The following is a 72,089-nucleotide window of genomic DNA, read 5'->3' on the forward strand; positions in this document are numbered from 1 at the left end:
AGACATGAACTGCTCAATTACTGACTTCCATTGAGGGTCATGTCAAGTCTGGGTCACAAACTAAACTTTATCTAAGGTTTGAGTCTACCCTGGGAACTGAATTTCCAAAGGTTCGCTCATCTCTATTTATCAACACAAACTAGTCAGTATTTGATTAGTGTAAAGGAAATGCTCCATCGTGTTCTAAATATCTTTAAAATATATATCTAAAAATTGTGATGTACATTTGTATTCAGCCTCCCTGAATAATACTTTCTTGAATAACCTTTAACTGCAATTACTGCTGAAGGTATTTTGGGGTATGTATCTACCAGCTTTACACATCTAGAGTTTGAACTAGCTCTCGATCAATTACATTGGATGGATAGCATCTGTGAACAGCAAGTTTGAAATCTTGCCATTAATTCTCAATGGGATTTAGATCTGAACTGTGACTGGCCCATTCAAACACATGCCTTGACCTATTCCATTACATTGTAGCCGTATGTTTAGGGTCGTTCTCCTACTGTAATGTGAACCTATGCCCCAGTCTCAACTATTTTGCAGCCTCTAACAGATTTTTCTCCAAAATTGCCCCATAGTTATCTCAATCTACAGTATCGTCCTATCAACTCTTACCTGTTTCCCTGTCCTTGCTGAAGAATAGCCTCCCCACAGAGTGATGTTGCCACTACCATGTTTAATAGTGGGGATGCTGTTTTCAGGGTGATTTGCAGAGTTTGCTTTCTACCATACATAGTGTTTTGCATTTAGCCCACAAAGTGCAACATTGCTCTCATCTGACCAGAGCACCCTCTTCCACATGCTTGCAGTGTCCAATACTTTGTTTTTTAAAAACTGCAAACCGAACATGTTATGTCTTGCTTACTTAAATGGCTTTTTCCATTAAGGCCAGATTTGTGGAGTATATAAGGATGATTTTTTTTATTATTGATCAACAACTATGTTCTCAATCCACCCAAAAGACTCATAAATATCAAAGCTTAATATTTTTGGAAGTTGGAGTGTGGTTTTTTAGATTTGGCCATATTAGGAGGATATCTGTTTGTGCACGTAACTATTACTGTGCAGAATTATTAGGCAACTTAAAAAAACACAAATATATTCCCATCTCACTTGTTTATTTTCACCAGGTAAGCGAATATAACTGCACAAAATTTAGAAATAAACATTTCTGACATGCAAAAACAAACCAAAAAAAATTAGTGGCCAATATAGCCACCTTTCTTTATGATGATACTCAACAGCCTAACATCCATAGATTCTGTCAGTTGCTTGATCTGTTTACGATCAACATTGCGTGCAGCAGCCATCACAGCCTCCCAGACACTGTTCCGAGAGGTGTACTGTTTTCCCTCCCTGTAGATCTCACATTTTATGAGGGTCCACAGGTTCTCTAAGGGGTTCAGATCAGGTGAACAAGGGGGCCATGTTATTATTTTTTTTCATCTTTCAGACCTTTACTGGCCAGCCACGCTGTGGAGTAGTTGGATGCATGTGATGGAGCATTGTCCTGCATGTAAATCATGTTTTTCTTGAACGATACCGACTTCTTCGTGTACCACTGCTTGAAGAAGTTGTCTTCCAGAAACTGGCAGTAGGTCTGGGAGTTGAGCTTCACTCCATCCTCAACCCGAAAAGGTCCTACAAGTTCATCTTTGATGATACCAGCCCTTACCAGTACCCCACCTCTACCTTGCTGACATCTGAGTCGGAGTGGAGCTCTCTGCCCTTTACTGATCCAGCCTCTGGCCCAGCCATCTGGCCCATCAAGAGTCACTCATTTCATCAGTTCATAAAACCTTTGAAAAATCAGTCTTAAGATATTTCTTGGCCCAGTCTTGATGTTTTATCTTATGTTTCTTGTTGAAAGGTGGTCGTTTTTCAGCCTTCCTTACCTTGGTCATGTCCCTGAGTATAGCACACCTTGTGCTTTTTGATACTCCAGTAACGTTGCAGCTCTGAAAAATGGCTAAACTGGTGGCAATTGGCATCTTGGCAGCTTCATACTTGATTTTCCTCAATTCATGGGCAGTTATTTAGCGCCTTTTTTGCCCAACATGCTTCTTGCGACCCTGTTGGTTATTTGCCATGAAACGCTTGATTGTTCGGTGATCACACTTCAAAAGTTTGGCAATTTCAAGACTGCTACATCCCTCTGCAAGATATCTCACAATTTTGGACTTTTCATAGCCCGTCAAATCTCCCTTCTGACCCATTTTGTCAAAGGAAAGGAAGTTGCCTAATAATTAAGCACACCCTATATAGGGTGTTGATGTGATTACACCACACCCCTCCTCATTACAGAGATGCACATCACCTGATTTACTTAATTGGTAGTTGGCTCTCAAGCCTATAGAGCTTGGAGTAGGACAACATGTATAAAAATTATCATTTGACCAAATACTCATTCGCCTAATAATTCTGCACACAGTGAACAACTAATGGTGGCTCTGTGGACAGATTCACCGCCTGAGCTGCTGTGGATCTCTGCAGCTCCTCTTGAGTGACCATGGGCCTCTTGGCTGCTTTTCTAAGTAGTGCTCTCCTTTTTCTTTTTATATATATATATATATATATATATATATATATATATATATATATATAGATAGATAATCAGTTTATGTGGATGACCATGTCTTGGTAGGTTTGCAGTTGTGCCCTGCTCCTTCCATTCTTTAACGGTAGATTAAACAGTGCTGCTCCATTAGATGTTCAAAGCATGGGCTTTTTTTTTTTTTTTAAATTTAACCCTTTTTATTTTTCTCCACCCACAACTTTAACCCTGATCTGTCTGGTGTGTTCCTTGTTTTTCATGATGTTGTTTGATCCCTAATGTCCTTAAACCTCTGTAACCTTCACAAAACAGCTGTAGTTATACTGGGAATACATTACTACATACTGGTAGACTCAATTTACTAATTATGTGGATGACCATGTCTTGGTAGGTTTGCAGTTGTGCCCTGCTCCTTCCATTCTTTAACGGTAGATTAAACAGTGCTGCTCCATTAGATGTTCAAAGCATGGGCTTTTTTTTTTTTTAAATTTAACCCTTTTTATTTTTCTCCACCCACAACTTTAACCCTGATCTGTCTGGTGTGTTCCTTGTTTTTCATGATGTTGTTTGATCCCTAATGTCCTTAAACCTCTGTAACCTTCACAAAACAGCTGTAGTTATACTGGGAATACATTACTACATACTGTTAGACTCAATTTACTAATTAGGTGACTTCTGGAAGCAATTGGTCAGGATTTTTTTCCCATCGCAACAACCGCACCACCAGATAGATAGGTCCGCCCCTCACTAGGACAGGAAAGCCATTAAAATTAAAGGGCAGCACCTCTCCACCGTATCAGTTCAGTTTCCTGTCCCAAGATGAGAGACCCAGAAGTGCTGTGGCGCTTCCACAGTGAAGGACGGCTTAGGGTTGGGTTCCTTGGGTTTTTTAAGACCAGGGGCCTCAGCCCCCCTTTTTTCCATTTATTTTTTTTTTTTGGAGCCTCCGGGTCTTTGTCCCACTCTAAGGTCTTCAGGACGTTCCAGTGCAATTGATACACCAGTCTCTCCTGCTGGGTCTGTGTCCTGCTGGGGCGTAAGCTCCTGCAGTTGATACGCCGGCCTAGCATGGTACCGGGTCTGTGTACTGCAGGAGTGAGATCCCTGGCAGTTAAATACGCCGGGTCTGTGTCCTGCTCGGGACCTTATGTGTCTTTCTGCAGTTGTAAACGTCGGTTTACAGCCAAGAGCAGAGGTCCCAGATCTGTATCCTACGGTTCACTCCCGGTAGTAGATATGCCAGTTTTCTGAGCGGGGTCTGTGCCCCGTAGAGAGCCGGTGTGGCTGCAGTTGACACGCCGGTCTCTTACTGGAGGACCGTGTCTGTGATGCCTGGAGTGGAAGACGCTGGGTGTCCTCGGCAGCGCTGCTGAGTTCCGGGTTCCTGACAGGATGTGATATCAGACTGGAAGCCGTCTCTGCGTATGCGCATGGACTGGTAAGATGGCGCTGCCGACCACTACTGCTCTCATGGTGACAGCATTTTGTTACTTCTCGCTGACTCTGGGATTACCTTGGAGGATACCCAGGAGCTTTCTCAGCAGCAGCGGGCGCCACCCAAATGGAGAGAGAGTGGAGGAGCCACCCTTGTAGTCCTCGACGATCCGCAGATTCATGCAGGAGTCCTCCGCCATGCCTCTCTCATAATCTGGTACAGTCTGTCAGGTGGTAAGTGGCACTTTATGGTTGATTTTACTTACTGGGTTCCTCTCTGTGTGTTCCGAGACTTGCTGGGCCTCTGACCTGACTAAGGCTGCACGCTCTTATGCTGACCTAGGCTTTTATTCATGATTGGTTGCCTTCAGATCCAGGAGCCAGACCTTGTAATGTTATGGAGTGAAATTCTGCCGCATGGCGGAGGTTGCTGCCCTAGATTAGGTTTGGGTCTGACAGAGTCTCAAACTAAAGGCCCTGTCACACACACAGAGATAATTCTTTGGCAGATCTGTGGTTGCAGTGAAATCATGGACATATTGTTCTATTTGTACACAGCCACAAACCTGGCACTGATTGTCCACAATTTCACTGCAACCACAATCTGCCACAGATTTATCTCTGTGCGCGACAGGGCCTTAAGTCTATCCATCTGACTGCTTCTCCTGTGGAAGAGCATATGTTGTAGATTTCTCACATTATTTTGGGAATGAAAGCAGCCCTCCGGCTGAGCCTCACGGTGAATTAATTGATTCAGGTGGTACTATCAGACACTGGACATCAGGTTTATTCTGAGTCCACACTTGCATTGCTCTCAAGGGTAATCTGAGGCTCCTTCGCTCCTCCAGCCTCACGGGGCCACTCGCCTCACAGCTCTGTCCACTCAGCTCTGCCAACACACACCACTTAGCTCTGTTTTTTCCGGAAAAAAATAATTAAATAAGTCCTCATTTAGGGGTTTAAACGTTTTGGGACTGTTGGGGCATTACTATTTTGCGACTACGTCTCACTGCTTCTCAACTTTAACCTTCACTGATCTCGCCTGGCTCTCGATGCCTCCGGGCTGGTGCCTTCGGACTGGTACCTCCGAGCTTGTGTGTGCCTCGGTGCTTTTAGCTAGTGCCTCTGTGTTTGTGCCTAGGGTCTCTGTGCTTGTGCGTAGTGCTTCTGTGCTTGTGCCTAGTGCTTCTGTGCTTGTCCCTAGTGCCTAGTGCCTCTGTGCTTGTGCCTAGGGCTTCTGTGCTGGTACCTAGTGCCTCTAGGCTGGTGCCTAGGACCTCGGTGCTTGTGCCTAGGGCCTCTGTGCTTGTGCCTAGTGCCTCTGTGCTTATGCCTAGTGCCTCTGTGCTTGTTCCTAGGGCTTCTGTGCTTGTGCCTAGTGCCTCTGTGCTTGTGCCTAGGGCTTCTGTGCTGGTGCCTAGTGCCTCTGTGCTTGTGCCTAGTGCCTCTGTGCTTGTGCCTAGTGCCTCTGTGCTTGTGCCTAGTGCTTCTGTGCGTGTGCCTAGTGCCTCTGTACTTCTGCCTAGTTCCTCTGTGCTTGTGCCTAGTGCCTCTAGGCTGGTGCCTAGTGCCTCTGGACTTGTGCCTAGGGCCTCTGTGTTTGTGCCTAGGGCCTCTGTGCTTGTGCCTAGGGCCTCTGTGCTTGTGCCTAGGGCCTCTGTGCTTGCGCCTAGGGCCTCTGTGCTTGCGGCTAGGGCCTCTGTGCTTGCGCCTAGGGCCTCTGTGCTTGCGCCTAGGGCCTCTGTGCCGGTGCCTAGGGCCTCTGTGCCGGTGCCTAGGGCCTCTGTGCTGGTGCCGAGGGCTTCTGTGGTTGTGCTTGTGCCTCTGTGCTTGTGCCTAGTAGCTTTGTGCTTGTGCCTCTGTGCTTGTGCCTAAAACCTCTATGCTTGTGCCTCTGTGCTTGTGCTTAGGGCCTCTGTGCTTGTGCTTAGGGCCTCTGTGCTTGCGCCCAGGGCCTCTGTGCTTGCGCCTAGGGCCTCTGTGCTTGCGCCTAGGGCCTCTGTGCCGGTGCCTAGGGCCTCTGTGCCGGTGCCTAGGGCCTCTGTGCTGGTGCCTAGGGCTTTTGTGGTTGTGCTTGTGCCTCTGTGCTTGTGCCTAGTAGCTTTGTGCTTGTGCCTCTGTGCTTGTGCCTAAAACCTCTGTGCTTGTGCCTCTGTGTATGTGCCTAGGGCCTCTGTGCATGTGCCTAGAGCCTCTGTGCATGTGCCTAGGGCCTCTGTGCATGTGCCTAGGGCCTCTGTGCATGTGCCTATGGCCTCTGTGCTTGTGCCTAGTGCCTTTGTGCTGGTGCCTTGTGTCTCTGTGCTGGTGCCTTGTGTCTCTGTGCTGGTGCCTAGTGCCTCTGTGCTTGTGCCTAGGGTCTCTGTGCTTGTGCCTAGTGCCTCTAGGCTGGTGCCTAGTGCCTCTGGGCTTGTGCATAGGGCTTCTGTGCTTGTGCCTCTGTACTTGTGCCTAGTGCCTCTAGGCTGGTGCCTAGTGCCTCTGGACTTGTGCCCAGTGCCTCTGTGCTTTTGCCTAGTGCCTCTAGGCTGGTGCACAGTGCCTCTGGGCTGGTGCCTAGTGCCTCTGGGCTGGTGCCTAGTGCCTCTGTGCTTGTGCCTAGGGCCTCTGTGCTTGTGCTTAGGGCCTCTGTGCTTGCGCCTAGGGCCTCTGTGCTTGTGCCTAGGGCCTCTGTGCTTGTGCCTAGGGCCTCTGTGCTTGTGCCTAGAGCCTCTGTGCCTGTGCCGGTGCCTAGGGCCTCTGTGCTGGTGCCTAGGGCTTCTGTGGTTTTGCGTAGTGCCTATGTGCTTGTGCCTAGTGCCTCTGTGCTTGTGCCTAGTAGCTTTGTGCTTGTGCCTCTGTGCATGTGCCTAGTACCTCTGTGCTTGTGCCTCTGTGCTGGTGCCTTATGCCTCGGTGCATGTGCCTAGAGCCTCTGTGCATGTGACTAGAGCCTCTGTGCATGTGACTAGGGCCTCTGTGCATGTGACTAGGGCCTCTGTGCTTGTGCCTAGGGCCTCTGTGCATGTGCCTAGGGCCTCTGTGCATGTGCGTAGGGCCTCTGTGCATGTGCCTAGGGCCTCTGTGCATGTGCCTAGGGCCTCTGTGCATGTGCCTAGGGCCTCTGTGCATGTGCCTAGGGCCTCTGTGCTTGTGCCTAGTGCATTTGTTCTTGTGCCTTGGGCCTCTTTGCTGGTGCCTAGTTCCTCTGCTTGTGCCTAGGGCCTCTATGCTTGTACCTCTGTACTTGTGGCTAGTGCCTCTAGGCTGGTGCCTAGTGCTTTTGTGCTTGTGCCTAGTGCCTCTAGGCTGGTGCCTAGTGCCTCTGTGCATGTGTTTACTGCCTCTCTACTTGTGCCTAATGCCTCTGTGCTTGTGCCTCTGTGCTGGCGCCTAGTGCTTCTGCCTCTGTGCTGGTGCCTAGTGCCTCTGTGCTTGTGTCTAGGGCCTTTTTGCTTGTGCATAGTGCCTTTTTGCTTGTGCATAGTGCCTCTGTGCTTGTGCCTAGGGCCTCTGTACTTGTGCCTAGGACTTTTGTGCTTGTGCCTAGGACTTTTGTGCTTGTGTCTAGGGCCTTTGTGCTTGTGCCTAGTGCCTCTGTACTTGTGCCTAGGGCCTCTGTGCTTGTGCCTAGGGCCTCTTTGCTTGTGCCTAGGGCCTCTGTGCTTGTGCCTAGGGCCTCTGTGCTTGTGCCTAGGGCCTCTGTACTTGTGCCTAGGACTTTTGTGCTTGTGCCTAGGACTTTTGTGCTTGTGTCTAGGGCCTTTGTGCTTGTGCCTAGTGCCTCTGTACTTGTGCCTAGGGCCTCTGTGCTTGTGCCTAGGGCCTCTTTGCTTGTGCCTAGGGCCTCTGTGCTTGTGCCTAGGGCCTCTGTGCTTGTGCCTAGGGCCTCTGTGCTTGTGCCTAGGGCCTCTGTGCTTGTGCTTAGTGCCTCTATTCTTGTGCCTAGTGCATACACACATACAGCAGATCACACACACACAGCAGATTGCAGACACACACAGCAGATCGCAGGCACACACAGCAGAACGCAGACTCACACAGCGGATCACAGAAAACACAGCCGATCGCAGACACACAGCCGATCACAGATACACACAGCCGAACACAGACACACAGAGCCGATCGCAGAAAACACAGCCGATCGCAGACACACACAGCAGATCACACACACACACAGCCGATTGCGCGCGCACATATCACATCACATCCAGCGCTTACGGCAGCAGGGACTGAGAGCAAGTCACATGTCCCACCGCAGGTCCTGTTCGTTGCGCTCCACTGCACTGCCTCTCAGGATTCTGCAGGCGAGAAGAGATCGGTGTCGCTGGATGAGGTGAGTGTGTATGCGATCCGATGGTGTATGCGATCCGATGTGTGTGCGATCCGATGTGTGTGCGATCCGATGTGTGTGCGAATTGGTGTTTGTGTGTGTGATTTGATGTGTGCGTGTGATCCGATGTTTGTGTGTGCGATCCGATGTTTGTGTGTTTGTGTGTGAGATCTGGTGAGTGTGTGTGTGTGTGTGTGAGATCTGATTGTGTGTTTGTGTGTGTAAGAGCTGATGTGTGCGATAGCTACAGGTCCTGCCGCTCAGTGTCGGGTGAGTGTAATTGCGGGGTGCCGCTGTCTATAATGAAGTGTCCTGCAGTATCTGTTACCTTTTTAGCTGCACGGACACTTCATTATTGATCCGAGACTAGGGCTTATTTTCGGGGGAGGGCTTATATTTAAGCCTTGCTCTGAAAATGCTGAAAATCCCTGCTAGGACTTATTTTTGGGGGAGGTCTTATTTTTGGAAAAACACGGTATTGTTCTAATTCTTGGTTCATTCTCTCCATCTGACCATTAGTCTCAGGATGCTAACCTGAAAAGAGTGAAAGCTTAATTCCTAAAATGGAGCAAAAGCTAGCCATAAACTGCACCCATCTATCGTAAATATTTTTAGGGGCACACTGTAGCTTAAAGGACATGAAAAATAAACAATGTAGCTAAACTCTTAGGGGTACTTTGCACGCTGCAACATCGCTAGCCGATGGTAGCGATGCCGAGCACGATAGTACCCGCCCCCGTCGCACATGCGATATCTTGTGATAGCTGCTGTAGCGAACATTATCGCTACGTCAGCTTCACATGCACTTACCTGTCCTGCGACGTCGCTCTGGCCGGCGACCCACCTCCTTCCTAAGAGAGACGTCACACGGCAGGCGGCCAATGGAAGCGGAGGGGCAGAGATGAGCGGGACGTAAACATCCCGCCCACCAACTTCCTTCCGCATAGCCGGTGGAGGCAGGTAAGGAGAAGTTCCTCGCTCCTGCGACTTCATACACAGCGATGTGTGCTGCCGCAGGAACGAGGAACAACATCGTACCTGTCGCTGCAGCGAAATTATGAAAATGACCGACACTACACAGATCACCAATTTACGATCGTTTATCGGTGCATCTAGGCTTTACACGTCGCGACGTTGTTACTGGCGCCGGATGTGCGTCACTTTCGATTTGACCCCGACGACATCGCAGTAGCGATGTCGCAACGTGCAAAGTACCCCTTAGCCATAGGCAATTTTGGTAGAGAAACCAAATGAACCATCTTGCTGAAATGGTCCACCACCACCCAAACTACAGTATTATCACCAAAACTAGGCTAATTTATGAGGAATTCTATGGACATATGAGTCCAAGGTTGAGCGGGATTACACCTGATGTAAACTCTGCACTTACGGACTTACTCGTTGACATCCTTTCGAGCACTCTGACACTATAATGACCTGGAAACAGTTCTCCAGGTGATAGAGGAACCAGGATGTCATCCAACACAGAGTCATACACTTCATTAGGAAGGTCAGAACAAAACAAGGATAGCACAAATAGTTTGCCAGATGGCAATCCCTCTGGTGCACCAACCACAATATGCTGTCTGAGATCAATCGCTAAAGCACCCAAAACCATCCCTTTACTAAGATTTTTGACTGAATTTTCTTCCCTCAACTCTGAAACAAAACTACCTGACAAAGCAGTCAGTGACAGACAGTCATGTGGTTTCTAGCAATAGAAGGTCACAGCATTTGGCTGCGCAAAATTGCTCCCTGACTTCCTATTGTTCCTGCTGTTAGTATTCACTGTATTAGGTAGCTTTCCTGCCGGGTTTACATCTCCTCTCCTTTAAGACCCAGGAATTGTGCTGGTGATATTACTCAATTCACTCCCACTCTGGTTGCCAGCAGGCGGGCTTGTACTCAACTGTAGTTTTGTTGCTGTTAGGCTAGTTTCACACTTGCGTTGAACGGCATCCGTTGCATTGCGTTGTGTGACGGATGCAACGGATGCGTTGCATATAATGGGACAACGGATGCAACGGATCGTACAAAACAACGGAAAGCTTTTTTTTTTTTTTTTATTTATTATTTTTTTCTTCTTTACAGTTTTACCTGCAGCAGACTATTGTGAACGATCAGCTGATCACCCGGCGGCCGGGCGCTCAGCTGAGCGCTCTCACATGCCGGCGGCAAGGCGCTCAGCTGAGCGCTCTCACATGCCGGCGGCCGGGCGCTCAGCTGAGAGCTTTCACATGCTGGCGGCCAGGCGCTCAGTTGATCACTCTCAATAGCCGGCTGCCGGGCGCTCAGCTGAACGTTCGGCCACCGAGAAACAAAATAAAGTTTCTGTGATTTAAAAAAAAAAAAAAGAGCATGCGCAGTGAAAAATAAAGGTTTTCGCCGCTCAAAAAAAGTTACATGCTGCGTTCCTGACGCAGCGTCAGAATAATGATGCTGCGTCGTCCAGCGGATGCAACGCTAACACTTGCTTTACAGTGCGTCATCCATACAAGTCTATGGAGAATAGCGCAGTACGTTAACGGGCTGCGTTATTCTCCATAGTGACGGACTGCGCTGAACATAAGTGTGAAAGTACCCTTACTTTGCTGAACTACCTGAGTCATGGATAAGTAGTTCATGCATTTTCCCCTGTATGTCCTCCTTGTTGTCTTCTTTAGTGTTTAGTGGGGTTGACGAAAAGCTCATCCTATCTGTTCCCTATTTAGGGCCCAGCACTAGGAATACTTAGGGTCAGGTATCCGGCTCGGCGCATAAGTGTGGAACCTATGTAGGGTGAAGAAAGACCCTAGGGACCAGCGGTAGGTTTTGTCCAGGGTCACCATCTCCCCCTTCCCTAGACACAGGGTTTCCCTTCCATTTCGTTGTTTGCTTGGTACTTCCCCATACCTAGCGTGACAGCCGTAACATTTTTAGTACCAGAAAGACACTACAGTTCAAAAGTTTGGGGTCACCCAGACAATTTTGTCTTTTCCATGAAAAAGCATACTTTTATTTATCAAGTGAGTTGCATAATGAATAAAAAATACAGTGTGTCCACCCATATCCTGTCCACTGCCATTGACTTGAGAACAGCGGCAGCTATAGGAATAGAAGTGGTGTCTAGGTATGGTAAAGTAGCCATGCGCTACGCAATGAAACCACCTATAGCACCACCTGGTGGAAAACAACGGAGTTAGCATTTTTATCTCGAAAACGGAACGAGATAGAGAAAAAAAGTGAATTAAAAAATTGTAGGGCATCATCAATTCAATACAAATCGACACCTTGCATACAGAAATGCTATGATTAGAACGTGTAAAACTCACAAGGCTGCGGACGTGAAACAATACCTCATGGAGGCCTTCCTACAAGTCATTGGGTATGGTGGCTGCGTGAAGTGGCCTCCACACTCACCTGACCTGACCCCATTGGACTTCTTTTTGTGAGGTCACATCAAACAGCAGTTGTATGCGACCCCTCCACCAACATTGAAGGACCTACGACGATGTATCACAGATGCTTGTGCAAACGTGTCACCTACCATATTGCACAACGTGCAGCAAGATACAGTATGCTGTCCAGAATCCAGATGTGCATTGCAGCTGACGGTGGCCACTTTGAGCATCAAAGTTAAATGAGCGCCATATGCGTGACCAGCATTCAATGTTTTAGGGGGGTCATGGGTTTCATATCATAGCATTTCTGTATGCAAGGTGTCAATTCGTATTGAATTGATGATGCCCTACAATTTTTTAATTCACTTTTTTTCTCTATCTCGGTCCATTTTCAAGACAAAAATGCTAACTCCGTTGTTTTCCACCAGGTGGCACTATAGGTGGTTTCATTGCGTAGAGCATGGCTACTTTACTTAACCTAGACACCACTTCTATGCCTATAGCTGCCGCCGTTCTCAAGTTAATCAAAGTTATAGGGTATTGGTGTGCCTTCAGCTGAATTAAGGTTTCATTAGAGGTGCTAGTGTGGGGTCAATAGTCCCAGAACGTATTATATAATAAACACTGCACTCTCTTGTTGTTAAAATAAAGACAAAAAAAAATTTTCTTTGCAAAAAAAGTGATTTTTTTTTAATTTGATGGCAACAAAAGATGGTGGATGTTTCGGCCCAACGGCCTTTATCATGTTCAGTTGCTCCGCAAGAGGGCTGTTTCAGAAGATTTGAAGAGAGTAATGAAGCAGGATTGAAGGAGTACTCCCAAGAATAATTTACAATACAAAAATTCCCAGAGGGTGAAGTGTTTATCATTAATTTTATGAATAATATTGCGATCAGTGCCACATGGATTGTTGGGGCAGTGGCGATTTCTAAGGGTGAATATCGCAAACAGTAGGGTGCAGTGATTGAATATATCTTTTTTACATCCACCTGGGAGTAGGTTAAATTTCCTTTGGCTGGAAGGAATTAGTGTGCATGTATTCCAATGGAAGAGATTTCGAGCTTTTATCTTTATATATTCATGTGGATCACATAGAAGTTTGGGTGGTTGTAAGAGGACATATAGATGAGCACCATCTGATAGAAGCTCCTATAGACTTCTCTCATATGGAGCAAGAGTTTTTAGGCATTGGTGGGGTGGATATTTTCCTTCTCTGTGCCACCTTCCCAGGATATGACGGCCAGATCCTGGGAAGGTGGCACAGAGAAGGAAATTATTCATAAAATCAATGATAAGGACTTCACCCTCTGGGAATTTTTGTATTATAAATTATTCTTGGTGGTACTCCTTCCATCCTGCTTCATTACTTTCTTCAAATCTTCTGAAACAGCCCTCTTGCAGAGCGACTGTACATGATAAAGGCCGTTGGGCCAAAACGTCCACCATCTTTTTTCGCCATCAAATAAAAAAAAAATCACTTTTTTTGCAGAAAAAACTTTTTGTCTTCATTTTAACAACCTGACAGTGCAGTGTTCTCAAGTTAATGGTGGTGGACAGGATATGGGTGGACACATTGTACAGTGTAGAGGGTTATGCGGGGACCATTATACTCTGTCGAGGGTTGTGCTGGAGCCATTATACTGTGTGGAGTCTTGCATGGGTCAACATGCTGTACGTGTGCAGGGCACTTTGGGGGTACTCTGGGGTCTCATACTGTTTTGGGGGGCACATATGCTGTCATCGTACTTTATGAAGGCCAAGAATAGAGTATTTTAGTACATGGGAACACTAGGGGTTTCAATAGGAGGAAAATTACTTTGTAAGGCCTATATAGCTGTGAGATATGCTCTTCTGTAACCCGGCTGAATATTTATTTTTTTTTGTGGGGTGGACCCAATTAAGACTTCTGCTATGGGGCACCATGATTTCTAGGTATGCACCTATTTGAGCTTTTTTCAATTCACTTGATTTACAAAAATAAATAAATAAATCTAAAATATTATATAGTTTCTAAACACAAAACATAAACAATAAAATTATAAATATTTTTTATTTTTGCATACAATATTTGACATTTAAATTAAAAAATACCCAAACATGTGAATGAATAAAACAAAATAAGTTTACATTACACAAACTGTTCACATATAAAGACTGTTCCTGAGATTACAGTTTGAAACAATAGCAGTTTTCAAAACTAGCTTGAAAGAAGAGATGCCCTTTCTCGTTAAACAAATTGGATGGATATTTGATAGGAGTCCTGAACTAAAACATTAAAACCTAGTCATAAAAAATGTGAAGTTTCAAATAACAATAAAATATAAAGGCAAAATATTTGTTGAGAAGCTGATTTTAAAGATGAACTTAACTTAGCATAAACATGACTAACTCAAACAGATTAATTGAGTAAGATAAACAGAGAATGTCTTATATCACGAGAATTTTTTACTTCCACCTGATAACACAGTGGTCTCGTAGTTTACCACATAAGCAAATTGAAGTTGGTTTCAACCTCTGCCTATTGTTTCTAATTATAAATGCAGCATTAATAAATAGAAATTACAGTAAAGGAGCGTGAACAACAATTGCCGATCGATCTGTGTCAAATCACTTAGCATCACTTGTATTTCACTGATGAAAAACAGATCAACGTTTCCACAGATATTTCCCTTTCATCTGTGTAAGTCGCACTTGTTCAAGTTCAGAAAAGGCACAATGTCAACAGATAATGGTGTAAGTTGGATTTTTCTCCATCCAAGGTCTCTACTCGGTGGCCATTGTTCTCGTTAAAAAAAAAGATAAATCATTCATGCTTACAAAATAACAATGCTTTTTGACTCTCAAAGATAATTCACTGCAAAAGTTGCATGTTATGAATATTTCAGTAGCATTAGCTGTGGTATCATGCTTTCAGACATTACTGAGAATAAGAGTAATCAGGCTGTGATCCTTTTTTTAATGGGATATTACACATCTGGCTGAGATGGAGTATCTGCACACAAATCACTCATTGGAGTGCTGCACCTGCAATTTGAAACGATGGTAACTACAGGTGGAATACATAGATTAGCTGTAATCCATGAGTGATTTACTGCAGCTCGGCCATAAACATATAGTAGCAACCTTAGTGATTAGCTGACATGTAAATATGTAATAGTTAACATCCTGTATTTTAAAAATAATAAGCAGTTCATAAAATGTCTAATTTAAACAGGTAATATATTTATTAAAGCACCACTTCAGAATTTGTTTTTTTTTATTGCAGGGCTGGACTGGAGCTTCTAATCTAAGATCGCTGCGACTAAATACGTTTACCATTCCGCCATCTTCATCTCTTCTCGTCGCTGCTCTGGTCAAGTGGCGCTATCTTGTAACTGCAACCTCTGATTCGCCGTAAATCAGAGGTAATGTCATAAGTGATCAATTCAAGTCCATGAGAACCAGAATGAGGCTCTCATAGACTTGCATTGAAAAGTAACCTCCGTTTTGCTCCATGAAACACTGGAGCGAGTCGGAAACTCACATACAGCTGGGGACCGACCAGAGTAGCAGTGCTAGAAGGTGAAGATGGAGACTGGTAAGTATTAGACTAAGGGCAAGGACCTTACATCAGTAGCAATAACAAAAAAAAAAAGCTGGAGTGGTGTTTTAAGTAATTCAACAATTACCAAAATCTTATAATGATTAATAAAGTAAAAACAACACTAAAAAGACAAAGGGGTAGATCCAAATTATATAGTAGTCTACATCAAAAAGCCACCTAATACAGACACTAAAACTAACAGTATTGGTTATCATGATTAATGTCATATCCGTATTACATCAATATAATCGCAATCCTCAAAAATATTGCATAATGATCAAGTGGTAATTCTGTCCATTTAGATATTAGAATAACCTGAAACAAATGAGTGCAGCAGAAAAAGTAATGAGAAATCTTAAAATAATGATTAGAGAGAAAAGTTCTCTGCCAGTAACACACCAGTCTGTCATTCATGATGAGTATCTTACATCTTTTTAATGGAATTATAATAGAGATTTGACATTTTAAGCAATGTGGATGTGCCATTCTACCCTAGTAAATCTATATTGAGTGTGACTTTAATACCTTTTGGGACACCAGTAGGGATGAGCGAACCCATGCAGTAAAGTTCAGGGTTTGTACCGGATACCTGGTGTCATGGGGTCAAACTCGAACACCAATATTTAAAAGGAGGACATGTCCGACTTCGGAGTTAGAGAGCTGTTTGTATGCTAATAAAGTTTGCTGAAAGGCTGCAGCGCAATCAGCAAGCTTTATTGCATAGTGAAGATGTCTGTATGCTCTTGCAAACAACTTAAATAAATAGCTTCAAAAAAATTATGTTGGATCCCGTTTTTTTGATAACCAGTGCAGGTAAAGCAGATAGCTGGGGGCTGCGGCACCTCAGCTGTCTTCTTTCCCTTGGCTGGTTAATAAAAATAGAGAGGTCCCCACATCGTTTTTTTTACATTATTTAAATAATTTTAAAAAATCTGCATGGTGTCCCCCCTGTTTTTGATAACCAGTCAAGGTAATGCATACAGTTGTGGACTAATACTCTCAGGTTAGAAAGGCCCATAGTTATTTTGCTCTTCCCCACCTAAAAATAACAGCCCACAGCCACCCCAGAAGTGGCACATCTATTAGATGCGCTTTGCCCAGCTTTTCCCGATTGCCGTGGTGTGGAGGCAGTCATAATCATACTTTTTGGGGTTAATGTCAGCTGTGAATTGACAGCTGGTATCAAGCTTTCAGGTTAGTAATGGATATGTGTCTATCAGACACCATTATTACTAACCCAGCAAGTGGAGAGTTAAAAAACACACACAGGAAAAAAATAGTTTATTCAAATAAAAACTCCCCCCATTCCCTTGTTCACAAATGTATTAATTAAAAAGAAGTCCATGAAATATTGATTTAATCCAATGGTGTATTGTCCTACAACAATCATTGATTCCTACGGAGATTTATTCTGAGAGCATCCTCATAACGAGGCTCCATAAATCACTCCCAGTCAGTGGCAGACACAAAATTTCTCACTCATGAGAAATTCCGTACCTGTGACTGCAAGTGACTGATGCAGCCTCGTTTTCAGAATGTTCTCAGAAAAAGGCTCCATAGGTCACTCCTGGTTAGCGGCGGACCCAAAATTTCTCACACTCATGAGAAATGTCATGCCTGCGACTGCGAGTGACTTATGGAGCCTCATTTTCAAAACATTCTCAGAAACTGGCTCCATAGGTCACCTCCAGTTAATGGTAGGTACAGAATTGCTCACAAGCATGAGAAAGTCTGGAGTGACCTATGGAGCTTTGTTTGAGAACGTTCTCAGAACAAAGCTCCATGGGTATCAATGGGTGTCATGGGACATTGCACCATTGATTACTTTGGTACTTCAGTTATTTCATTTTAATTAATAAATTGCTGAACGAGGGAGTGTGGGGAGTCTTCATTCAAATAAACTATTTTTTTTCTGTGTGTATTTTTTAACTCTTCAATTGCCGGGCTAGTAATGGGAGTGTCTAAGAGACTCCTCCCCATTACTAACACGTGAACTTGTTGTCAGCTGTCAAATCACAGCTGACATCAACCCCAGAGTTTTACCTCGATTGTCACTCCACCAGGGCAATCAGAAAGAGTCAGGCAAAGTGCTGGAATTGGCGAATCTAATGGATGTGCCACGTCTGGAGCAGCTGCAGGCTGCTATTTTTAGGCTGGGAAGAGTCAAATAACCATCGGTCTTCCCAGCCTGATACTACCAGCCCCCAGGTATCTGCTTTACTTTGGTTGGTTATCAAAAATAGGGGGACCCCATGCCATTTTTTTAAATTATTTAAATAAATAATTTGAAGAAATAAAAAGGCTTGTGATGTCCCTCTGTTTTTTAGATAGATAGCTGAGGGCTGCAGCCCACAACTGTCAGCTTTACCTGCACTACTTATGAAAAATAGAAATCACAGAGTAGGTAGAGAAGTCGGGCTAAATGCTGCGCTAAAAACCACAAATCCAGGAGATGTAGTAAATTCTTTCCTTTATTTACACAGGTCTAGGTTACCTGTGTAAATAAAGGAAAGAATTTACTACATCTCCTGGATTTGTGGTTTTTAGCGCAGCATTTAGCCCGACTTCTCTACCTACTCTGTGATTTCTATTGCACCTTCGGGGCTGCGGCTGACCACCTTATGCATTCATTTGCTATATGCCTGTAAAGGAGTTGTGCCTGTCACAACTTCAATAGGTCAGTACCTGTCTTACCTTTGATACCCACCTGTCTACCAGATAAGACCCTATTTGCGCTTTTTCTCCACAGCTCTGTTTTGATACTTATGAAAAATAAGAGGGAACCCATGCAATTTTTTTTATTCCCTGTCTACATTTGTTTGCAGGGCAATTGTTTTACTCTTCCCCCCCCATTTTGCTTGTTTTTGCATTCAGGGTCCGGGATCAAATACAGATCAAGTCCAGGTCCCGAACCAAACTTTTAACTAATGTCTGGCCAAATTCAATCTTTCTGGGGTCTGCTCATACCTAGACACTAGTTAATCAATTTGTAATGTTTTTGAGGCATGTGCTTTTATTGATGCAATATGGATTGAACATTTATCATTCATGACCAGTTTGGCTAGTGATGAGAGGTTGTTTGTGTCTCTGTATTAGGGGGCTTTTTTTTGTAGTCTCCTATATGATATTGATCATACCCCTTATATATGACTTTTAGCCTGTTTTTTCCTAAATTATTGATTATATACTCAAATACTTAAATGCTTTTAGTAATTGTGGAATTGCTTAATAAATACATTACCTATTTACATTTCTTATTCTATTCTGGTGACCCTGTAAGAAGGTCTATGATTTAGATTATATCATGAATTGTAATTTTTGTTTGTTTAAAGGGAACCTGTCACCAGGTTTTTCCCTTATGTGCTGCGGCCACCACCAATGAGCTCTTATATGCAGAATTCCAGAATGCTGTATATAAGAGCCCAGGTCAATCTGTAGAACATAAAAAACACATTTATAATACTCACCTTAGGGGCGGTCTGGTCTGATGGGTGTCGATGCTCTCAGTCTGGCGCCTCCTCTCTTCTTGTATTTGCCATTATCTTGCCCAGCCCCATGTGCATGATGCGTCCTGCGTCATTTACAGAGAGGCCTCCATTGCTATCCTGTGCAAGTGTACTTTGATCTGCCCAGCTGAGGGTAGATCAAAGTACTGTAATGCGTGGGCGCGAGATAAGATCAAAGACCGCCCGCATATGCACACTACAGTACTTTGAACCGCCCTCAGACAGTGTGCCTGCACAGGAGCACAATGGAGTCCTCTCTCTGAATGACACAGGACACATTATGCACACAAGGCTGGGCAGGAGGACGGAGATCGCACAAGATAGAGGAGGCACCATTCCAAGAGCAGCGAAACCCATCAGACAAGATTGTCCCCCAGGTGAGTATGATAAAAGTATTTTTTACATTCTACAGAGCAGCCTGGGCACTTATATACAGTATTATATAATACTGTATATAAGAGCTCACTTGTGGTAGTTCCCTTTAAAGGTTATAAAATGTACCTGAAAAATGGAAAAAGAAATATTTCTCTTTTCGGCTATCATGTATTCATATGTATCATAAAGCCATGTCTTTGGCTTATCTACATTCTGATGTTTATAAGTCTGTGAATTCAATTAAAAATTAGTATGTGTTAATGTAAATAATTACTTAGAGCAAAAGAAGAAATAAATGCTCCTGGTCTCCCCTATTAGTAAATAAAAGAAATCGAACTCTATTTCATCACCGCAATAAAGATTCGTTTACTACATGTTATATTAATACTACTGTATCGTCAACTGAGTTTTGGTACATATTTACAGTCAAATACATGCTATCAATGCTGCCAAATGTAATATCGCGCAAATAAAAATCTGCAGTAGAAATGCAGATTTGTCATGATTTGTTGCATTTAAGGCATGTTTCCGTATTTTTGCACCAGAAACTCAGTAAATGGCACATACTGTAGGTTACTGATTGTTTAGGAATCCCAAGCGCCTATACAGGATCTCAAAAATCTCTGCTACACACAATACCATTGTAATTACAGTAAATGTATACATTGCAATTAGGAAGATTGTTTTCTCAAAATGTTCTGGGACCATGCACCTGGTTAAATTATATTTCTTATCAAGGCTTCCTGCATCACATTTAAAGATTGGATTAACTTGAAATCCAAAAAGATGACTTTGTAGCCAAAAGGCTACTACTTCCAAAGTGATCCTTAACAGTACAGAGATGATATAAAAAACAGTGTAAACAGGCTTCTGGAGGATATCTTCTTGATCTATACTCTTACAGGCTGCATAGAGATGAAAAACTGCTCCTGGGACTAACACAGTAACAAGCTGTAAGGCCCAAAATACCTGTAGAGAAAAAAAAAGAGAACTTTTTAATATGCTGTGTGCAATAACAAACTGAAAATATTTGGAAAATAATCTTAGAATTAAACATACATTTATTAGACACATCATCCTTTTTGAGACCTAAGTAGTAAAAATGAATTATATTTAAACTGACAAGCGAAGTAACAATGTTTTGAATGTTTCACTTTCAGGCTCCATATCTCACCATCTATACCTTTGAAAGTGAGACTACCATCATTTTATAGACAATCATCTTGGCTATCTCATACATAAATTTGACATGCAACTCTTTAGCATATGATTGATTATGCTGATTCTTCTCATGTCACTGCATTGTTACTGTTTTGCTCCTAAAAATCTAAATTTTAATTGTTATTATTTTGTTATTATTTTGTAAATCCACCTTTGAACACTGCCTGAAACCTCCTGGGCATACTCTTGATCTGATTCAAGCATGTCTTGACCAAAATTCCAGGTCTCTTCTACACATCGCCAATGCTGGTCGACTCATTTGGGTATGTATACAGCTTCTTCTTCAACTCTACCCACAAGTGTTTGATTGGTTTGAGGTCTGAGGACTGTGGGGGCCAATCAAGCACCTCTTCTACATTCTCATTGAACAATTACTTTCCCAATCTCGACATATGCTTCAGGTCGTTGTCATGCTTGAACACTATGTTGTCCTTTTAATACCCATAGTATTTGAGTGTACAGTCATGGCCAAAAGTTTTGAGAATGACACCAAAATTATATTTTCACATGATCTGTTGCCCTCTGGTTTTTAATTGTGTTTGTCTGATGTTTACATCACATACAGAAATATAATTGCAATCATATTATGAGTACCAAAAGGTTATATTGATAGTTAGAATGAGTTAATGCAGCAAGTCAATATTTGCAGTGTTGACCTTTCTTCTTCAGGACCTCTGCAATTCTCCCTGGCATGCTCTCAATCAACTTCTGGATCAAATCCTGACTGATAGCTGTCCATTCTTGCATTAGCAATGCTTGCATCTTGCCATAATTTGTTGGGTTTTTTTTGTCCACCCGTCTCTTGATGATTGCCCACAAGTTCTCAATGGGATTAAGATCTGGGGAGTTTCCAGGCCATGGACCCAAAATCTCTATGTTTTGTTCCATGAGCCATTTAGTGATCACCTTTGCTTTATGGCAAGGTGCTCCATCATGCTGGAAAAGGCATTGTTGGGTGCCAAACTGCTCTTGGACAGTTGGGAGAAGTTGCTCTTGGAGGACATTCTGGTACCATTCTTTATTCATGGCTGTGTTTTTAGGCAAGACTGTGAGGGAGCCGATTCCCTTGGCTGAGAAGCAACCCCACACATGAATCATTTCAGGATGCTTAACAGTTAGCATGAGACAAGACTTGTGGTAGCGCTCACCTCTTCCTCTCCTAATAAGCTGTTTTCCAGATGTCCCAAACAATCGAAAAGGGGATTCATCTTAGAAAATGACTTTACCCCAGTCCTCAGCAGTCCACTCCCTGTACCTTTTGCAGAATATCAGTCGGTCCCTGATGTTTTTTCTGGAGAGAAGTGGCTTCTTTGCTGCCCTCCTTGAAACCAGGCCTTGCTCAAGCAGTCTCCGCCTCACAGTGCGTGCAGAAGCACTCACACCAGCCTGCTGCCATTGCTGAGCTAGCTCGGCACTGCTGGTAACAGTTTTAAGATACGGTCCTGGTGTTTGCTGGTCCTTCTTGGGCGCCCTGGAGCCTTTTTGGCAACAATGGAAGCTCTCTCCTTGAAGCTCTTGCTGATGCGATAGATTGTTGACTGAGGTGCAATCTTTGTAGCTGCGATACTCTACCCTGTTAGGCCATTTTTGTGCAGAGCAATGATGGCTGCACGTGTTTCTTTAGAGATAACCATGGTTAACTGAAGAGAAACAATGATACCAAGCACCAGCCTCCTTTTCAAGTGTCCAGTGGTGTCATTCTTACTTAATCATGACTGATTGATCGCTAGCCCTGTCCTCATCAACACCCACACCTGTGTTAATGGAACAATCACTAAAACAATGTTAGCTGCTCCTTTTAAGGCAGGAATGCAATGATGTTGAAATGTGTTTTGGGGGTTAAAGTTCATTTTCTTAGCCAATATTGACTTTGCAAGTAATTGCTGTTAAGCTGATCACTCTTTATGACATTCTGGAGTATATGCAAATTGCCATTAGAAAAACTTAAGCAGTAGACTTTGTAAAAATTAATATTTGTAGCATTCTCAAAACTTTTGGCCATGACTGTACAAAGTAACTCGTCTTGTAGGATACTCACATATAGCTCAGCATTGAGATCAACCTCAATCCTGGTCAAGTACACAGTGACTTTGGCTGTGAAACAACCCCATATCATCAGGCTTCCTCCAGTGAATTTGACAGTTCCTTCAAATTCTTGATCCATTTAGCCCATATTACCCTTGTCTCTTCTAGACCCATTTTCACCCATCAGTGCCCAGTCTATTGACTTGCATCTCATCACTCCAAATGATCCATTTCTAATCTTCTACGGTCAACTTTTCGTACTTTTTTGCAAATTTGAGCCAACACTTGTTATGTTGCTATTTAAGACAAGGCTTCTTCACCTGTTTTTGGGCCACCATTCCAAACTTGTGTAACCTACGTCGCATGATGCTTGCATGGACGTCTGTGATCTCACAATTATGAAGCATACGAGCCACTTCTACTGCCGTGTTTCTCGTGCCAGAACCGATAGAACTTGTGAAGAGCCAACTTGATAACTCCAATATTTTGCCTGGACGTCCATCTCTTAAAGGATTGACGGACTTAATTTCATAGTCTTCCAATTGTCATGGTACTCACATGATGCAGTTTGGCAATTTCATTGACCGAGAGACCGCTATTGATTAGCTGAATGATGCCATTTCTCTTTTCTTGGGAAATCTTGCTATTAGGGACTGTAACAACAGGTTTTAATTTGTTGTATACAGTAAGAAAATGATTTTTCCACCACCAGGAGCAAAACAGTAACAATGCAGTAACATGATAATAATCTGCGTAACTAATCATATGGTAAATAGATATAAGGTAAATTTATGCATGAGACAGCCTAGTTGATTGTCTACAAAATGAAGGTAGTCTCACATTAGAACCTGTAATGGATGGTGAGATATGGAGCCTGAAATTCAAAAGTTTAAAACATTGTCATCCTTTCCTTGTCAGTGAAGTCTGGAAAAGCGCTTTAACCCCTTTTACTACAGTGAACTATCAATTATGTTACCATTAACCTCCATGTAGCTGTAGACTATAGACCACAAGGAATTTTCTCATTAAAATTTCCCTTCCAGACACGACAAAATAATATACTTATTGCTGTTGGGTTTTTTTTATATCTTTTACAACATTATAAGCGATTTGTCAGCAGGCTTTCATACCCAAATTATGTATATGCGTATGTAGCTTTTTCAAAGACATGTTAAGCAATACCTTACACAGTCCATTTCTCAGTTATTGAGAAATCTTCTTTTAAAATTGATACGTAAATGACGCTATGTACTATATATGAAGTCTCTGTCACTCCAGTTCTATTTTCTGCCCAGTGCCCCCTCCTCCTGCTTATTGATGGCTTCTTTGTAGAAGTTATACAGCACAAATTCTCTCAGTTAAGCAGGAGGAGGTAACGCTGGGCGGAAAAAAGAATTGAAGTGACAGAGGCTTCAGATCTGCAAATAGCTCTTCAGGTTCATTTACATATCAATTAAAATGCTGATTTCTCAGGAACAGAAGAATAGACTGGCCATGTAAGGCTATGTGCGCACGTTGCGTTTTTTCCCGCGTTAACGCTGCGTTTTGAACTGCAGCGTTTCAGTGCCAAATTGCATGCGTTCTGCTTCCCCAGCAAAGTCTATGAGAAGTCCGAAAATTCAATGCACACGCTGCGGTTTTAAACGCAGCGTTTTGGATGCCAAAAATCGCTGCGGAAAAAAAAGCAGCATGTCACTTCTTTTGTGCGTTGTAGCTGCGTTCTCCAACCATTGAAATCAATGATGTGGGTCAAAACGCAACCAAAATGCACTTGAACTGCATTTTTGTTGCGTTCCGCATGCTTTTTTGACAAGCAAAACGCAGGTCTTTTCAGTCTCTCTCTGTGGATGTCGGTCAATCTCTGTCTGTCTGTCGGACGGTCTCTTTCTCTGTCAGTTGGTCGCACTGTCTGTCTCTCTCTTTCTGTCCGTCGGTCTCTCTCTCTCTGTCTCTCTCTCTGTCCGTCGGTCGGTCTCTCCCCTCTCTCATACTCACCAATCCCCGATCACCAGCGCGGCACTGCACGGCTGTCACAAAGCTCTGGCGGCTTTTCCTCTTTTGAAAATGGCGGCCGCTCATTATTCAATCTCGTATTCCCTGCTTTCCCCGGTAACCGGTGCCTATGATTGGTTGCAGTCAGACACGCCCCCACGCTGAGTGACAGCTGTCTCACTGCAACCAATAACAGCCACCGGTGGGTAGGTCTATATCGTGCAGTAAAATAAATAAATAAACAATTTTAAAAAAACGACATGCGGTGCCCCCCAATTTTGATACCAGTCAGGTTAAAGCCACACGGCTGAAGGCTGGTATTCTCAGGATGGGGAGCTCCACGTTATGGGGAGCCCCCCAGCCTAACAATATCAGCCAGCAGCTGCCAAGAATTGCCGCATCCATTAGATGCGACAGTCCCGGTACTCAACCCGGCTCATCCCGAATTGCCCTGGTGCGGTGGCAATCGGGAAAATATGGAGTTAATGGCAGCAGCCCATGGCTGCCACTAAGTCCTAGGTTAATCATGGCAGGCGTCTCCCCGAGATACCTTCCATGATTAACCTGTAAGTTAAAGAAAATAAACACATATACCCGAAAAAATCCTTTATTTGGAATAAAAGACAAAAAAAAAATCCCTCTTTCACCACTTTATTAACCCCAAAATACCCATCCAGGTCCGGGGTAATCCACACGACATCCCATGATGCTCTCAGCTCTGCTACATGAAGCTGACAGGAGCGGTCACAGACCAGACCGCTCTCTGTCAGCTCCACGCAGCAACTGAAGTCAGCCGCACGATCAGCGATGACGTAAGTCAGGTTACCCGCAGCCACCGCTGGATCCTCCAACTGTGACAGCAAGTCACCCAAGTGACTGAAGTGAGCTGCGCGATCAGTGATAACATCACAGGTGAGTTGCGATCTCGGGTGGAGGACTCCAGCTGGCTGCGGGTAACCTGAGTGACGGCAGCGCTGATCGCTCTGCTCACTTCAGTCACTCAGGGGATTAGCGGTCATCGGTGAGTCCTTCACGGGTGACCGCTAATCAGGATGCGACACACAGACAGAGCCGCGGTATGACAATGAAGTCGGGTGAAGATCACTCTGTCTGCTGTCAGCGAGCATTTAGCAGAGCTCAATTGCCGTGGGACCGCACTGCAAAAATGCATACAAAATGAATGCAAAATGCATACAAAATGCATGCATTTTGGATGCATTTTTTGATTACAAACGCAGTGTTTACAGTTTAAAGGTTGCGTTCTTTTCCGCACTGTTATGAACGCAACGTGCACATATACCCTAAGGGCTCATGCGCACGTAACTGCTGAATATTCTGCAGCGATTTGATAGCACATGTACGCGTCAAATCACTGCAGAAACACTGCATAATGGATGTAGTTTTTCTGTACAAAAAAAGTCGATTTCATGCGCTATGGCTGCTGCCCCCACCATAGACAGAGTGGGAGTTGCATCCAAGGTTCACGGAATATTTGACATGCTCATTTTATGAACGCATGGATTTGGGTCCAAATTTTAGCATCCAAATCGCTGTGTTCATAAAAGCAACATGCAACAAGCACTTCTCATGCACAATCTACATAGATTGTGCAGGGGACGCAGGATGCATGCATTTACGCTGCAGTGCAATATGCAGCGGAAATGCATGCAATTACGCAATGTGCACATCAGCCCTAAAGGTATTGTTAGATTTGTCTTTGAAAGCGCTATCTGCACATATAAAGAGTTTGGGGGGTGAAATCCTGCTGACAGATTCACTTAAGTAATTTCTTGTATAAAAGCTGATTTGCTGTAGCCACTTAACAATGTGATGGAGGTGTGGTATTTCACTCCATACACAAGCGTATTTACTCATACCTTTCCAAAGGAGCAATTTAATGGAAGACTCCTATAACTTTACACTATATATCTTCTATGTTTTTGTCATAATAATATATCAGAAAAGGTTACACTTGTGGTCTGGTTATGTGTTACACCCTTACTGGCATCCACATGCTGTCCTGCCTCTCTCCTGGTGGGGTTACTGGCACTCTCAGCTTCCTGGTCACACTACTCCATCTCCGGTCCATGCTGCTGTTTCCTGGGCTTTGTGCACGCTGCACAGGTCTCCCTTTTTTTTAATGGGCCAGTACACCCTAACCTGGAAGTACTTCTCAGCCTATCGCTGAGAAGCATCAGGTATTTAAGGCATGCTCCCCTGGATGGTGCCTGGGCAATATGGTCTATAAGTTGCTAGTCCTCAGGTCCCTTTGTGCTGCCATTGCTGTTGCTGTGCTACGCGTTTTATAATTGATTCATATATGTGTTCCAGTGCATGTCAAAGTCAGCTGGTTCTGCAACTATCCATACCATAATTGCTGTCACAAACCATCCAGACAGGCTGCTGCTATGATATTGGTCTTTGCTGTTGCAATTATCCACACCGGTCAGGTTCTACAATACTGTCCGCCACAGCTGCAACTATCCAGTCCGGCTACTGCTACATCCATCCATTTCAGCCAAACCTGTGGCACCAGCTGCCAAGGTACTGTGATCCCCTGGGGCTGCTCACGTCGGCTACCTACCAGCGTGTTAGCCCCCTGTGGCTTTAGTGAAGACTCAGTAGCCATTCAGGTACTCTTCTCTAGGTTAGTGACCGGTCCTTGGTTCAGTGGATCCACTACTAACCCCTTGCTCACCTGCGAGCATTACACTATGTAATTAAGCCAGACCATGACAACCATCACTGCTAAAGTAACAAGCCTGATGAATGATGCTCCTTTTAGATCCAATACACTTTAATTCCTTAGGGAGTAAGCCCAATTTTTCATAATGGAATGTTTCAATTAATATGGTAATAACTCTGCAATGCCTCAGCATATCTGACTGATTCTGAAATTTCTCTTTTGTGATACATTCTACTTTGTTAGCAGTAAATTTAGGTTGATATGTTTCGTATTAATATATGTAAAAAGAAATTATAATTTTGATACCCTTAAACCAGATAGTCACACCAAACAAAAGATTAGTAAATAGCATTTACCCTATGTCTTCTTTACCTCAATACCATTTTTCAAATGTCTTTTTAGTTTGATAGAATGTTAGAAAAGCCAACAGTTAGAAAGAAATTTTTATTCTTTTCAAGGAAAGTTTCAAAATTAATATTTTTAGGGGCCTATTCAGTTTTGAAGTGAGTTTAAAGGGCCTATATATTGTAAACCCCCAAAAGTGATAACGTATTAAGAATAGTAGTCCCCAAAGTATTCAAAACTGCTATTAGGACTTTTGTTAACCCTTCCAGCACTCCCTCTCTCAACCATCTAGATGCTGCTGCTGCTATTGACAGCAGCATCTAGGGGGATGATTGCCCCTGAATGGTGTAACACTGATGATGGCCAACCATGGCTTTATCACCTACTAACCTACTAGGGCTATTCTTTTATTCCTTAAGTAAAGGCCCCTTTACACACTGAAACTTTCTAGCGATCCCACCAGCGATCCCAACCTGGCCGGGATCGCTACAAAGTCTCTGGTGAGCTGTCAAACAGGCAAACCTGGCCAACGATGCAACAGCGATCCGGACCTGCAGAACGACCTAGCTAGTCATTGGGGACGTTGTAAAGCAGCTTTTTCAAAGGGAAGTCGCTAACGAAGTCGCTGTAAAGTCCCCTTTACACACTAAAACTTTGCTGCACAGCGGGAAACAAAGGACCAAAGAATGGTCCTGAACGATTTGTAGCGATCACAACTTCACAGCAGGGGCCAGGTCGCTGGGGAGGTCGCTATTACGTCACAAAACCGGTGACGTTACAGCGATGTCGTTTGCGATGTTGCAGTGTGTAAAGCCACCTTAAGTTTATTGGCAGTGACTGAAGGATTGATAGATAAAGTTACCTATACACTACAATAGCTTTTGACATCACTTTTAATTGGTTAGCAATTGCTGTGGATCCTGCTACATGCATGTATGCGTGGCTGAAAACAGATGTTTCAATATTGATTATGATGCCACTGCTAGACACCTCTGATAGCTGGTTATGTTTCATGGTAAAAAAAAGATTACAACATGCCCATTTCTACATTTGACCTTTCTTCTACCCAATGTCTGGTATAGGGGGTGGGGAAACTTGGAAAGTCTACACACATTAGGTAGTTGAGCAGTTTTACTGACACTGGCACATTCAGTCATACATCTAATGGTCAAATAGTAGCCAAATACCCATCAATAATACTGATAAGGAGGCAGATAACACCTAAGCAAGTAAAAGTGGATACAAATATAATTTTTATGTGCGCTACTATTAATCATATAGATTCTTGTGTATGGACCGAAAGTTAGTGTTTCAGCCAAGCCTCATTAGGAGTCTTCTAGGACTTTCATATACATAACCCTGTGTAAATCAGAGTCAGTATGAGCAATGTACATGGTACAACAGAGAACGGTAAATAGGTAGATTAATCAGAAATTAATCACACTGTACTGTGCCTGATGTATATTACAATCAAATAAAATTTTTGAAAATCCTCAAGTGCTTCTTTTATTAATTTTACTATTACAATATATTGTTGGTGTTTCTTAATTTGGTTGATGTACAATACAAAATTATATTGTGGTAGTTTGTTCTGATTAGCCAATAAAGGTATCACACCTAGAATGCTTTTGTCATTTTTGGGCAAAATAAAATTCTATAGCTATATGTAATTAAGAAATCTTCAACTTAGTTACATTTCACTTTCATTTGCACTCATTATTGCACCCGCCCAACTGCCATAGTGTTTTATTTGTACCAACCATGTTTTCTTACCTGTGGTGTTATCGGTCGAAATTGGTTGTAACAGTAGAGGTTTACTTCCCTTTTGTCAGGCTCACAACTGAAGTGCAAGGCTTCGTTTCCATATACAGCAAAACCCAGGACACCAAGAAAAAACATTCGCACAGATCCAAAGAAAAGGGTGTGGAACTGACCAATCACAGTTGGAGGTCTGAGCTTCAAAGATAATAATAATTTATAGGAACTAATCTTGTTAAAAATGAAAAAATGCATAATGTTCTACTATTATTATTATTATTATTATTATTATATTTCAATTTATTATTAGAAAAAGATTTCTTGAAGAAATACAACTTACATACATTCTTCAATGATCGCATGTTATTACAGGTTTTGTCATTGTTGTGCAATAATCACACATACAAAATAGTTAGACTACATTCAATATACTAATTGTACTGGGAAAAAAAAGTCCACAGTATGCTCCTGTAGCCAATGTGGCTCTGGAGGCCTCGATTGCTTATTGTATTATGTCAAAGAGGAGTCAGCAATGTAGGAAAATAAAGCATCAGATTTATCCATTGTTGTCCAACATACAGTTGATAGAAATTTCCAGATACACCCTAGCAAATAAATAACTACAGGCTGTACCACACTTTTTAGGAACATCACAGCGTGCTTTACCTTCTGGAAAACAAATATCTAGTTAGATAAAATATTAGTATAAAGCCAAAAGACTAAACACTTTCTACAACACCTAAAGCCAAAAGTCTAACAACTTTCCTCAACACCTGGACCAAACCAAACACTATTTTTAACTTATCACCTAAATCTCCTAATTACATTGTAAAAAATCATTTTTGTAATAAAACGAAACAATAGCCATGTTAACTTGCAATTCCTCAGTATTGACCGAGACAACCATTAAAGTAAAAAGAAACCAGCATGAGGTTGAGGAAAATGCTATGCTGTCACTTAATACTTACACATCCTTCATAGAAATTCTTGATATAATTTAAAGACATATCTTGTAAAATATTATCTCGGTGTAAATCTGAAGTAATTCATGTCTCTCATTGCCAATTTGCTGTCACCGGAACCCAGTTCAGTGTTATTGCTCTCTCATGACCCTTGCTGTAGAAAACTCTTGTAACTGCACATTTCTCTTTTATCTCTAGGCCCCAATCAATTTACTCTCTCAGGACAAAAAAAAACAACAAAACAAAGCATAGTACATGTGGTCAGCTCTATAATTCCCAACAAACTCTGTCAGCAGAAACCCCAACACAATTCTAAGGTAAGAATACAACAGTTATATGTAGATCTTTGACATTGACAGATCTTCCACCCTTTTATTCCTAGAAAGCAATTTTAAATTACTAAGTAAAGAAACAAACAAGACATTTTTAATTAAGATAGATAGTGGTTAGATAGAGTGATTAGATATAGTAATTAGAGTGATTAGAATGATTAGATAGAGGGATTAGATATTGATTAGATAGTGATTACATATAGTAATTAGAGTGATTAGATAGAGGGATTAGATAGTGATTAGTGATTAGATAGTGATTAGATATAATAATTAGAGTGATTAGATAGATGGATTAGATAGTGATTAGATAGATAGTGATTAGATAGTGATTAGATATAGTAATTAGAGTGATTAGATAGAGGTATTAGAAAGTGATTAGATAGAGTGATTAGATATAGTAATTAGAGTGATTAGAATGATTAGATAGAGGGATTAGATATTGATTAGATAGTGATTAGATATAGTAATTAGAGTGATTAGATAGAGGGATTAGATAGTGATTAGTGATTAGATAGTGATTAGATATAATAATTAGAGTGATTAGATAGATGGATTAGATAGTGATTAGATAGATAGTGATTAGATAGTGATTAGATATAGTAATTAGAGTGATTAGATAGAGGTATTAGAAAGTGATTAGATAGAGTGATTAGATATAGTAATTACAGTGATTAGAATGATTAGATAGAGGGATTAGATATTGATTAGATAGTGATTAGATATAGTAATTAGAGTGATTAGATAGAGGGATTAGATAGTGATTAGTGATTAGATAGTGATTAGATATAGTAATTAGAGTGATTAGATAGATAGTGATTAGATAGTGATTAGATATAGTAATTAGAGTGATTAGATAGTGATTAGATAAATAATGATTAGATAGATTGATTAGATATAGTAATTAGAGTGATTAGATAGAGGGATTAGATAGTGATTAGATAGTGATTAGATATAGTAATTAGAGTGATTAGATAGAGGGATTAGATATTGATTAGTGATTAACTAGTGGTTAGATATAGTAATTAGAGTGATTAGATAGATGGATTAGATAGTGATTAGATAGATAGTGATTAGATAGTGATTAGATATAGTAATTAGAGTGATTAGATAGAGGGATTAGATAGTGATTAGATAGTGATTAGATAGAGTCATTAGATATAGTAATTAGAGTGATTAGCTAGAGGGATTAGATAAATAATGATTAGATAGATTGATTAGATATAGTAATTAGAGTGATTAGATTAATATATATAGAGTGATTAGATAGATATATAGATAGATAATACAAATAAAATTACATTTTCTCAGGATTTTATACCCTTGAGAACATTTAAATTTGACCTTAAAATAGTAACACAATTATTTGAGTTTTTACCTTACATATAACAGAAACATGGAGTTTCCTACATTGAAAAGTAAATATTTGATTAAGGCTGCTATCTTCTTAGAGTATGACACTTTTATTGTATATATAACTTTTAGACTAATTTACATAAAACATTATGCAAATGTATCAAAGGTAAAATAAAAAAACTGATCTTATAAAGTGATTAGCGTGAGTTTGCATTACTATGTTAGAAAGTCATATACAGATTTTGTGATTATAAAATATAGGTTACTCACCAACCTCAATCCAGGAGTCGTGTTGTTTGGACGACCCATTTATTCCTTCTTTGTGGTCACTTTCATCCTTTTTTCTTACAATTCCAAAGATGATCTGTATTCACAGAGCCAGAGAGAGCCATATAGCCACTATCACTGATCAGTAACTTGCACAAAAGTCATCAGTATTGGCTGCATAATTATCAATGTAATATCTAAAGGAACATTATATCCCAGTACTCTGATTGCATGTGTTGTGCCGTACTATTTACTAAGCCACAGAACAGGAACCATGTAGAACCACAATACAAAACTGCACTGTCATGAAAGCATCATGTGACTCTAGGACTAGTTTTGTGTACAAATGATAATGAACACAGCCTTATATAAAGAGGTATTCTCAAATAGTTCCTTGAGCAGCTCAAAGCAATGCAGTCTCCATACAGTATCCTTAATTCCTGGTATCTAACAGGGCAGGCTTTACCCCTTATACAACTCTAGTGAATAGTAAAACTGTAGTATTAGTAGATCAATAAAGCTTTTCTCAAGATCTGCTATAACACATTTAGCTATTAGTGGTTTATTCTGCAGTGTGCTCTGTAATCACTGTATTATACATAGGGATACCAGGGCACTTGAACAAGCACTCAGCCCCAAACAGCAAAAGCAGAGAGCTGGGGGTTGGTGAGCTGTGATTAGGAGACTTTCTCTGAAAGCTGTGGGTTGGTGAGCTGTGATTAGGAGAGATACTCTGAAAACTCCGTGCTAGGGATTTTTCAAGATTTATAATTGCCTCCTTCTTCAGAAGCTAATAGGGAGGGAGGTGAGCAGCTAACTGCTGTATAGAAATCAATGAGCTGGAGAGAGGTGACTGGTAACTTAGGAGTTAACTCCTCTTCTGTAATGTAGCGCAGCCAGAGCTTGGAGGCCAAGCTCCATGGAAACCAGCTGTACACTATAAAAAATAAAAGCTGTTATTACAGGTGAATAACAGTAGATGGAAAAAGCAAGTCAATGATACATTTTCATGCTAAATAATTAAAACGCTGTGCTAGAGTTTGTCTCCTTTACTGGAGAGACAATTTAAAACAATTTAAGAACTTGAGAATCCCCCTTTAACCAAGATGCTTCTGATCAACATTTAACCTCTTAATCAACATAATTCAGTGCATATTTTAAAATAAAATACTACCACTGACAAAATCATTAGTACTACATATAGATTTGTGTAAGTTGTATCATTTCTAGCATAAAAACAAGTGGATACAATCAGTCATTTACTCAAAACACCATAAGCAATCAATAAAAAGGTAAAAAAATTACATAATTAATCATTTGCTGGAAATAAGGCTAGGTAGGTTATTGACAATTGTCTAAAACGTGTAAATATGATCAATATTTAAAAAAATAAATGTTTTTCAAATAGTAGCATAATTTTTACATTTCAGTAATAAAAGTCTGATCCCATGTCAAAATGAAAAGAAAATTTAAGTTAAAGAGAGCAGAAGCTCTTAACAGAAATGACCAGTAAAGAGTTGTCAATATGATTCATTTAAGTTATATAAGAAATATATGATCAGGGTGTGCCCCCGGACACTTTCCGTTTTTGCGTTTTTGTTTTTTGCTCCCCTTCTTCCGAGAGCCGTAATTTTTTTATTTTTCTGTCACTCTTGCCATATGAGGGCTTGTTTTTTGCGGGATGAGTTGTACTTTTAAATGAAACCATCAGTTTTACCATATAATGTACTGGAAAATGGCAAAAAAATTCCAAGTGCGGAAAAATTGCAAAAAAAATGTGATCGTACAATAGTTTTTTGGATATTTTATTCACCGTGTTCACTATATGGTAAAACTGATGTATCTATGTGATGCCTCAGGTCAGTGCGAGTTTGTAGACACCAAACATGAATAGGTTTACTTGTATTTAAAGGGTTCAAAAAAATCACAAGCTTGTCCAATAAAAGTGGCGCACGTTTTGCGCCATTTTCCAAAACCCGTAGTTGATCTAATTTTTCGGGATCTATGGCTCAGTGTTGGCTTATTTTTTGCGTCTCGACCTGTTGTTTTTAACGGTACCATTTTTGCGCAGATGCTACGTTTTGATCACCTATTATTGCATTTTGCGCAAAATTTGCAGCAACCAAAAAATGTAATTTTGGCGTTTGGAAGTTTTTTGCCGCTACACCGTTTACTGATCAGATTAATTGTTTTTATATTTTGATAGATCGGGCATTTCTGAACGCGGCGATACCAAATACGTGTATATTTTTTATTTTTTTAACCCTTTAATTTTCAATGGGGTGAAAGGGGGGTGATTTGAACTTTTAGATTTTTTTTTATTTTTTTTTAATTTTTTAAAACTTTTTTTTAACTTTTTTTTTTATTTTACTAGTCCCCCTAGGGGGCTATAGCGATCAGCAATCCGATCGCTCTACCCTATCTGCAGATCACAGCTACAGAGCTGAGAACTGCAGATTTGATACTTTACTTTCAATGCCGGCTGTATTCCGGCATTGAGAGGAAGTTAGCTATAGGCATCATCACATGACCCTGTGCTACCATGGCAACCACAGAAAGTCACGTGATCATGTCACGTGACTTCCGATGGGGGCGGCGTAAGTCACTGTCATGGCGGCGTGCATATACATCTCGCTGCCATATTTTGGCAGCGAGATGTAAGGGGTTAATGGCCGCGGGTGGAATTGCTTCCACCCGCGACTAGCAGGCACACATGTCAGCTGTTGAAAACAGCTGATATGTGCGCGGATCGCCGCCGCCTTCCCACGGCAGGGGGCGGGGATTAACTGCACACGATCCATGACGTACCCAGTACGCCATGGGTTGTTAAGGGGTTAAAGTGCCTTATTTATAATATATTATGTAAACTGGTGTCTCCACAAACTGGCAGCCATATGGCACTGATCACGTGCTGAGCCGGCATTACTGCACCACTCTACAGGCCTTTGGTGAACAAATTGCCTTCTGCAATAGCCAAATGTTTCACATTTTCACTATCAGTCATGTGGGTCCTTTGCTTTTGTGCATAGTTGAGTAGCCTGGCTTTGCTTCCATGTTAAAGGTGTAGATTTTTAGCCGCAATACTTCTATGAAGACCACATATGGCAAAACCTCTCTGAAGAGTAAATGGGTGTAGCTGGGTCCTTCTGATTGCTGTCAGTTCTGAGATGATGGCAATGTTGGACATCTTCCAACTTCAAAGGGAAGCAGGCATAATGTGTCTTTCATTTGCTGGACTATGTTTCCTTGGCCGACCACTGCATCTATGGTCCTCAATGTTGCCATTTTTTTATTTCCTTAATGTTGAGAAATTCTGCTAGATACTTTTACATCATGGTTCCATCACAGAGATGTCTGATTTCCTCAACATGTATTCTTCAACAGAACAACAACCCCAAATATACAGCCAATGTCATTAAGAACTATTCTCAGTGTAAAGAAGAACAAGGAGTCCTGGAAGTGATGATATGATCTTCACAAAGCCTTGCTCTCCACATCGAGTCTGTTTGTGATTACATGAAAAGACATAAGGATTTGTCACAAGCGTACACCCGCAGATCTGTGGTAATATAAGATGTTTGGAACAACCTCCAACCGAGATCCTTTAAAAGCTGTGAGCAAGTTTTCCAGAAAGTATTAATGTTGATTTGAAGGCATGGGATATTTAGGGTTCTCTCTTGTTAATTGATAAAAATAAACTAGTGAAATCTCAGTTTTTGAAATTCTTACTTTGCAGCATTATTTCCACAGCTGTCTAAAACTGTTGTACATTACTGTATATGTATATAACTGATGTCGTAACAGAAATTACAATGGGAGTAGTAATAATAATAATAATAATAATAATAATAAAAAAAAAATAATAATATTTATTTTTAAATAGCGCCAACAAATTCCGCAGCGCTTTACGTTCAAATTGGGGCTCACAATCTAAATTCCCTATGAGTATGTCTTTGGAGTGTGGGAGGAAACCAGACCAGAGAACCCGGAGGAAACCCACGCAAACACGGAGAACATACAAACTCCTTGCAGATATTGTCCTTGGTGGGATTTGAACCTAGGACCCCAGTTTATTTCTGCTTGGTTTTCAAGGGATTTTCCACTTAATCAAAGGAGGACCCCAAATGCTTGTGTCTACCTAAGATAAGAAACAGCTCACCAACACTGCCCTGGTCTTGGTGCATTGGCTGCAGCGGTGATGCAAAAATGTTGGTGGTGTACATCACCATTACAGCTAATTACTAAGTTAAGTGGTTGTTCAGATGTCAACGGAATAAGCTAATGAGATAAGTGAACGGCTACAGCAGTGATGCGAGTTATCAATGTGACATAATCATTTCAGTGAGACCCAAGCGGCAGCAGATTGCCAGCTTTGGATCTGGCGATGGTGAGTTCCTGAACCCCCACTCATGACATAAACTTACATCATATGTTGTTTTCCTTGATTTGATGCAGGCTCAAACACTGAACCCGCATCTTTCTCCACACATGATGGCTGATTTAATTAGCCATCATGTGCCTCTAACAGCCATGGGTGAATCAAAGCTCCACCCGTGGCTATTATTCAGTTAAATCCTGCTGTCAATCACTGACAATAGGATTTAACATCCACCAGTGGCAAGCACATGATCCCTTGCTCCTATCAGTGTGCCTGTAATGTTATCACAGTGCTCGTATGGGTTGTCAAGACAACTGGGAGTCAGCTGATGACCCATGTTTCTGTCATGACAATCTTCGTGTGAATGCCAGCTGCAAGCCAGCATTCATAGGAGACCTGATTTCTGCTTTACAGAGCGATACTGATGTATTGCTCTGTATAGCACAGGTGATCGGACAATCCCAGCTTCAAGGGCACTAATTAATGCAATACAAAATAAAAAAAAGTTTTAAAAAATATGAAAAAATTAAAACACAAGTTCAAATCATCCCCCTTTTGCCCCATAGAAAATAAAACAATTAAAAAAAATTTCAAATGCACATATTGCTGCATTCAGAAATGTCCGATCTATTAATAAATTAATCCGATTAGTCAACGGTATAAAGAAAAAAAAAATCAAAACTCCAGAATTATATTTTTTTGAGGCCGTTACAACATTGCAACAAAATGCAATAAGAGGCGATCAAAACATTGTATCAACCCCAAAATGATATCAGTAATATCGTCAGCTGAGGGCACAAAAAATAAGTCCTCACACAGCATCAGATCCCAAAAAATAAAAATGATAGGTCTCGGAAAATGTCGACAAAAATAATAAAAAAAAAAACTTGTTATAAATTTCCTAATTTTTTTTCAGCACTTAAATAAGAAAAAAGCTTTACATGTTTGATATCTAGGAACTCATATTGAACTGGAGAAACATACAGCCCGGTTAGTATTACCCTTATAATGAGCATGGAAATATAAAATAACCCAAAAAGCAATTGTAGAATTGAACTTTTTTTTAGCAATTTCATAACATTTGCAATTTTTTTTGTTTTCCAGTACAATATATGGCAAAATGAATGGTGTCATTCAATTGTACAACTCATTCTGCAAAAAAGCAGGCCCTTACACGGCTATATTGAAAGAAAAATAAAGAAGATATGGTTCTTGGAAGAAGGAGAGGAAAAAACGAAATAAAAAAAATGGAAAATGGCCATGTCTTGAAGGGGTTAATCTGATTGTTATTGTTCTACTATCCTTATAGTGGAAAACGCTGTTAAACACAGTAGAAATATAATATTGTTAAACTGTGAGAGTTTTATAATGTAAATGTAGAATTATTGTTTATACTGGGAATACAAGAGGTATGTCAAACATCAGGGGCGGACATATTGGAGCAGCCTGTGCAGCCAAACAGGGCCCCAAGAAGTTGAGAGGCCCATTTCTGCCTCCAAAGTAGATCGAATTGTGCATTATGATGAGCTCTTGGCTGCAAACGGCCCATATATTGTTCTTGCACAGGGGCTTCTTCTGTCTGTGTCAACTAGTGTCAAACATAGTTGTGGGGACCCCTTCTAGAGGCCATTCATTACTCCTGCTTAGATGCAAGTAACATTTTTATGCCACCATGTACTGCTTATATAATAGGGGTGTTAATAGCTATCCTAGGTCACTTTTTAAATGGATCATGTCAAATCCATCAACTTTGAAAGTTCTCGACCTATAGATGGCAAGACATAATAAAAACATTGTCCTTTTGCAACTGGGGCTGGTATTGTTTCCGATTTGTCACAAATTGGAACACTATATATACTGTATATATATATATACATATATATATATATATACACACACATATATATATATATATATATATATATATATACACATATACATATATACACACACACGAACACACAGTGCCTTGCGAAAGTATTCAACCCCCTTGAATTTTTCAACCTTTTCCCACATTTCAGGCTTCAAAGATAAAAATTTAAAATTTTATGGTGAAGAATCAACAACAAGTGGGACACAATTGTGAAGGTAAATTATATTTATTGCTTATTTTACATTTTTGTAAAAAATAAAAAACTGAAAATTGGGGCGTGCAATATTATTCGACCCCTTTAAGTTAATACTTTGTAGCGCCACCTTTTGCTGCAATTACAGCTGCAAGTCGCTTGGGGTATGTCTCCATCAGTTTTGCACATCGAGAGACTGAAATTCTTGCCCATTCTTACTATGCAAATAGCTCGAGCTGAGTGAGGTTGGATGGAGAGCATTTGTGAACAGCAGTTTTCAGCTCTTTCCACGGATTCTCGATTGGATTCAGGTCTGGACTTTGACTTGGCCATTCTAACACCTGGATACGTTTATTTGTGAACCTTTCCATTGTAGATTTTGCTATATGTTTGGGATCATTGCCTTGTTGGAAGACAAATCTCCATCCCAGTCTCAGGTCTTTTGCAGACTCCAACAAGTTTTCTTCAAGAATGGTCCTGTATTTGGCTCCATCCATCCTCCCATCAATTTTAACCATCTTCCCTGTCCCTGCTGAAAAACAGCAGGCCCAAACCATGATGCTGCCACCACGTTTGACAGTGGGGATGGTGTGTTCAGGGTGATGAGCTGTGTTGCTTTTACGCCAAACATATCGTTTGGCATTGTGCCCAAAAAGTTCGATTTTTGTTTCATCTGACCAGAGCACATGTTTGGTGTGCCTCCCAGGTGGCTTGTGGCAAACTTTAAACAACACTTTTTATGGTTATCTTTGAGAAATGGCTTTCTCCTTTCCACTCTTCCATAAAGGCCAGATTTGTGCAGTATACGACTGATTGTTGTCCTATGGACAGACTCTCCCACCTCAGCTGTAGATCTCTGCAGTTCATCCAGAGTGATCATGGGCCTCTTGGCTGCATCTCTGATCAGTCTTCTCCTTGTTTGACATGAAATTTTTGAGGGACGGCCGGGTCTTGGTAGATTTGCTGTGGTATGATGCTCCTTCCATTTCAATATGCTCGTTTGCACAGTGCTTCTTGGGATGTTTAAAGTTTTGGACATTTTTTTGCAACCAAATCCAGCTTTACACTTTTCCACAACAGTATCACGGACTTTTCTGTTGTGTTCCTTGGTCTTCATGATGCTCTCTGTGCTTTAAACAGAACACTGAGACTATCACACAGCAGGTGCATTTATACGGAGATTTGATTACATAAGGTGGATTATATTTATCATCATCAGTCATTTAGGACAACATTGGATCATTCAGAGATCTTCAATGAAATTCTGGAGTGAGTTTGCTGCACTTAAAGTAAAGGGGCTGAATAATATTGCACACCCCAATTTTCAATTTTTTATTTTTAACAAAAATTTAAAATAAGCAATAAAAATCGTTCACCTTCACAACTGTGTCCCACTTGTTGATTCTTCACCATAAAATTAAAATTTTTAATCTTTATGTTTCAAGCCTGAAATGTGGGGAAAGGTTGACAAATTCAAGGGGGCCGAATACTTTCGCAAGGCACTGTATATGTATTATTATGAGGTTCTTCATGCATTGTTATTTCAGAACACCTCTATGGTCCTGCATACCAATTTGCCATTTTCCTCTGAAGCTGATGTGTAAAAATGGAGAATGTTTCTCACTTCTTTTATTCTCAATAAAAACAGATTTTAAAAAAAAAAAAAAATAGCTGGACTTTAAGTGAATGCTGATTATACAGATAGAACATTAACTAATATAGTGGTCTTACTGGCACAGATTACCCCCTTAAAGCAATATGATATATAGGTATGTCATTACTGGAGGTGCCAGTGTGGAGAGAAGTCGATAGCTCTTCATATGTGGCAGATGGTAGCTATATGATATAGCAGGGATATGTGTCTGCATCAGTGGCTGTGTGTAAAATCAACGTCTGGAGCCACTGTGCTGTTAGATACAACTGTTTAAATGTTACTGTCAATTTCTGATAGTGTCGTTTAAATGGTGTAGTTGTGGGTGATCTCATGCACTGTCTCCCCTTGGCTCCACGTAATGTGATTATGATGCACTGAGGTGGTTAAAACGCACCTGGGGGTCTGCTGAAGGCCCCTCTTGCTGCCATCTTGGTACTACTTGGTATGTAGTCTATTTTTTGAAACATAGTTCAGTACGACCTTGAAACGTGTAATGAAGCTACTATTAACCCCTTCACCGCCAGGAGATTTTCCATCTTTCATTTTTGTTTCTTCTTCCCCTTCTTCCTTGGAAGTGATCAAAACATCTACACAAAAATATTATAATTAAAAACAACATCTCAAGATGCAAAAAATAAGCCATCACTAAGCCCAAGATACTGAAAAAATGAGAATGCTGCGGGTCTCGGAAAATGGCTCCAAAAGCACAGTTCCCCCCCTTTTTTTTTCTTTTTTTTTTTTTTTTTTTTTACAAACTTTTAAAAAAATTTTTACCACTACACTATGTTTACTATATATATATATTCATTGCACTGAAAATTTACCGCACTTGGAATTTTTTTTCCCATTTTCCAGTGTAATTGACGGAAAAACAAAAAGGTTATGGCTTACAGCTCTTGAGGCTGTAATTGACGGAAAAACAAAAAAGTTATGGCTTATGGCTCTTGAGCCATAAGCCATAACTTTTTTGTTTTTCCGTCAATTACACTGGAAAACGGGGAAAAAATTTTCAAGAGTGGTGAATTTTCAGTGCAATGAATATATATAGTAAACATAAAGTGGTGAAAAAAAATGTAGAAGTTTGTAAAAAAAACCCCCAAAAAACTGTGCTTTTGGCGCCATTTTCCGAGAGCCGTAGAATTCTCATTTTTATAGTATCTTGGGCTCAGTGATGGCTTATTTTTTGCATCTTGAGATGTTTTTAATTATACCATTTTTGTGTAGATGTATTGATCGCTTGTTAATGCATTTTAAGGCAATATTGTGACAACCAAAAAAAACGTAATTTTGGCGTTTGGAAATTTTTCTCACTACGTTGTGTACCGAACAAATTATTTGATTTTATATTTTGATTGATCGGGCATTTCTGAACACTTCAACATCGCACTGATCAGCAAAACGCTGAGTCTCTGTGAGTGCTGGCGCTCTGCTTGAATTCATAGGAAATGAGTCATGACAGCGACAGGGGTCATCATCAGACCATGCGCTGCCATGACAACCCATTGGCGCCCCATCATCGCGTCACGGGGCTGCCTATGGCGGAGAAAATGGCGCAATCGCCACCGGAGTGCATTTGTTACGTCACCGCCAGAGTCTGCTCCAGCGACTTCTGCTCAGATCGCCAGGCGACGCCGTGTTCCTGCCGTGGATGGTGCTGGTGATGGGAGAGGAGTCGATGCCAGCAGCACCAGTGGGCGCAGGCTCCGATCATCCACTGGGCTGGGTTATCTTGGGATCTGCAGTACCGCTGGCTGACTGTGGGTGGCATGTGTCTTCCAGCTGAAGTTGCCAGCGTTCAGCTACAGCCAATGGAAAGACACCATACCCTTCTTATTCCCCCTTCTGTCACATGACCACTGCCAGAGATAGTTCTGATTTTCCTGGCTCCTGTTACGTCCTATTCTGTTTGGTTATTCCTGTGTGCTGACTTCTGCGTGTTTTCTGACTACCCTCCTGCCTACTGTTTCTGTACCTCGCTGCCCGATACGGATTTGATCTCTGCTACGTTTGCTGACTACGTCCTTGCCTGCCGATTCTGTGCCTGTTCCGCAATTCCTGGTTTCACCCTGCCTGACTATACTCTCATCGGACTGCAGCCTTCCACAGGTAGTGCTCACCCAGGCCCTGTGTAATTCCAAATCCCTGTATAGGGGTTTAAGGGTTTCAGGGTTCTGGGGGTCCTGCTTGGTGAGTGGCTTTCCTCTAGCCTCTCCATTACAGCCCATCTGAGTCTGTGGATCCAGGCAGGCGTTACAGCATTAGATTGCACTTTCAAAGTTTGACAGTGCGATCTAAGGGGTTAAAAGGCATGGGTGGATCTTAGATCCACCCGCACCTGTTAGCCTTACAATTCTGTTGATCAGATCAGCAGATATGCGGGAATTAGCGCAGCTCACCGATGGAGCCGGCGGCAACGGGACAGATACAGCCAAGGATGTACCAGTTCATAACCAGGGGTTAAATACTACAACAGCATGGAACGATTACTTTTCCAGCAGCAGTGCGGTCAACCAGAAAATGTCTATTTCCTTTTCCTCCTCAATATCTTCATACCCCTAAGGGTATTAAAAAATAGAATGAAAAAAATATATTTTTAAAACATATTAGGCAATGTATAAAAAATGTAATAATCCCAAATTAAAAATAAATCTAATATATAAAGCTGAATGTGTATGTATGTATGTCCGGGAATGACATCTGCACCGTCGCAGCTACATCCACAAAATTTTGCACAGTCACACGTCTGAACCCCGAGAGCGTCATAGGCTATGTTGTGATGCGAAATTTTAACCCTGTGCGTTACAATTTTAATCAATTTTGCCCCTATCTACATAATGGGGAAAGAGTGAAACGAAAAGTGTATCCGCACCGTCGCATTTACAATCACGAAATTTTGCACAGACACCTCATGTGACCCAGGGAACGTCATAAGGCCGCTTTACACGCTGCAACATCGCTCAAGCGAAATCGTTGGGGTCACGGAATTTGTGACGCACATCCGGTCGCTTTAGCGATGCCGTTGCGTGTGACACCTTTGAGGGATTTTGCATCATTGCAAAAACATGCAAAATCGCTCATCGGTGACATGGGGGTCCATCCTCTAATATCGTTGCTGCAGCAGTAACGAAGTTGTTCCTCGTTCCTGCGGCAGCACACATCGGTACGTGTGACACCGCAGGAATGAGGAACCTCTTCTTACCTGCCTCCCGCCCGCAATGCGGAAGGAAGGAGGTGGGCGGGATGTTACGTCCCGCTCATCTCCGCCCCTCCGCTTCTATTGGGTGGCGGATCAGTGACGCAGCTGTGACGCTGAACGAACCGCCCCCTTAGAAAGGAGGCGGTCAACGGTCACAGCGACGTCGCAGGGCAGGTAAGTAGTGTGACGGGTCTGGGCGATGTTGTGGGCCACGGGCAGCGATTTGCCCATGTCGCACAACTGATGGGGGCGGGTACCCACGCTAGCGATATTGGTCACGATATCGCAGCGTGTAAAGCGACCTTTAGACTATGTTTTGACAGGAAAATTTAACCCCACGCTTTACAGTTACTCTCCAAAAAACATGCCTTCATTAAAGTAAATGGAGCCAGGAACTACAGGTTATTAGTAGGAGCTGTGATTGGTTGCTATAGGAACAAAAGACATTCATAGTATAAGAAGCTTATATGTGAGGTAATAAGATGTCGGTGGGGAGACGGATAGAGAGAGACAGACCTGGAAAGAGACAGACCTGGAAAGAGACAGACCTGGAAAGAGACTGACAGACATGCAGACAGGGACATAGACGGGGAAGGAGGAGACAGCCAGAGAGACAGACAAAGATAGATGGGGAAAGACACAGACCTTGATAGAGACAAATGGGGAAAGAGACAGACAGACCTAGAAAGAGACAGACCTGGAAAGAGACAGACGGAGCACATTACTTGGCCAATTTAGTTACATCTGTGTGGAATATCTGTGATGTTGAAATATATGTTGTGAAATGCTTCTATTAGCTTAGTTTTTGCCTTTTAATAATTACATTTCTATCTATTTGTTTTGTGGTTTTTGTGTGCAGAATAAATTTGTGTTAATACATTCTATTTTGTTAACAACAGTTATTAACCCTGGCAAAGCCGGGTAGTACTGCTAGTTATAAATATACTAGAAGGTGGCCCGATTCTAACGCATCGGGTATTCTAGAATTTATTGTGTAGTTAATGTATGTTTTTTGTTATATATATCGATGTTGTTGTGTGTAGTTGCCAGTGTTTGTGTAGGGCACTGTAAATGTTCTGGGGGTTGTCTGGGTGGGGGTGTGTGTGAAAGCGGTGTTGTATGTGTGTTGCGTTGTGTGTGTTGCGTTGTTTGTGGAGCGCTGTGTGTCTACAGCGTTCTGTGTGTGTGGTGCTGTGTGTGTTGCGCCGTTTGTGTGGGTGTGGAGTGCGTGTGTGTGTTTTGGGGAAGGTATGTTTTGTGCAGTGTGTGTGTTGCGCGGTATGTGCGTATATTTGTGTATGCCACGGTGTTTGTGTGTTGGGTGTTGTGTGTGTGCGGCGTTGTCTGTGTAGGGCGGTGTTTGTGGTTCCCAGTGTGTGTGTGGTGTGTTGTGCGGTGCGCGTGTGGCGCTGTGTGTGTTTTGGGGGGAGGTGTGCACCCCCATCATGCTCCATCCCCCATGCTGCGCACCCCCCATCGTGCTCCATCCCCCATGCTGCGCACCCCCCATAGTGCTCCATCCCCCATGCTGCGCGTCCCCCATTGTGCTCCATCCCCCATGCTGCGCGCCCCCCATCGTGCTCCATCCCCCATTCTGCGCACCCCCCATCGTGCTCCATCCCCCATGCTGCGCACCCCCCATCGTGCTCCATCCTCCATCGTGCTCCATCCCCCATGCTGCGCACTCCCCATCGTGCTCCATCCCCCATGCTGTGCACTCCCCATCGTGCTCCATGCCCCATGCTGCGCACTCCCCATCGTGCTCCATCCCCCATGCTGCGCACCCCCCATCGTGCTCCATCCCCCATGCTGCGCACCCCCCATCGTGCTCCATCCCCCATGCTGCGCACCCCCCATCGTGCTCCATCCCCCATGCTGCCCACCCCCCATCGTGCTCCATCCCCCATGCTGCGCACTCCCCATCGTGCACCATCCCCCATGCTGCGCACTCCCCATCGTGCTCCATCCCCCATGCTACACACTCCCCATTGTGCTCCATCCCCCATGCTGCGCATCCCTCATCATGCTCCATCCCCCATCGTGCTCCATCCCTCATGCTGCGCACTCCCATCGTGCTCCATCCCCCATGCTGCGCACTCCCCATCGTGCTCCATCCCTCATGCTGCGCACTCCCATTGTGCTCCATCCCCCATGCTGCGCACCCCCCATCGTGCTCCATCCCCCATGCTGCGCACTCCCCATCATGCTCCATCCCCCATGCTGTGCACTCCCCATCGTGCTCCATCCCCCATGCTGCGCACTCCCCATCGTGCTCCATCCCCCATGCTGCGCACCCCCCATCGTGCTCCATCTCCTATGCTGCGCACCCCCCATCGTGCTCCATCCCCCATGCTGCGCACCCCCCATCATGCTCCATCCCCCATGCTGCGCACTCCCCATCGTGCTCCACAGTCACACATCAGACAGTATACACGCACACATCTGATCGCATACACTCACACCCCACTTCTCACTGTGCCCTCCGGTGGGCGGTCCCAGCAGCTGTGCTGCACGCCGTGCTCCTCTGTCGACACTCACAGATCCGATCGCATACACTCACACATCAGAACACACGCACACACCCGATCGCATACACGCACACACCCGATCGCATACACGCACACACACACACTGACGATATCGCACATATGCGCTCACACACTCACAACATCCGGAGATACCACATGCTTCCGGCCATGTGATCCTCCGGCAGGTCCTGGAAGGTCACTGCACGCACAGTATCGCCGCCGAGAAGTAAGCGATATCACTGGATGTTGTGAGTGTGTGGATGCGATCTGATGTGTGTGTGAGGTGTGTGTGAGAGTGAGTGAGTGTGATCTGATGTGTGTGTGTCTGTTCTTATGTATGTGTGTGTGTGTGTTCCGCCGCTGCAGGACCTTGATGCGCTCACCTGCTCCCGGTCGGCGTCTGGTGAGTATGACTGCGGGGTCTTCTTTCTTCTGTCTTCTCTCTTCTGGGGGTGCCCGCTGCCTATAATGAAGTGTCTTGCAGTGTCTTTAACTCTTTCATCGCTGCATGACACTTCATTATTGACCGCAGCGTATGCCGGCTCCCTGCACATGTGTACCGGGAGCCGGTGTACGCTGGAGCGGGGCTGAGCGGGCAAGGCGTCAGCGTATGCCGGCTCCCTGCACATGTGTACTGGGAGCCATTGTACGCTGGAGCGGGCGATGCGTGCGGAGGTCCGGGGCAAGCGGCTGATCCATGTGGGGGGCGGGGCCAGGCCGAGGCGAGCTGCCAATCCGTGGGGGGGCGGAGCCAGGCCGAGCCCAGAGCGGCTAATCCATGAGGGGGGGCGGGTCCAGGCCGAGACAAGCGGCCAATCCGTGGGGGGGGGGGCCAGGCCGAGCCCAGCGGCCAATCCGACAGTTGTCAGTTTTATGATACTTACGGTGACACTGTCACGTGACACAATTTTGGAGCAAGACAGACAGACAGACAGAATAAGGTAATTATATATATATAGATTAAAAAAAATCATATTTGGTATCAACTTGTCTGGAAAAGTCAGGTTTATTTAAATATAACATATATTTAAAAGCTGTCATTAAAAAATAAATCAGTAAAAAAATGCAAAAGGAGCAATCAAAATGTTATATATACCCCAAATTTGTTGTAATAAAGACTTTCAAAAGCAAAAAGTTAGTTTTGCTATAATCGTTCTGGGGTGCAGAATTGTTTCAAGGTCATTTTGTAGCAAAGAATGCTGAAAAACAAAACCCAAAAATCAATTGCACAGTTTATTTTTTATCGCACATGGGATTTTTTTTTTTTTTTTTTTACTGCTTTACTGCTTTTTTTTACTGCTTTCCTCTACAGCTTATAATAAAATTAATGTGGTGCCATTAAAAACTACAACTTTGTCACACAAAAAACAAGCCCTTATACAGCTATGTTGAGAAAATAAAAAATTACACTTTTAAGAAGGGGAGGGAAAATAAATGCAAAATTAGAAATGGAAAATCACTTGATCCTGAAGGGGTTAAATAATGTGTGTGAAAAAATGTGTAGTTTTAAGCTTATTAACAGAAAATATTATGGCACACATATTTTGTCCTGTATACTCCAAATTCAGTGTAAATTAACTGATGAATCAGTACAATGCATTCAGCTGAGGGATTATGTAATATACAGTATAGATGAAAAAAAATAAATAAATATATATATATATATATATATATATGTGTGTGTGTGTGTGTGTGTAGTACAGACCAAAAGTTTGGACACACCATCTTATTCAAAGAGTTTTCTTTATTTTCATGACTCTGAAAATTGTAGATTCACATTGAAGGGATTAAAACTATGAATTAACACATGTGGAATGAAATACTTAACAAAAAAGTGTGAAACAACAGAAAATATGTCTTATATTCTAGGTTATTCAAAGTAGCCACCTTTTGCTTTGATTACTGCTTTGCACACTCTTGGCATTCTCTTGATGAGCTTCAAGAGGTAGTTACCGGAAATGGTCTTCCAACAGTTTTGAAGGAGTTCCCAGAGATGCTTAGAACTTGTTGGCCCTTTTGCCTTCACTCTGGGGTCCAGCTCACCACAAATCATCTCAATTGGGTTCAGGTCTGGTGACTGTGGAGGCCAGGTCATCTGGCGTAGCACCCCATCACTCTCCTTCTTAGTCAAATAGCCTTTACACAGCCTGGAGGTGTGTTTGGGGTCATTGTCCTGTTGAAAAATAAATGATGGTCCAACTAAACACAAACCGGATGGAATAGCATTCCGCTGCAAGATGCTGTGGTAACCATGTTGGTTCAGTATGCCTTCAATTTTGAATAAATCCCCAACGGTGTCACCAGCAAAGCACCCCCACACCATCACACCTCCTCCTTCATGCTTCACGGAGGGAACCAGGCATGTAGAGTCTATCTGTTCACCTTTTCTGTGTCGCACAAAGACATGGTGGTTGGTTCCAAAGATTTTAAATTTGGACTCATCAGACCAAAGCACAGATTTCCACTGGTCTATTGTCCATTCCTTGTGTTCTTTAGCCCACACAAGTCTCTTCTGCTTGTTGCCTGTCCAGAGCATTGGTTTCCTAGCAGCTATTTTACCATGAAGGCCTGCTGCACAAAGTCTCCTCTTAACAGTTGTTCTAGAGATGTGTCTTCTGCTAGAACTTTGTATGGCATTGACCTGGTCTCTAAACTGAGCTGCTGTTAACCTGTGATTTCTGAGGCTGGTGACTCGGATAAACTTATGCTCCGCAGCAGAGGTGACTCTTGGTCTTCCTTTTCTGGGGTGGTCCTCATGTGAGCCAGTTTCTTTGTAGCGTTTGATGGTTTTTGCCACTGCACTTGGGGACACTTTCAAAGTTTTCCCAATTTTTCCGACTGACTGACCTTCATTTCTTAAAGTAATGATGACCACTCATTTTTCTTTACTTAAGTGATTTTTTCTTGCCATAATACAAATTCTAACAGTCTATTCAGTAGGACTATCAGGGATGTATCCACCAGACTTCTGCACAACACAACTGATGGTCCCAACCCCATTTATAAGGCGAGAAATCCCACTTATTAAACCTGACAGGGCACACCTGTGAAGTGAAAACCATTTCCGGTGACTACCTCTTGAAGCTCATCAAGAGAATGCCAAGAGTGTGCAAAGCAGTAATCAAAGCAAAAGGTGACTACTTTGAAAAACCTAGAATATTAGACATATTTTCAGTTGTTTCACAATTTTTTGTTAAGTATTTCATTCCACATGTGTTAATTCATAGTTTTGATGCCTTCAATGTGAATCTAGAATTCTCAGAGTCATGAAAATAAAGAAAACTCTTTGAATGAGGTGTGTCCAAACTATTGGTCTGTACTGTGTGTGTGTGTGTGTATATATATATATATATATATATATATATATACACACACATACTGTATATTTATAGTATATATATATGTACACACACACGCAAATACACTTCTATCACTATTACAATCCACGTTTAGTAGAATAAAAAGACTATATATCCCTATAAGCCATTTAGAAACAGTAATGACCTTACACACTTTAGCTCTATTGATGTAAACTGTAAAATAATGAAAATTACAGTTTAAATTATTTTTATAAGTTTCTTCAGCTTAAAGAGAAATCATGGAAGCTTCAAATTTTTCAACAGATGGCAAAAATAAAGCCTTTTTTTATGGACTATCCAGGAATTTCTGACTGGTTGGCCACTCTGGGAAGTGGAATCTTTTTGCTCTGCTCCTTATAACAGGTTCCACCTCTTTCAATACATTAGACAGTCATGAAAAGACATTAAAGTAAGAGTAATGTAAAAGTTATTTATAGAATTTTACAAGAAATCTTTGAATATTGTAGACATTTTTAATTTTATGATATATAAATATGTAAGCCTCAGTTAATGTGGGTAATTCCTAATATGCAAATTGCATGTTAAAGCTCCTTATATTAAGCTTTGTTCATTACATGATTATATCTACAGCTTTCCATTCTAATAGAGTACAATTCTAATCTAATATAAACACTTAAAATTTAAATTTTGTCTACACAGGCTTTGAGGAATCATGATTAGTCTATTAAAGGGGTTTTAAAAGCTGCCTTCCATAGACATCAAAATTATCTACCAAAAATATATTTAGCTGCTGAAGGAAGACTATAACATTATACCTTTTTAGTAAATTTTAATCTTTGTCTAATGTGTTCTAATTTAATTTTCAGGTTAATAAAACGTTAAAAAAAAATCCCCTACGGTAATTTCATACTGACCTTTTTACCTCCCAGAAGTCAGCTGTAATCCAGATATCTACTTGCTACATGGAACAAAAGTAGTTGCTCTTGTATTTAACAAGGTAACATAATCAAGGGTCTCCTCCCTTAATATTTAACACCCCACAAAAAAATACGTTAATATAAAATGATACAACTGCTACAAAGCGAATTCCAGACTTTAACATAGAGATTTGCAGAGCAGCACAAACAGTGACCCCTTCAAATTTCTGCATCATATGAACTAATTCAGCTGCTGCTAGAAAAGGCAGGTTTGTTTCTAAAAGGCTGCTGAATGGACCCTATAAATAACAACCTCCTCCCATTTTTTAGCCCTATGCAAACTCTTTTGATCATTACTGACTAGTAACTAGAATGTAAACTATACTACTTTGACTATCAATGATGCACAACATGGGTATGTTATTTTTTTATCATATAAGTTATGTTTACTGGGGAAAAGAATTTCCTGTAATGAAAATATAAAACATTCATCTTGTGTACAGTTATTAAAGTAAATGTATTGCCAGATTTTTGTTACTTCATCTATGGCGGGCATCACACAAGACAATCTATCGTGCGATATGTCGTCGGGGTCACGGTTTTCATGATGCACATCCAGCATCGTTTGCGACGTCGTTTCGTGTGACACCTACGAGCGTCTCAGAATGATCGCAAATCGGTTACAAATCGTGTACCGTTTACACGTCGTTTTGTTTTTAAAAAATCGTTTATTCTTCTTTGCGCCGGTTGTTCATCGTACCCGGGGTAGCACATATCGCTCCGTGTGACACCCTGGGAACAATGAACTGCAGCTTACCTGCGGCCGCCGGCAATGTTGAAGGAAGAAGGTGGGCGGGATGTTTACGTCCCGCTCATCTCCGCCCCTCCGCTTCTATTGGCCGTCGGCTGTGTGACGTCGCTGTGACGCCGAACGTCCCACCCCCTTTAGGAAGTGGATGTTTGCCGTCCAGAGTGACGTCGCTCAGCAGGTAAGTACGTGTGACGGGGGTTTAACGACTTTTTGCGCCACGGGCAACTAATTGCCCGTGACGCACAAATGACGAGGGCGGGTACGATCGCTCGTGCAATCACACGATAGATCGTATCGTGTGACGCCCGCATTAGAGAGACACAATGTAGGGGAAGAGAACCTCATTCCAGTAGTGTGTCACTTTACTTGGCTGCTTAATTGCTCAGAATAACAGTTCTGATTAGATCGCAGGTATAACTTTTCCCCCTAGCAGTCAGCATCTCATCTAAGAACTTAGATCCCATACAACTAGCTATAGTACAAAAGGTATTTTATTTTGTCTGACATAAATTTGACACATGTCAACTAGTGATCAGCGGACACGGACTGTAAAAGTCCAGCTCTCTACGAGTTCAAAAGTACTGGAGCACCGATCACGGGCCCAGAGTTCTAAAGGAACTCTGAGTAACGATCTGGGTCCGAAAACTCGGGTAATAAAAAAAAATAAATAAAGGACAAATAAAGAAAAAAAGGGGAAAGCAGGCGTGTTATACTTACCGAGTCTCTCGCCCGGCTATACACTGCTTCCGGCACCACTCATTAACCTCATACATACTGAATGCACTGTTTCCAATACCCACCGGCAGTCCTGACGTCTCTGATTGGTTTGCAGTCAGACGCACCCCTACCCTGTGTGACAGTGAGCCTGACTGGTTTCAATCAGAGATACTGTGTATGCATCTATATGTTGGTGTAAAAATAAATAAAAAAAAATTGGCATAGGGTCCCCCATATTATTATACTCAGTACAAATAAAACATACAGCTACAATTTTTACACACAGCAATGACACAGCTGACAGTAGGGGCTGGTATTCTAAGGGTGGGGAGATCCATGTTTATTGGCCCCCCCAGCCTAAAAATAGCAGCCTGAACCCAATCTACACCTCCTGGTAAAAAAAAAACAGCATCAAAACACCATGCAGTTTTGGTGCAGTAGTGATGCAATTTCTCTGCTAGGAGGTGTAGATTGAGTGAAAGTATATGGTGTAAAATGGTAAAATGTAGATTGGGTGAAGGGATATGGTGTAAAAATTTCAGCACCAAATCTGCATCTCTTAACCAAAAAAATGCACAAAAACAGTTTTGTGCTGGGTGTCATAATTGGGAGGACCCTTTTCTAACTGTTTTATTTATTTATTTTTAAACCAATATATTGTATATAGACGCACACAGAGCGTCTCTGATCGAAAGCAGTCAGACACTCTGTCGCACAGGGTTGGAACACGTCTGACTGCAACCAATCAGAGACGCGGGGACTGCCGGGGGAAGAAGTGCATATGTAATGAGGTTAATGATCGGCCCCGGAAGTAGCATGAGAGCCGCACGGGAGACTCGATAAGTATAACGTGCCTGCTTCAATCCCCCTGTCCTTTCTACCACCAATTTTAAGTTCCTGACTCAGGTCCCCACAGACTTATATGTGGACCGGCGTGCGGTTAGGTATCCGAATCAATTCCAGGCCCAAACAAATTTTTTTTTAACCCAGTTGGATCAGCCGATCCCGGGTATCTGCCAGTCCACCCTTCACTAATTTCAACTTGAAATGACCTTACTAAAGTTGTATAGGAACCTGTCACGCTAGGTACCAAGCGCACGGCAAAAGAGAAGGGAAGGGAAACCCTGTGGGAGAGTGAAGCTGGTGACTCCTGACCAAGCCTACTGCTGGTCCCTGAGGTCCCTCAGCACCCTAGAAAGGTTCCGCACCTATGCGCCAAGCTGGATACCTGACCCTAGGTATCCCAAGTGCTTTGCACTAAATAAGGAACGGATGGGATGAGCTCTTCATAAACCCAACTAAATAAGTATAGAAGTGGGAGATACAGGGGGAAAAGCATGAACTACTTATCATTAGATAACTCAGGTAGAAGTTCAGCAGAGCTTTCAGCAACGATACCACAAATGAGTACAAACCACCAGCTTGCAACCTCGGATTGAAGGAACTGAAAATATCACCAGCACAGTCCAAAGGAAGGAAAAGGTGTTTAAACACCAAGTGAATACTGACACTCAACAGCTGGATGGAAATTGAGCTCCTGCTGGGTCCAAAAGGGAGAGAGATGAATCCAGCAGGAAAGCTACCTATACCAATCAATACTGACAGCAGGAACAATGGAAAGTCAGGCAGCATTCTGCGTAACTAAAAGCTGTGACCTTCGATGGCCAGAAACCACATGACTGTCGGTCACACATGACACACCCGTGACAGTACCCCCCCTTCAACGAGTAGTCTCCGGACACTCAGGACCAAGTCTATCTGGATGGGCAGCATGGAATGAATGAACAAATCTTTTGACATTCACATCTGATGCTGGGCCCCGCATCTTCTCCTCTGGTCCGTAACCCCTACAGTGCACCAAGTATTGAAGGGAACGACATAGAAAATGAGATTCAACAATTTTAGCTATTTGAAACTCCAAATTACCATTAACCATGGTTGGAGTCGGCGTCAAGGGGGATGGCTGCTAATGTTTCAGTGCTCTGTGGAAAACATTGTGGATCCTAAAAGCCTGGGGATACTCCAGATAAAACTCTACTGGGTTAATGATGGCAGTAATCTTATAGGGACCAATAAACCTAGGCCCTAGCTTCCAAGAAGGGATTTTCAACTTTATGTTCCTGGTAGACAACCACATGTAGTCATTCACACTCAGGTCCAGACAAGGCAAGCATTTTTTTGTCAGCCATACATACCCCTTGTAAAGGAATCCAGCTCACCCACATCTGACCTCACCGCACCTCAGACTCGGATCCGGCCCTGCCACGGCCGCAGCAATGAGAAATTAAGGAAAACGATCCAGCTGAGTGACCAGTTGATTTATTCAGTGCAGTACAGACATGGCATAGTCGGGGTTAACGCGTTTCTGGCTTAACACCCTTAATCATAACCGTTATGATAACCGTTAATCGTTATGATTAAGGGCGTTAAGCCAGAAACGCGTTAACCACGACTATGCCATGTCTGTACTGCACTGAATAAATCCCCTGGTCACTCAGCTGGATCATTTTCCTTCATTTCATACATACCCCTTGCCATACTGAAGAGTGATGAAGCAAAATGCTCCTCCTCAGAAACTCCTGAAGTACCCCTACCACTAAAAGCACCAAACTGCGGATGAAAACCATATGCACTGAAGAATAGTGACTTGCCAATAGACTCCTGGTGATTATCATTTACAGCAAATTCGACCAATGGTAAAGAAGATGCCCAATCCTCCTGGTTCTCAGAGACAAAGCACCAGTTTCCAAATTTTGATTTATGTGCTCTGTCTGCCCATTCAACTGAGGATGGAAGGCAGACGATAAAGACAACTGCACCCCAAGTTGAGCATAAAATGCTTTCCAAAATTTGGAATCAAACTGGGTTCCCTGATCTGAGACCACATCGGAAGGAACCCCATGAAGCTTTACAATCTCCTTGATGAACACCTGAGCCAGAGTCTTGGCATCGAGAAGTGCCAGCAATGCGATGAAATGCATCATTTTACTGAACCTATCCACAACTACTAAAACCACAGTCTTTCCCGGAGGCAAAGGTAGGTCTTTAATGAAATGTATGAATAAATGCATCCATGCTCTTTTTAGGATAACCAATGGCAGGAGAGACCCTGATGGACAGGTATGTGTTACCTTGGAGCATGCGCAAATACTCCAAGCAGACACACAGTTAACCACATCCTGATGCAACTCGGCCCCACCAAAAATGATGAGACTAGATGTCCGAGGTTGCTTTACTATCTGGATGACCCACAAGTACAGAATTGTGATGTTCCGCAATTAGTTTACAGCGGAAATTGGGGGGCACAAACAACATCGCTATATGGCAAGAGGCCGGGGCATCCCCCTGAGTCTCTAACACCTCCCCCTCCTGTTCTGGGCAGAAGGCCAAGAAAACGACCCCCTTCAGCAAAATGGATACTTGGTTCACAAGATCACTATCACCAGGGAAGCTCCAGAAAAATGCATCTGCTTTGATGTTCTTAATCCCTGAATGGTAAGTGACAGTAAAATTAAATCTGGTAAAAAAAAAGACCATCTATCCTGCCTGGAATTGAAACATTTGGCAGACTCGAGATATGACAGGTTTTTATTGTCTGTGATTACTGTAATGGGATAAACTGCCCCCTCAATCCAATGGCGATACTCCTCAAAAAACAACTTTAGGCTACGTTCACACACTGCGTTTTTTTATCTGCATTTTTGCTGCAGAAATTTCTTGAGAAATTCTTGTAACCTTTCGCAGACATTCCCCAGCAAAACCTATGGCAAAAAAAATTAGCTGTGCACACAACACGTTTTTTTCTTAAGAAAATTCTTTCAGTCGATTTTCTTTAGAAAAAGAATGAGCATGTAACTTTTTTTCTGCAGATAACTGCGTTATTTCACTCCATTGACTGTAATGTAATCATGAAATAGCGCAGGGAATAACGCAGGTAGCAAGTTAGGTGCATTATTCCTGTGTTATACTTGCATTATTCCCACGTTACTTCGCGTGTTTTTGGGACACAGTGTACATCCCTGCCCTGCGTTTTGCAGGGAAGTGATCTCACTAGGAGAGGAAGAGGAAGTTCCTCCATTTTCAGTGTTGGCAGAAAGTAGTGATCTCACACACAGACACATACATATATAATGCACACACACATAGAAATCAAACGTACAGTACATATTAAAAAAAATCAAAACGTGGGCTCTGCTGTATTTTTACCGTCCAGCCGGGTAAACACACAGAGGTGGCCCGGTATTCTCAGGCTGGGGAAGGCGAGGGCCAGGGTTAATGCCCCCCCCTCCCTTCCCGCAGCCGAGAATATCAGCCCGCAGCTGCCCCGGGACTGTCACATCCATTATGCGGCAGTCCCGATGTGTTACCGGCTCTTCCTGTTGCCGTGATGCAGTGGCAATCAGGGTAATATGGAGTTAACGACAACCAATAGCTGCCGCTAAGTCCAAGATTAGTAATGGCAGCGTCTATGACATGCCATCACTAATCTGTAAGTGACAGTAAAAACACACACACCGAAAAATCCTTTATTTTGAATAAAAGACAAAAAAGCCCCTCTTTCTCCACTTTACTAAACCACCCCGAACACACAGCTCCGACGTAATCCACACCGATGTCCCATGGCGTTTCCAGCCCTGCTCCAGCCACGTGTGACAGTTCTCCATGCAACCTCGTTCAGTGAGGGAGTGCTGAATGCGGCTCCTTGAGCGAGGCTGCGGGTAACTCCAGGTCATTTCTCATGGCTGCTGACGTGAACACATTACCGGCCGCGAGAACTGCAGTGTGTGTGGAGGTTGGGGGGAACACAAACATCATAAATAAAGCTGGAATATCTATCCCTCTACTATCTATCTATCTATTGTCTACCTATTCCCCTAAATATCTATTATCTATCTATTTCTATTTATCTATCAATCTATCTCTCTATTATCTATCTTTCTATATTATCTATCTATCTATTCCCCTAAATATCTATCTATCTATTATCTACCTATCTATATATCTATCACTCTATCTATCTATCTATCTACTCCCCTAAATATCTTTCTATTATCTATCTATATCTATCTCTCTATCTATATTATCTATCTATTATTTTTTTTTTTCATTTTCAACGTGCTTTATTGCTATAAAAGCATTAAAAAACGCAGGGACCAACCTGAAAAAAATGCACCAAAAACGCACCTGCTTTATTGGTGCGTTTTTTAACGCAGGTGCGCTAATTCTTCACCCTTAAGAAATTTCTTAAGAAATTTCTTAATAAAAATAATTTTAATATATTTCAAAAAATGTTGAAAAACGGCAAGAGTATTAGTGAGGCTAAATGGCATGACCAAACTTTCAAAATGCTCTTCAGGTGTATTGAAAGTCCTCTTAAGTCCAACTTGGAGAACCACTTAGCTCCCACAATCTGGTTGAATAAATCCGAAATCAGAGGGAGAGGATAAGGGTATGTGCGCACGTTGTGTTCTTAACAGTGCGGAAAAGAACACACCCTCTAAACTGTAAACACTGCGTTTGTCAAAATAAATGCATCCAAAACGCATGCATTTTGCATGCGTTTTGGATGCATTTTTTACAGTGCGGTCCCACAGCAATTGAGCTCTGTAATGCCCGCTGACAGCAGACAGAGTCGCGCAATGAGAATGAACTCGGATGAACTTCACCCGACTTCATTGTCATACCGCGGCTCTGTCTGTATGTCGCATCCTGATTAGCGGTCACCCGTGAAGGTCTCACCGGTGACTGCTAATCCCCCGAGTGACTGAAGTGAGCAGCGCGATCAGCGCTGCCGTCACTCAGGTTACCCGCGGCCAGCTGGAATCCTCCACCCGAGACCGCAACTCACCTGTGACATCATCGCTGATCGCACAGTCACTCGGGCGACTTGTTGTCACAGCTGTCACAGGAGGATCCAATGGTGGCCGCGGGTAACCTGACTGACGTCATCGCTGATCGTGCGGCTCACTTCAGTTTCTGCGTGGAGCTGACAGAGAGCAGTCTGGTCTGTGACCGCTCTTGTCAGCTTCATGTAGCAGAGCTGAGAGCATCGTGGGACATTGTGTGGATTACGCCGGACCTGGATGGGTATTTGGGGGGTTAATAAGTGGTGAAAGAGGGTGGGTTTTTTTGTCTTTTATTCCAAATAAAGGTGTATGTATTTATTTTCTTTAACTTACAGGTTAATCATGGAAGGTATCTAGGGGAGACGCCTGCCATGATTAACCTAGGACTTAGTGGCAGCTATGGGCTGCTGCTAGTGATGAGCGAGTACTAAAAAGCTCGGGTGCTCGAAGCTCGGGCCGAGCCTCCCAAGATACTCGTGTACTCGGCCCGAGCAACGAGCCCAATGTTATCCTATGGGAGACCCGAGTATTTTTGTGAAATGACCCCCCGGCAGCATGGAGAAACCCTAAAAATGTCACAAAAGTCTCAGAAGAGTGCTCAAATGACATGGCAACAGCATGGGGAAGACCCCTTGAAGCATTTATCACTCAAAAGTCACAGCTGTGAACAATTTTGTCCGCGTTTCACGCCATTTTTACGGACTCACCAGAAAACTTTCCAAAATGACCCCAAAATGATTTTTCATGGCAGAAATGTTAAGGGCACATACCCAATAGTGAGATAGAGCTGGTGTATGTTACTTTTTGAGATTAATACATGAAAGAGTTTACGTTAAAACATTGTGTGGCACTCCGATGTCCCTGAGAAGAGACGTACATGAAGGCCTCTTGAGTCTAATGTGCCCATTTTGAGGAAGTGAGTCTTTGTAGTATTTTCCTTTGCCAGGGCAGTCCAAAATTGTGAGGTTCACCAATGCCCCTGCATAGAGACGTGCATGAGGGCCTGTAAACCTGAAGTGCCCATTGGAAGGAAGTGGGTGTATTATAGTATAGCCCTTTGGCAGGGCAGCCAAAAATTGGGAGGCTCCACGTTGTCCCTGGGTAGAGACGTGCATGAGGGCCTGTAAACCTGAAGTGCCCATTGGAAGGAAGTGGGTGTATTATAGTATAGCCCTTTGGCAGGGCAGCCAAAAATTGGGAGGCTCCACGTTGTCCCTGGGTAGAGACGTGCATGAGGGCCTCAAAACATTAAGTGTCCATTGTCAGGAAGTGGGTGTATTATAGTATAGCCCTTTGGCAGGGCAGCCAAAAATTGGGAGGCTCCACGTTGTCCCTGGGTAGAGACGTGCATGAGGGCCTCAAAACATTAAGTGTCCATTGTCAGGAAGTGGGTGTATTATAGTATAGCCCTTTGGCAGGGCAGCCAAAAATTGGGAGGCTCCACGTTGTCCCTGGGTAGAGACGTGCATGAGGGCCTCAAAACATTAAGTGTCCATTGTCAGGAAGTGGGTGTATTATAGTATAGCCCTTTGGCAGGGCAGCCAAAAATTGGGAGGCTCCACGTTGTCCCTGGGTAGAGACGTGCATGAGGGCCTCAAAACATTAAGTGTCCATTGTCAGGAAGTGGGTGTATTATAGTATAGCCCTTTGGCAGGGCAGCCAAAAATTGGGAGGCTCCACGTTGTCCCTGGGTAGAGACGTGCATGAGGGCCTCAAAACATTAAGTGTCCATTGTCAGGAAGTGGGTGTATTATAGTATAGCCCTTTGGCAGGGCAGCCAAAAATTGGGAGGCTCCACGTTGTCCCTGGGTAGAGACGTGCATGAGGGCCTCAAAACATTAAGTGTCCATTGTCAGGAAGTGGGTGTATTATAGTATAGCCCTTTGGCAGGGCAGCCAAAAATTGGGAGGCTCCACGTTGTCCCTGGGTAGAGACGTGCATGAGGGCCTCAAAACATTGTTCCCATTGCAAAGGAGCGGGTCTCCTGTCGTTGTAATGTCCATTCTGCAAAGAATGGGCGAAAAAATTTACCACTGGGGGTATACCTGAAACAAAGGCCTAAGTATTGCAATTTGTAACGGTCATCATCATGGTGGCGCATGAGGAGAAGGAGGAGCAGTCCAGCGATTATCCAAAGTCCAGAAGTGTGTACCCATGGGTGAGTGGAGGTACATGGAAAACTTTAAATTCCGCTCTCATTTGCTGGTGGTGTGGTGAAGTCTGGCCCAATCCAACCCTTGTTCATCTTGATCAGAGTCAGCCTGTCAGCATTTTCAGTTGACAGGCGGGTGCGTTTATCTGTAATGATTCCACCTGCGGCACTAAAAACACGCTCTGACAAAACGCTAGCAGCAGGGCAGGCCAGGACTTCCAAGGCGTAGAGAGCCAATTCATGCCACGTGTCCAGCTTGGATACCCAATAATTGTAAGGCACAGAGGAATGTCGGAGTACAGTTGTTCGATCTGCAAGGTACTCCTTCAGCATCTGGGCAAACTTAGGATTTCTTGTGGCACTACCCCGCACCTCAGGGGCTGTGGTACGTGAGGGGCTGAGAAAACTGTCCCACATCTTAAAGACTGTTCCCCTACCTCTGGCGGATTGGACTTGTGCCTCTCTCGGCTGTACGCCTCGGTTGTCCACTGATTCCTGACCTATGCCGCTAGCGTTTTGTGAGGGGAATGCTTTGCCTACTTCCGTGACTATGGCCTTCCGGAACTGCTGCATTTTGGTTGACCTCTCCTCCACGGGAATAAGAGACAAAAAGTTCTCCTTGTAGCGTGGGTCTAACAGTGTTACCAACCAGTAATGATTGTCGGCCAAGATGTTCTTAACGCGAGGGTCACGAGACAGGCAGCTTACCATAAAGTCAGCCATGTGCGCCAGACTCTTAACAGCCAGGACTTCAGTAGCCTGACCAACAAGATGACTGAACATGCTGTCCTCCTCCTCCTCCTCCTCATCTACCCTGTCCTCTGGCCAGCCACGCTGAACCGAGGATATGACTGGTGTGAATGTCATATCCTCAATTTGGCCGGAGAGTTGCTCCATGTCTTCATCCTCCTCCTCGTCATAGTCCTCCACTGCACGTTGTGATGAGACGAGGCTGGGCTGTGTGTTATCATCACCCACACCCACTACTGTTTCTTGCTGCAACTCATCGCGCTCCGCCTGCAATGCATCATGTTTGTTTTTCAGCAGAGACCGTTTTAGAAGGCAGAGTAGCGGTATGGTGACGCTAATAATGGCGTCATCACCACTCACCATCTTGGTGGAGTCCTCAAAGTTTTGGAGGATGGTACATAGGTCTGACATCCATCTCCACTCCTCAGGTGTTATGTGTGGAGTTTGACCCATTTCCCGACGGCTTAGGTGATGCAGGTACTCAACAACTGCCCTCTTCTGCTCACATATCCTGACCAACATGTGCAGAGTTGAATTCCAACGCGTGGGGACATCACACACCAGTCTGTGAGCCGGAAGATGCAAACTGCGCTGAAAGCCGGCAAGGCCGGCTGAAGCAGTAGGTGACTTTCAAAAATGTGCAGACAGGCGGCGAACTTTTACCAGCAGATCAGACAGCTCTGGGTATGACTTTAGAAACCGCTGAACCACGAGGTTGAGCACATGGGCCACGCATGGAACATGTGTCAGCTGGCCTCGCCTCAAAGCCGCCACCAGGTTCCGGCCATTGTCACACACGACCTTTCCTGGCTTTAGGTTCAGAGGTGTGAGCCAGTGATCTGCCTGCTGTTTCAGAGCTGTCCACAGCTCTTCTGCATTGTGGGGTTTGTCACCTATGCAGATTAGCTTCAGCACAGCCTGTTGCCGCTTCGCCGAGGCAGTGCTGCAGTGCTTCCAGCTTATGACTGGTGTGGAGGGTACAGTGGATGAGGATGCGCAGGAGGAGGAGGAGGCTGAAGAGCATGACATTCCGGAGCTGTAGAGTGTGGGTGAAACACTGACTGAGGTAGGGCCTGCAAACCTTGGTGTGGGAAGGACGTGTTCCGTCCCTCGCTCAGACTGGGTCCCAGCTTCCACAATATTAACCCAGTGTGCCGTCAATGAGATGTAGCGGCCTTGCCCACAAGCACTTGTCCACGTGTCTGTGGTTAGGTGGACCTTGGGTGAAACAGCGTTGTTCAGGGCACGTGTGATGTTTTGTGACACGTGGTTATGCAACGCGGGGACGGCACACCGGGAGAAATAGTGGCGGCTGGGGACCGAGTAACGTGGGACAGCTGCCGCCATCAGGTCGCGGAATGCTTCTGTCTCCACCAGCCTAAAAGGCAACATTTCCAGCGCAAGCAGTCGCGAAATGTTAGCATTTAGAACTGTGGCATGTGGGGTGTTGGCAGTGTATTTGCGCCTGCGTTCAAAGGTTTGCTGAATGGATAACTGAACGCTGCGCTGGGACAAGGACGTGCTTGATGATGGTGTTCTTTCTGCGTAGGCAACTGCAGGTGCAGGAGTGGAGGAGGCTTGTTCGCAGGCAGCATGGACAGGGGATTGGCTCGCATGCACAACCAGCGAAGACGTAGCAGTGACATCAGCAAGCACTGCTCCTCGACTCTGTTGTACTTCCCACAAAGTCGGGTGCTTAGCTGACATGTGCCTGATCATGCTGGTGGTGGTCAGGCTGCTAGTTTTGGTACCCCTGCTGATGCTGGCACGGCAGGTGTTGCAAATGGCCTTTTTTGAATCATCTGGATCCAACTTAAAAAACTGCCAGACTCGGGAAGACCTAACATTTGTACAGGCACCTTGTGTCGTCGTGTTGTTCCGGGGAACGGTTGCCTGATTTCTGCCTGGGGCCACCACCCTGCTTCTTACTGTCTGTTGTGATGCTACGCCTCCCTCCCCCTGTGCACTGCTGTCCTCGCTCTGCATATCCTCCTGCCAGGTTGGGTCAGTTACTGGATCATCCACCACGTCGTCTTCCTCTTCCGCACCCTGCTCCTCCTCCTGACTTCCTGACAATTGTGTCTCATCATCGTCCACCACTTGTTGAGACACGTTGCCAACTTCGTGAGAACGTGGCTGCTCAAATATTTGGCCATCTGTACAGACGATCTCCTCATGACCCACTTCAATATGAGCTGGCGAGAGGCCAGAATGTGTGAATGGAAACGTGAACAGCTCTTCCGAGTGTCCAAGTGTGGGATCATTAATGTCCGAGGAGGACGTGTACTCAGCCTGGTGGTAGGAAGGAGGATCAGGTTCAGAAATGTGCGGTGCAGTATCACGGCTACTGACACTTGACCGTGTGGAAGACAGAGTGTTTGTGGTGGTGCCAATCTGACTGGAAGCATTATCTGCTATCCAACTAACAACCTGTTGACACTGGTCTTGGTTCAAGAGCGGTGTACTGCTGCGGTCCCCAAGAATTTGGGACAGGACGTGCGAGCGACTAGATGTGGCCCTTTGTTGTGGCGAAATTAGAGCTTGCCCACGACCTCGGCCTCTGCCTGCACCACCATCACGTCCACTTCCTTGTTCATTGCCAATGCCCTTGCGCATTTTGCAATGTTGTGCACTGCTGACGTGTATATTCACTAGAGTTGAGCGCGGTTCGTGGTTCGTGGTTCTCCAGTTCGCGGCTCGAGTGATTTTGGGGCATGTTCTAGATCGAACTAGAACTCGAGCTTTTTGCAAAAGCTCGATAGTTCTAGAAACGTTCGAGAACGGTTCTAGCAGCCAAAAAACAGCAAAATCCTAGCTTGGTTTCTGCTGTAATAGTGTAAGTCACTCTGTGAATCAAACTATTATCACATTTCAGTGTATAGTGTGCGTGAACAGCGCCTTCAGATCACTGCTGTTTCTATAATGGCGATCGCCATTTTTTTTTTTTTTTTCTTGTCTTCCTTCCCTAAGCGCGCGCGTCTTGTGGGGCGGGCCAGCATGTCAGCCAATCACAGACACACACACACCTAAGTGGACTTTGAGCCAGAGAAGCAACGGCATGTGTGATAGGATCTGCATGTCACATGTCCCTGCATTATAAAACCGGACATTTTCTTCACGAACGCCATTATCTGCCTTCTGCGTCTTTGGTGTCAGACATCAGTGTCGCAGCTCCGTCCTCCTGAGTCCTATAGCCGATACAGCTGTATGCGCTGCATACACAGCGTTAGACAGCTTAGGGAGAGCACATTCTAGCAGTCCTTTTAAGGGCTCAAAGCGGCAGGGTCAGAGAGCCATAAGTGACAGGTCCTGCAAACAGCAACAGCGTCTGTGTAGCCCAGGTCAGGGATTTCCTCCCTGCATTTCACCATTAGGAGGGAATAGAAAGGCAGGCTTCCATTCCTCTACCCAGAGCACCACAATCCTGCCACTGTACCCTCTTGTCCTCTGCACACTCCAACTCATTCTAAGTAAGCCATTATACTAGCAAACATTCAGTGTACCTAGTGGCATCCTATACGTGGCTATTGGACTTTGCTATAGTCCCACTAGTGCAAAGACATTTGCAGAGCACGTCTGCCTGCATTGCACACTACAACTTTTTTAAACTAAGCAATTTTACTAGCAAACACTCAGTGTACCTAGTGGCATCCTATACGTGGCTATTGGACTTTGCTATAGTCCCACTAGTGCAAAGACATTTGCAGAGCACGTCTGCCTGCATTGCACACTACAACTTTTTTAAACTAAGCAATTTTACTAGCAAACACTCAGTGTACCTAGTGGCATCCTAAACGTGGCTATTGGACTTTGCTATAGTCCCACTAGTGCAAAGACATTAGCAGAGCACATCTGCCTGCATTGCACACTCCAAGTTTTTTAAACTAAGCAATTTTACTAGCAAACACTCAGTGTACCTAGTGGCATCCTATACGTGGCTATTGGACTTTGCTATAGTCCCACTAGTGCAAAGACATTTGCAGAGCACGTCTGCCTGCATTGCACACTACAACTTTTTTAAACTAAGCAATTTTACTAGCAAACACTCAGTGTACCTAGTGGCATCCTATACGTGGCTATTGGACTTTGCTATAGTCCCACTAGTGCCAAGACATTTGCAGAGCGCATCTGCCTGCGTTGCACACTCCAACTAATTATAACGAAGCCATTATACTAGCAAACACTCAGTGTACCTAGTGGCATCCTATACGTGGCTATTGGACTTTTGTCAATTCACAGTATTGGAACGTTATTTGCAGGACATCTGCCTGCATTGCACACTCTAACTTTTTTAAACTCAGCCATTATACTAGCAAACACTCACTGTACCTAGTTGTATCCTAAACGTGGCTATTGTACTTTTGTCAATTCACAGTATTGGAACGTTATTTGCAGGACATCTGCAGGACATCTGCCTGCATTGCACACTCAAACTTTTTTAAACTCAGCCATTATACTAGCAAACACTCACTGTACCTAGTTGTATCCTAAACGTGGCTATTGTACTTTTGTCAATTCACAGTATTGGAACGTTATTTGCAGGACATCTGCCTGCATTGCACACTCAAACTTTTTTAAACTCAGCCATTATACTAGCAAACACTCACTGTACCTAGTTGTATCCTAAACGTGGCTATTGTACTTTTGTCAATTCACAGTATTGGAACGTTATTTGCAGGACATCTGCCTGCATTGCACACTCAAACTTTTTTAAACTCAGCCATTATACTAGCAAACACTCACTGTACCTAGTTGTATCCTAAACGTGGCTATTGTACTTTTGTCAATTCACAGTATTGGAACGTTATTTGCAGCACGTCTGCCTGCATTGCACACTCAAACTTTTTTAAACTCAGCCATTATACTAGCAAACACTCACTGTACCTAGTTGTATCCTAAACGTGGCTATTGTACTTTTGTTAATTCACAGTATTGGAACGTTATTTGCAGGACATCTGCCTGCATTGCACACTCAAACTTTTTTAAACTCAGCCATTATACTAGCAAACACTCACTGTACCTAGTTGTATCCTAAACGTGGCTATTGTACTTTTGTCAATTCACAGTATTGGAACGTTATTTGCAGCACGTCTGCCTGCATTGCACACTCAAACTTTTTTAAACTCAGCCATTATACTAGCAAACACTCACTGTACCTAGTTGTATCCTAAACGTGGCTATTGTACTTTTGTCAATTCACAGTATTAGAACGTTATTTGCAGCACGTCTGCCTGCATTGCACACTCAAACTTTTTTAAACTCAGCCATTATACTAGCAAACACTCACTGTACCTAGTTGTATCCTAAACGTGGCTATTGTACTTTTGTCAATTCACAGTATTGGAACGTTATTTGCAGGACATCTGCCTGCATTGCACACTCAAACTTTTTTAAACTCAGCCATTATACTAGCAAACACTCACTGTACCTAGTTGTATCCTAAACGTGGCTATTGTACTTTTGTCAATTCACAGTATTGGAACGTTATTTGCAGGACATCTGCCTGCATTGCACACTCAAACTTTTTTAAACTCAGCCATTATACTAGCAAACACTCACTGTACCTAGTTGTATCCTAAACGTGGCTATTGTACTTTTGTCAATTCACAGTATTGGAACGTTATTTGCAGGACATCTGCCTGCATTGCACACTCAAACTTTTTTAAACTCAGCCATTATACTAGCAAACACTCACTGTACCTAGTTGTATCCTAAACGTGGCTATTGTACTTTTGTCAATTCACAGTATTGGAACGTTATTTGCAGGACATCTGCCTGCATTGCACACTCAAACTTTTTTAAACTCAGCCATTATACTAGCAAACACTCACTGTACCTAGTTGTATCCTAAACGTGGCTATTGTACTTTTGTCAATTCACAGTATTGGAACGTTATTTGCAGGACATCTGCCTGCATTGCACACTCAAACTTTTTTAAACTCAGCCATTATACTAGCAAACACTCACTGTACCTAGTTGTATCCTAAACGTGGCTATTGTACTTTTGTCAATTCACAGTATTGGAACGTTATTTGCAGCACGTCTGTCTGCATTGCACACTCAAACTTTTTTAAACTCAGCCATTATACTAGCAAACACTCACTGTACCTAGTTGTATCCTAAACGTGGCTATTGTACTTTTGTTAATTCACAGTATTGGAACGTTATTTGCAGGACATCTGCCTGCATTGCACACTCAAACTTTTTTAAACTCAGCCATTATACTAGCAAACACTCACTGTACCTAGTTGTATCCTAAACGTGGCTATTGTACTTTTGTCAATTCACAGTATTAGAACGTTATTTGCAGGACATCTGCCTGCATTGCACACTCAAACTTTTTTAAACTCAGCCATTATACTAGCAAACACTCACTGTACCTAGTTGTATCCTAAACGTGGCTATTGTACTTTTGTCAATTCACAGTATTGGAACGTTATTTGCAGCACGTCTGCCTGCATTGCACACTCAAACTTTTTTAAACTCAGCCATTATACTAGCAAACACTCACTGTACCTAGTTGTATCCTAAACGTGGCTATTGTACTTTTGTTAATTCACAGTATTGGAACGTTATTTGCAGGACATCTGCCTGCATTGCACACTCAAACTTTTTTAAACTCAGCCATTATACTAGCAAACACTCACTGTACCTAGTTGTATCCTAAACGTGGCTATTGTACTTTTGTTAATTCACAGTATTGGAACGTTATTTGCAGGACATCTGCCTGTATTGCACACTCAAACTTTTTTAAACTCAGCCATTATGCTAGCAAACACTCACTGTACCTAGTTGTATCCTAAACGTGGCTATTGTACTTTTGTCAATTCACAGTATTGGAACGTTATTTGCAGCACGTCTGCCTGCATTGCACACTCAAACTTTTTTAAACTCAGCCATTATACTAGCAAACACTCACTGTACCTAGTTGTATCCTAAACGTGGCTATTGTACTTTTGTCAATTCACAGTATTGGAACGTTATTTGCAGGACATCTGCCTGCATTGCACACTCAAACTTTTTTAAACTCAGCCATTATACTAGCAAACACTCACTGTACCTAGTTGTATCCTAAACGTGGCTATTGTACTTTTGTCAATTCACAGTATTAGAACGTTATTTGCAGCACGTCTGCCTGCATTGCACACTCAAACTTTTTTAAACTCAGCCATTATACTAGCAAACACTCACTGTACCTAGTTGTATCCTAAACGTGGCTATTGTACTTTTGTCAATTCACAGTATTGGAACGTTATTTGCAGGACATCTGCCTGCATTGCACACTCAAACTTTTTTAAACTCAGCCATTATACTAGCAAACACTCACTGTACCTAGTTGTATCCTAAACGTGGCTATTGTACTTTTGTCAATTCACAGTATTAGAACGTTATTTGCAGCACGTCTGCCTGCATTGCACACTCAAACTTTTTTAAACTCAGCCATTATACTAGCAAACACTCACTGTACCTAGTTGTATCCTAAACGTGGCTATTGTACTTTTGTCAATTCACAGTATTGGAACGTTATTTGCAGGACATCTGCCTGCATTGCACACTCAAACTTTTTTAAACTCAGCCATTATACTAGCAAACACTCACTGTACCTAGTTGTATCCTAAACGTGGCTATTGTACTTTTGTCAATTCACAGTATTGGAACGTTATTTGCAGGACATCTGCCTGCATTGCACACTCAAACTTTTTTAAACTCAGCCATTATACTAGCAAACACTCACTGTACCTAGTTGTATCCTAAACGTGGCTATTGTACTTTTGTCAATTCACAGTATTGGAACGTTATTTGCAGGACATCTGCCTGCATTGCACACTCAAACTTTTTTAAACTCAGCCATTATACTAGCAAACACTCACTGTACCTAGTTGTATCCTAAACGTGGCTATTGTACTTTTGTCAATTCACAGTATTGGAACGTTATTTGCAGGACATCTGCCTGCATTGCACACTCAAACTTTTTTAAACTCAGCCATTATACTAGCAAACACTCACTGTACCTAGTTGTATCATAAACGTGGCTATTGTACTTTTGTCAATTCACAGTATTGGAACGTTATTTGCAGGACATCTGCCTGCATTGCACACTCAAACTTTTTTAAACTCAGCCATTATACTACCAAACACTCACTGTACCTAGTTGTATCCTAAACGTGGCTATTGTACTTTTGTCTATTCACAGTATTGGAACGTTATTTGCAGGACATCTGCCTGCATTGCACACTCAAACTTTTTTAAACTCAGCCATTATACTAGCAAACACTCACTGTACCTAGTTGTATCCTAAACGTGGCTATTGTACTTTTGTCAATTCACACTACTGCAAATCTATGTGCAGCACCTCTGCATGACAACCTCGTGCTCTGTTTTTAATAAGCTATAATGGTAGCACAAAATACTGCCATTTTGTGGCATCATAGAACTGGCTGTTGTATTCCATTAGTGCCCCACTGGTGACAAGCTATTTCTAGCACCTCTACATCACACCCTCATGCACATTTTGCTACGCTAATGTTATAGCAAACTCATGGAATTCATTGCTGCATTTCATAATTCGGAGGGATAGAAAGTCAGGCTTCCTTTAGCTTTTCCTTCTGTTCATAGACAGCATCTCCAAGACAAATTTCCCCTCCACGTCTAAGTGTGGAGAGGCAGCTAGTGCGCATGCGTGTGCCGATGTACCCCAGCTGCAGCATAATTACAGTGTTTCGCCTAGTGAGTATGCTCAGCCTGACTGTGCCATTCCTGACGCTAAGTTTTCATTTCGGGATACAGCGCATGCTCCCACACTAAGTGTGAAAAGCCTCTTTGCACAGGTGCTTGCATTCCGTGCCGGGTATAAGTCCTGTTTTGGGCATAGACACCATGCTAAAGCTGATAGTCTTTTTTCAGAGACTGTATTTCATGATACTGAGCATGCTCAGGCACTTCCTGCATCAGAGACTAGGTCCGGTAATGAACTCTTTGGCCCTGGCCCTGATGTGGGGGTCCCATATAGACCACAGGGCATCAGGTGTCCTCCCAAATGTCTTGCAGAGGCCCACACCTATGACTTGTCACCGCATTATTGATGCTCAGACGATGACTGGTGAGGTGTTTGGGTCATGGCAGCCATGAGGTCATCATTGAAGTTGCGTTTCCAAATAGGACGCTAGTTATGCCACTCATGACGTGTCACTCTACTTTTGTCTCCAGGAGGTGCATTGTGGTTCACCCTGGTTTGGGGCGGACCCAGGTTATAAAAGGGGCTGGAGCCAACCAGGAGGTGCGCAGTCTTCTATTATGCTCCGAAAGAGCACACCTCCATGTGTTGAACCCATTGCGGCTTTAGGCCAGAGGTAGGCAGGGATCGGGTGGTGGATGCAGGCCACCACCACAGTTGGTAACGCAGAACGGTTAAGACCAGCTCCTGTCCTAACAGTCCTGCTTGTGCAGCCCAGTGGCATTAACAGGCCTGCTGCTGCTGATGCGCCTGCTGTCCACAGGTGTGGCCCCTACGCACACGGTCAGCGTACTCAATGGCCCCTGTGTTGTTAACAGGGAGTTCCTGGGCTGGGTGGGCATGTGGACCCTGTGACGCTAACAGGGCTCACAGTCTCCAGATCCGAATGGCGTCTAACTCGGTTCAGGCTACTATTAGTTTCATAGCCACACAGCTCTGTATCCTCCACCAAACCTTCAAGTTGCCAACCTCTCCTTTTCCAACTGGGAGCACGGTGGACACTGACTGCTGATGGGGATATATACCTTTCTCTTTCTTTTCTTATTAATTTTCGTTATATATCGGTCACAGATTATATACCACTTTATCCAAATCTGCCAGTCCCACTGTAACAGATGTTGTTTCTTCAGCAAATGTTACAGTTGCTTAACCACCAAATCCACGGACCAAAACTTTTTTCCCCTTTCCAACACACCTGTTCCCCTTTCCAACAGCATCTGTCCTTTTTCAACTCATTTTGGGATATGACCAAAAGTGCAACTGTGCAGGGACACCGTACTCAACGCCATCTCAGCACAGCAGCCATCCCTCGGTCCCTCCGATGTGGACAAGTAAAAGACCATTTCCTCCTATCCATGACAAAGCGTTGAGATTCACTCTGTGCAGCACTGGTGTTTAGTGGACAAGTAGATCTAAGATTGCGTACCACATTCTGCAGATACTCCTGTATACGTGCGTCTATTTCTATGGCAGGAATTAGTTCGCCAAATTTTGTCTTGTACCGGGGATCTAACAGTGTGGCAACCCAGTATTCAGGATTAGTTCAAATTCATACAATCCGAGGGTCATGTAGGTAGTGCAGCAAGAAGGCGCTCATGTGTCTTGTGCATCCAGGAGGACCAAGTCCTTGGTGTGTTGGTGGCAGAGAGGTGAGAATCGTGCATCCTTCCTCTGCCCTCTCCCCCCAACCTCGCACAACCGAAATGTGAGCAAGCTCTCACTCATCTGCTGAGTCTTCCATGCCCATCGCCAGTTCGTCCTCCATTTCTTCATGGGCTCCTGCACTTTCATCAACACTTTTTGCTGATACTATGCGCCCTTGTTAATCCCTCTCCCTCACCATGACTGCCGCATAGGTGCCGCTGACCATCTGGACCTCGTAGATCTTGTTATCCCTTCCGCATATGACTCCTCCTGTACTTCCTCCCCTTCCTCTTGTCCCAACACCTGACTCCGAATAATAATTACAGTGTGCTCCATCATGTAGATGACCAGAATTGTCACGCTGAGAATGACATTGCCAGTGCTAAACATCTTCGTCGACATTTCAAAACTGTGTAGCAGGGTGCATAGGTCCTTGATCTGACACCACTCCAGCAGCGTGATCTGCACCACCTCTGGATCAAGTTATCCCAGGCTATATGTCTTACCGTATTTCAGCAGGGCTCTGCGGTGCTGCCACACACGCTGCAACATGTGCAGATTCAAATTCCTGCGTGTCGAAACATCGCATTTACGGCGTTTAACTGCCAGACCCTAAGACTTCCGGAGTGATGAAAGTTGTTGAGCTGCTGTGTGCGCACGATGGAAGTGAGCACATAGCGAGCGTGCCCACTGCACAAGGCCATGTAGGCCGTGATGGTGTTTTAAAAATTGCTGGCGAATTCGGTTCAACACGTGAGCCCTAAAAGGCACGTGTGTCACATTGCCCTGAGGATGGCCCGCAGCCAGGTTTGCATCATTGCCGCACACGGCTGTTAAGTCACCAACGGAGTCCGCTCCGTCAATTTGTACTCCGGTCGCCAGGTGACAACGTGTTCCTTTCATGAATAGTGCTGATGATGGGAGAGTAGTCGATGCCAGCGGCGCAGGTGGACGCAGGTTATGCTCACCCACTGGGCTGCATTACCTTGACAGATGCAGAATCTCTGGCTGAATGTAGCTGGTGGGTATCTCACAGATGAAATACCATCATTCAGCTACAACCAATGGGAAGACACCACACCCTTTTTTATGCCCATCCTGTCTGCAGACCACTGCCAGACATAGCTATGAACCTCTGGTTAATTTTACCCCCAGTTCAGTTTTATGATTTTGTGTGCTTGTTACCTGACTACTTTTCCTGCTTGCTGTTTATGTACCTTGTTGGCCGATACGCATTTCACCTCTGCTTGTTTTCTGATTCTTTCCTGGCCGTCCCATTCTGTTCCTG

At 43.2% G+C, this 72,089-nt stretch overlaps 1 protein-coding gene and 1 long non-coding RNA gene across 2 annotated transcripts; one reads left to right on the top strand and one right to left on the bottom strand.

Moving 5' to 3' along the window:
* Positions 1–19,013: 19,013 nt before the first annotated feature.
* On the top strand, positions 19,014–35,742 carry LOC142295103 (uncharacterized). Its single transcript, XR_012751364.1, has 4 exons — positions 19,014–19,149; positions 29,249–29,365; positions 30,335–30,453; positions 35,473–35,742. It is a non-coding gene; the product is annotated as an uncharacterized LOC142295103 (long non-coding RNA).
* Positions 19,721–30,181, bottom strand: GJE1 (gap junction protein epsilon 1). The gene is made up of 3 exons (XM_075338169.1): positions 30,143–30,181; positions 29,190–29,372; positions 19,721–20,116 (listed from the first exon to the last, which is right to left on the bottom strand). The coding sequence occupies exons 1-3, from the start codon at positions 30,179–30,181 to the stop codon at positions 19,721–19,723; spliced, it is 618 nt and encodes a 205-aa protein (XP_075194284.1).
* Positions 35,743–72,089: the final 36,347 nt, after the last annotated feature.

The sequence above is a fragment of the Anomaloglossus baeobatrachus genome, chromosome 3 (assembly GCF_048569485.1).
Source record: "Anomaloglossus baeobatrachus isolate aAnoBae1 chromosome 3, aAnoBae1.hap1, whole genome shotgun sequence".
Taxonomy (NCBI): Eukaryota; Metazoa; Chordata; class Amphibia; order Anura; family Aromobatidae; genus Anomaloglossus; species Anomaloglossus baeobatrachus.

Coding starts and splice junctions, on each gene's coding strand:
- GJE1 (XM_075338169.1), bottom strand. CDS start 30,181: ATGTCTTTAAATTATATCAAGAATTTCTATGAAGGATGT. Junction 29,373..30,142: donor AGAATTTCTATGAAGGATGT/GTAAGTATTAAG, acceptor TTATCTTTGAAG/CTCAGACCTCCAACTGTGAT. Junction 20,117..29,189: donor TTCGACCGATAACACCACAG/GTAAGAAAACAT, acceptor TTTTCTCTACAG/GTATTTTGGGCCTTACAGCT.